The sequence below is a fragment of the Rhineura floridana genome, chromosome 22 (assembly GCF_030035675.1).
Source record: "Rhineura floridana isolate rRhiFlo1 chromosome 22, rRhiFlo1.hap2, whole genome shotgun sequence".
In the NCBI taxonomy this organism is placed as follows: Eukaryota; Metazoa; Chordata; class Lepidosauria; order Squamata; family Rhineuridae; genus Rhineura; species Rhineura floridana.
The window spans coordinates 3,928,831-3,982,450 of NC_084501.1; the positions used below are offsets into that span (position 1 = coordinate 3,928,831).

The 53,620-nt window shown below is 44.4% G+C and overlaps 2 protein-coding genes across 2 annotated transcripts; one reads left to right on the forward strand and one right to left on the reverse strand.

Annotated features, from left to right (window-relative positions):
- Positions 1-1,237: 1,237 nt before the first annotated feature.
- On the reverse strand, positions 1,238-32,523 carry LIX1L (limb and CNS expressed 1 like). Its single transcript, XM_061605552.1, has 6 exons — positions 32,045-32,523; positions 25,078-25,241; positions 23,102-23,242; positions 11,392-11,487; positions 8,084-8,161; positions 1,238-6,622 (listed from the first exon to the last, which is right to left on the reverse strand). Exons 1-6 carry the CDS (start codon positions 32,418-32,420, stop codon positions 6,380-6,382), a joined length of 1,098 nt encoding a protein of 365 aa, XP_061461536.1. The 5' UTR covers positions 32,421-32,523; the 3' UTR covers positions 1,238-6,379.
- A 271-nt stretch (positions 32,524-32,794) lies between these two features.
- On the forward strand, positions 32,795-46,836 carry PEX11B (peroxisomal biogenesis factor 11 beta). The gene is made up of 4 exons (XM_061605553.1): positions 32,795-33,199; positions 39,824-39,939; positions 42,156-42,357; positions 44,158-46,836. Exons 1-4 carry the CDS (start codon positions 33,144-33,146, stop codon positions 44,531-44,533), a joined length of 750 nt encoding a protein of 249 aa, XP_061461537.1. The 5' UTR covers positions 32,795-33,143; the 3' UTR covers positions 44,534-46,836.
- Positions 46,837-53,620: the final 6,784 nt, after the last annotated feature.

The following is a 53,620-nucleotide window of genomic DNA, read 5'->3' on the forward strand; positions in this document are numbered from 1 at the left end:
AAAGTACTGGACTTCATAGCTTATAGTGAAAGAAAAGGCAGGCACAGCATGTGAAACTATTTTTAAGTAACCTCTGAACTAGAGAAACAGCACTAAAAACCTGGACAGTAAAAATATTGAATGAAGAGGAGGAAGGTAGCATATTCAGAAAACCAGCACCAAAAGGAGGATCATGTCTGGGTTATAATAGATGACAGCTTGGGGCCTGCCCAGACGAAGTCTGTAGGCAAGTCTCTCCTCATGGGAAAGTCAGGAGCCATTTGTTTGTATAGTAAGAACATCTGTTTATAGTAAAAAGCAGTGAGTGAGACATATATAAACCTTCAAAGGAATTTGTAAGCCAACTTTATAAATGTATCTAAACATTAATACTATTGTGTAAACAAAGCTGTATATATGATACAAAAATACTAAAAGGGAGAGTATTTGGATTTACTCTCTGGACACATTGGCACCACATGGCCTGAACCTGGAGGCCAGTACCACCACTACTTAGCTTCTGTCAATGAAGCCCCTCTGAGCATTCCATCCTCAAAGCTCTATAACTCTATAACAATAAAATTGTCTTATCTCTCTCTCTCTCTATAAAAGGACAACACTGATTTCTTATTTCAGGGATACAAATAGACAAGTTGTAGAGGCCAAAATAATGCTATTTCTGGAGTTCCCTATTGAACAGGTATGATTTCCACATATCGTCTGCAGGACGTTCCATTCTCCCTTTCCAAGAGCAATAGCATCCTCCCATAGTTAGAGGTCTCTGAGGCCAAGCTTCTGAAGTCCGACTGCAAAGCTGTACTGAAGGACTATACGTCTGCTTACATACCAATCACTAAAAGAATTAAGGATCTCAGCTTCAGTAAGGTCACTAAAAAAATAATACCGGATATGTAGGGCTGGTTCTAGACTGCTGGACCTAGGTTCAGTTGAAACCAGTGGAACCAATTCAGTAATTATTTAATTTAGATTCCATTTATTTCAGTGGGTCCCAATTTAGTTTGGCTCCAACCCATAGTTCGTAACAGCTAGTATGTTGCAAATATCAAAAAATATAAAACTCTGGTCAACATGAGGACCGCTTGGGTGTGGGGTGGTGGGCCAGACCCACCACAACAATCAATTCTGCAAATTGGTCTGCAGGCCAGTCCTATTGCCACAGGCGTCAGTATTTTACACACACACATAGTGCCTTGCAAAAGTAAACAGACCCCTGACCAATGTTCTCATATTACTGAATTACAAATGGTACCCTGTAATTTCGTTCTGTATATTTTATTTTGAAACACTTAAACGCAAAATTAATTATTGTAAGGTGATACTGGTTTTATGTTGGGAAATGTTTGTAAGAAACATAAAAAACTGAAACATGTTGCTTGTACAAGTCTTCAACACACACACCCCACATTAATATTTGATAGAGCAACCTTTCGCTGCAATAACAGCTTTTAAGTCTTTTAGAGTAGGTATGTACCAGCTTTGCACAGTGTTGGAGGGATTTTGGCCCATTCTTGGCAGATTCGCTCCAGGTCGCTCAGGTTGGTTGGACATCACTTGTGGATGGCAATTTTCAAAGAGCGCCACAGATTCTTAACAGGATTGAGATCAGGACTTTGACTGTATCACTGTAGGACATTCACCTTTTTGTTCTTCAGCCAGTCTAATGTTGCTTTGGTCTTTTGCTTGGGATCATTGTCCTGCTGAAAAGTGAATTTCCTCCCAAACTTAAGTTTTTTTAGTGGACTGAAGCCGGTTCTCTTGCAGTATTTCCCTGTATTTTGCTCCATCCATTCTTCCTTTGATTTTAACAAGGTGCCCAGTCCCTACTGATGAGAAGCATTCCCACAGCATGATGCTACCACCACACTTCACTGTAGGGATGATGTGTCTTGAGACATGGGCAGTGTTAGGTTAGCGCTTTGAGTTTTGGCCAAAAAGCGCTATCTTGGTCTCACCTGACCACAAAACCTTTTTTCCTGCATCACAGCTGGGGCACTCTCATGCTTTCTGGTAAACTCCAGCTATGCTTTCAGATGGTACTTTTTGTTGCCACTCTCCTATACAGGCCAGTGTTATGCAGAGCTCCTGATATGGTTGACTGATCCACATTACTCCACTCCCAGCCACTGAACTCTGTAGCTCCTTCAAAGTGATTGTTGTCCTCTCTGTGGCTTCTCTCACGTCTCCTTCTTGTTTGAGCGCTTTTCTTGGCAGTGCCTGGGAGGTGTGATGCAGCTTCCACTTCCTGATTATTGATCCAACTGTGCTCACTGGGCTATCCAAACACTTGGATATTGTCTTGTACCCTTTTCCTAATCTGTGCATTGGTATTACATTATCTCTCACTTCAGTAGAATGCTCTTTGGTCTTCATTTTCCTTCAGACCCTCAACCTCACCAATGATCCTGCCACAGTGGGGGTTTTATCCTGACCATGTGACAGCAACTTTAATGCTTCACAGGTGGAGGCAAATGGTAAGGTAACTGTGTCCTTGATAGGCAATTTCTTCCATCTGTGTACTGGGAGCTTCCACAGCACAGGGGTTGTATACTTATGCAAGCAACATATTTCAGTTTATCATTCTTGCATTTCCCAACATAAAACCGATGTCACTTTACAGTATTGATTTTGAGTTTCAGTGTTTCAAAATAAAATATGATACAGAACAAAATTACAATGTACCATTTGTAATTCAGTAATATGAGAGCACTGGTCAGGGGTCTGAGGAACTGTATGTGTGTATATCTGTGTGTGTACCCCTAACTCTTTTGCCTTCAGCTTCCAATGCCTAATTCAAAGTGTTCCACATTTCCTGAAGTGCCCAATTCCTAGTCCCGTATATAACTGCGTTCCTAAGCAGTACACAAAGTCCACAGAAGTGCATTAACGGTTCTCTCTCTCTCACACACACAAACACACACTCTCTCACACGCACACTCTCACACTCATACACACTCACACACTCTCTCACACACACTCACTCTCTCTCTCTCTCTCTCTCTCTCACACACACACACACACACACACACACACACACACACACGTTAGGACTACCATCCTTTTAGATGCAAATGCCAGTTGAGATGAAAGGTATTCATGCAAAAATTACAAAGAACCCAGTGAAGCAATTTGCTGTTTCACCTTCTACACATTGCTATATAGAGCTGTCAGTATTGCAGTTGTTTTCTATTAAATATCTTTTGCCCTTTGACTGCTGAACAAGGCAAGTTGATCAAGGCAGTATCAACTCAAGGCATAATCTAGCAAAAATAGAGTCCTTGTACACAGGTCATCTAGCTCCATTGTTCCTGGAAACAAACATCTGGAGCATTATCTTCCATCAGAAGAATTATTACTGTAAGCACATTATATCACAAAATGAGTTCCTATTGGCAACAACAGGAGTTACGGGAAGCCAGGCTATTTTCCTTTCAGCAGAAAGAGGTTTGTTCACAGTGTGACGCCTGCGGTGGGGTGGGGAGAAAATATGGAGATACTTTCTTCTACCTCTCCTCATTCCCCCCACCCCAGCTACAAATAATTTTCCACGTCCAATGTCAAGACCAGAAAGGCAGTCAGGATGTTCTGATTAAAAGACTTCTCATTCTATCCTGTAAATGATGAGTGAAATGATTTAAATGATGCTTTTAAAGTGTAACCATGACAAGCAATCCCGAGGCTGCAGAAATCCTGTTGCACATGGGTTAAGATGCAACAGGATTCATGGAAAGCCAGACCAGACCTTGAAAATCTGGGATACGAAACACTCAAAATGGTCAAAACCTAGCCTTCCCTCTCCCCTAAAATCACACAGTCCTATACTTGTGCTTCCCAGTATGTTTCCCCCCCATAAGTAAACTACATAAAGCTCAGAGACAGAATTATTACTGCTAGGTTCCTAATGCCATTTTAAAAATCTAGTCAATGCCATATGCACAAATGATTACATTGTTCTTCCTGTCAATCTGGCGTAACTATCACCCCCTAGCTGTGTTCATAATTAATAAAGATTAGAATCCCCGTTTCACCTAGAATTATGCACTGAAAATTGGAATATACTGCTACAACACCAACTTAAGATATTAAAAGTGTTAGGTGGTAAGTACGTTATCTTAAATACTCTAGAAATGTACCTTAAGCAAGCTCAATTAAAGTTGCAATCCTCTACCCACTTAAATGGGAAAGTAAACCCCAATGAACTCAATAGAACTCATTTCTGAGTAGGCGTATATAGGACTGCACTGCTACTCAGAAAGCTTACATAAAAGTGTCACAGTTCAGTACTCTTGCGATCCCTGGTTTCTCCTGTAACCTAAACTTTTTTCCCTTTAGTGTTTACTGTTCCTTATCCTTAAACATATTTTGCTAGTTCACAATACTGTCTTATAACCCCAAATCTTAAGGGAGGTGATTGGAAGGCAGTTCTTTATCAAGCAGATGGAACAAAGTCAGATACAGAACACACAGTGCTCTGCTCATAGTGCAGATGAGTGATCCGGCTTCTGGCTGTCTGACACACTTTTCCCTTTTGTGTACAGCAGTTTTCCTTCACGCCCACTACACATGCTCTGCGGAGCACCTCTGCCTCTGAAGCTTACTTCAAGGAACTTTCTAATAGTAGTGCTGCCATGTAAGAGTCCTGCTCCTAGTTGGTCTCTTTTTTTAAAAAAAGTACATGCATATAATATATAATCTGTGTTCTATAAATGTTTTGTAACTTTCTAATGTTGCTCAAAGAGGCTATTTTCCCCTTGCAGCTGCACAATTATAGACAGTTGTTGGAATGTTGTGCATTTTACAAACAAGTAGCTCTAGTTATTGTATGATCTCACATATTACTGTGCCAATGCAGTTTCCCAAGACACACGAGACTGCTCTATTGGTGTGTAGACTGCACCATGTATGCTGACTCTTCTCTGGGGTCAACAGAATCCAGGACTCTGGTATGAAGACACACACAACCTTGATAACAAAGTCATTTCGCATTTCATTGGCTTCCCTCTTTAACTCAGGATGGGCCTATGCCATCTTGAACCCAATCAAAGGGTCTTGCATGCATCAGGGAGGTTGAGTTGGCATGGGAAAGGAAATGTTTCAGAGTTATGGGGGGGGGGGTTTCAGCCAAGCACCTTACAAGCAGCATGTCTAACTACCTCCCCCTACACGAGGCAAGCAGGGAGACAGGAAAATGCCAAAGTCTAGGAGCTCCCCATTAAGCTGAGCCAGGATAACTCCTGTAACTACCTCAAACCTGGCTCAGACAGAACATAAGCCATCTGTGAAGCAATTTGATCGCTTGTCTGGTACAAATGAGAGATAAAAACAAGCAACCACACTGGAGCAAACCAAACCAAAAATCTCCATTTCAAATGTAACGCTATGCCAGGGATTGTGGTTTGTTGCTTCCACTTGTGCTAGGGAGGAGTGAAGTGACAGCCATCTGCACATCCATGAATTATGGCTTACAGTGATGTAGCCACTGCGTATCTAGACACCCCATCACTTGCCGCATTAGGGAACCTCAAGCTGTCTGCTTCCACCGTATGGAACTGAGACATGAGCCGGAACAAGATGCCAACTAAATTGAAACCTTAACAGTAGTTAGAGAATAATGAAAAGGAGTGTTTTAAGTGCTGTGCTTTTCAGGTGGCATGGGGAGGAAGAGTACACTGAAGTATGTAAACTGCAGGAATACATTTGCCTAACTAACACATGATTATGCAGTGTATCCATGGCAAAGCTGGTATTCTCTTGGCAATGCTACATTTCCACTTAATACTGTTGACTGTACAGTACCTGATAGAATCGAGGACTAAGTAAGTGTTAGTCTATTTAACACCAAAAAGGCTGCATTTAAAAATGTGCTCTATATCGAGTCATAAGAAATTCTCTAGCAGAGAGAGAGAAAGATAATTGAGATCCAAGTATAAAATCTATACAGATTTTTTTAACAAATTTTTTAAAATGTGCAAATGGGCCTCTATTCTTAAAAAAAAGACATCTGTGCACACTCTTTAGTGGTTCAGGTTGGAACTGAAGCTAGATCCTGAACAAACTCAATGTGGCAAAAATTGAAAATTCAGACTGAGATGTTTTTCTCCAACTGAAGCATACTTAAAACTGGTGGGGGGGGGAGGAGGCAATTTAAGTTATTTACTTGCCAAATCTCAACACTTTACAACCAGATTAGACTAAAACCTCCAAAATCCAAACAGGATGCTGCACAACTGAGAATGTTAGAAAAATGTCGAAGCAAATTAGGAGCATCTGGTTAAATATTTTCCCTCCTCTCAGATTTGTAACTCCTCTAGGTCGGACTCCCTTAGCAAGTGAGTTGTGGGGAGGGGGCAGGGAAGGGAAACTGAAGAGCTTTCTGGGGTCCTTAACAGTTGGAAGCATGCAGGTTCCCCAGCTGGCCAGCTGCCAACATCAGGATGTCTTTCTTCTCCTTGTGGAACCGCAGCTCCTTCCCAGCCAGCCGGGCTTCATCCAGTTCCCGCTCTGTCGAGGCCAACTCCCTGGAAAGGGCCCCAGGGATGGTTTGCTCCCGATTGACCCAGTCCATCGCCATCTGGTTCCTTATATCGTCATCTAGAGCACGGTGGGAGTAGTGAGCCAGCACTTCCTAGTGGGAGGGAAAGAAAGAAAGAGTGAGCTGCAGATCTTTTGAACGATGAGGCCAGTGCCTCCCACAGACCAGGGCGGTGGAGTGGAACCACTAGGGCCAGCCCGTCTGCCACTGAGAGGGTGGTGCAGGTCTTAATTAAGCTCTACTTCCAAAGAAGCCATGCAAGAATGGGGAAACTGAAATGGACTGATGTACACAGACACGGCTAGGCTGCAGTAGTAAGAGCTGCAGCAGTAAGTCACATAAAGCTAATAAGGGGAAGAAATGCTCAGGCGGTCACCTCTTGTTGATGTGCCTGCCTGGAACGCAGATCCCACTGAAGTCCACTAGCCTCACAAGGACCCGAGTGAGTACGTATGTAAAAAAACACTGCTGAAAAGGGAAGCTTACTGTTATAGGCTCCTGGTCCATATAGATGGTTTGATTTCCCCCCAGAGTCCCCACAGTGCAATGTATAGGGGCTTCAAGATGCTTTGATTTCCAAAAGACCTCCTTTCTCTTCCCCCCCCCCCTCAGTTCAACTGAAGAGCTTTTTAATTTTTTCTTCAGTCCTAAGTCTGGGCTGGCAGCCAACAGACCGGTGCACTAATGTAAACATACTGATAACAGCTTCTGCTGTCGCCCCCACACGCACCCCGTGTGTGGAATATATGGAATAAGGCTGAGACCTGCCTTGAGCAAAGCATGGGAATTTATCATGAGAAGTTCCCAGGGTGGACCAATCGTATTTCCTTCATCCAGTCCTATAAAAAGGGTGCTTACACCCCTATTTCTCACCAGTCTTATGGACTTGGTCACTCACCTGACCATTGCTGTGTGTGGAGCATTCAAGGCTCATGCTTGCCTTGAGACTTAGTGTGTGAGGAATATTCATTTGTTTTGTTTTATGTGGATATTTAGCTTTCCAGGATTTAGACTGTTCTCTATCCTGATGGCTAAGATGTCTGGACTTATATTTTCTTATGTAACATAATTACTATATTATGTTAATTATGTATAAGGTCTTTCATTTTTGTCACGAAGGCTGAACTGTATGAAGAATAAATGAGTGGTATTAATCTGCTGTGGAGATCCTATTTCTTCAGCTGATATGTCCCTAAACTTTAGGATGTTCTATGGTGGGACCTCCAACCACAGTTCACCTAGACACACCTAACTGCTGTCAAAAACCGTGGAAGCTCAGATGACCACAAAGTCTGTCATATAAGTGTCTGTGTAGATACGGACTAGGGGAGTGCATAAGAACCCTTGATTCTGTTGTGCGTACACTAGAAAGAGATCGTTCAGACCATTTCAGCCTACTCAGCCTGCATTAAAGGCAAGTGCGAACATACAAAAACCTTCATTACAAAGAAGTTCCCGTGTTACACCTGGTTCACCCTCCTGTGCTGCTTGGGAAGAATCCACGGCCAGCTCTGTACACTCTACACAGAAATCCCTTTCATAGGCTCTGCTTACCTGTCGCGAGCACTGCCTCTCCCGCATAGCTTTCAGACTGCCGTTCCAATGCAGCAGCTGGAAGACTGTCATCAGCTCCTGCCAAAGGAAAGCAGTCCAGTTTTGAGCACATTTTTTCTGAAACACCGGCACAATTTTTTCAACATTAACGAAGCAAAGGGAAAGAAATTCAAGAGACATTCATTGACAAATGAAATGCTTTCAGAGGAAGTGTAACTAGATGTTTTAAGAGCAACAGACCCAACCTCCTTGTATGGTTCAATTCTAAGGCCTGCAGGGCTCTGCCCTGGCCCTTTAAAGTCTGCATGAAACTGCTGAGTTTCATGTGTTAATATGGCGATGACACTGAACTCTATTTCTCTTTTTCATCTGATTCAGGTGAAGCAGAAGCACTGTAATATACTGGATAAAGGCCAATAAAGCAAGCTCAGTTCAGAAAAGATGGAGGTGCTGGTGGCAATGGGTAGTTCATTTGCCTGCAAAGGTGGTGTTTAAAGCCACATAGACACTCTGACTAAAAAAGCAAAATGGCCATTTAGGACTACTCCTAGAACCAGGGTTGTTAGTGGAGGTGCTGGTTGCCTCCCTCTGTGGCATTGAGTCCTTTTACTAGCTTAGGCTATTGCACCAGCTGCTACCTGTTAGAGACAGGTTACCTAGGTTCTGGTAACCTTTCCATTAGACTACTGTAGAAACATTACACACAGGGCTGGTGTGGACACTCAAAATACAGCTGTGAGGTTGCTAACCAGGGATGGGCACTGAAAACATCTCTTGCTAGCACTAAGACAGGTGTGTGGGCTCCCACAGTCGATTCCAGGTCCAATTCAGAGAGCTGACATTTACTTTAAACTCATTACAGGCTGGAACCAGAATGAAAGACAGCTCATACCAAAAGAACCCAACTGCAGACAGTGCCCTCCTCCAGGTGTTTGCCTCATCAGAGGTGTGGTGGATGGTGACTGGAGAAAAGGGCCTTCTGGGTCATGGCTCTCTTTCTGTGGAATGCACTCTTTGGGGAGGCTGACAGGGTGCCTCTTTTGGTGTCATATTGCCTCCCTTTTCTTTTCCCAAGCCTTAGAAACTCTGGATGTTAAATCCCCGATTATTGATTTTATGCAGTTTCTAGACTATCTTGTGTTTTATTATTTATTTTAAGACAATGTAAGTCTGCTGCCCAGAAGGAGCCACACCAGCTGCCTTAGAAAAATACCCATAATTACAAGGACCATCAGGATGCCTCCTGGGTTCTTTCTCCTGTGCGCGTGCACCTCTGCGCCACTTGCAATCCTAGAACCACAACACTGCACAAAGGCAAGCAGCGGTGAAAGCAAGCTGAAGCTCATGCCGCAAACGATGCCATAAACCTCTCTCAGGCAAACCCACACATAGTGTAAGAAATGAAGGGAATTCACAAGCAAAGCAGGCACTCTGTATAAACAGGGCCACTAATGCAAACCTTCCAACCTACAGGACGGTTACCATTCATGGGAAACAAACTAAAAAGGAAAACCAGAGAAGCTTGCTCACAGCAGATCCCCAAAAGGTCACAGGCTGAATCGCCTGTCTTCAGAAACAATCTGGCACCATTCCAGCCCCTAACCATGGAACTCTGGAGCCTGATTCTCCCTTGACAAACTGTCTCTCTATTCAGTGTGCTGCCAGTACTGAGAAATCATAAGAGATCTCCTCCTATGACACACAATAAGCAACATTCACATTCCATCAGTGCACTTTAAGGTTTCATTGCTTAAGCATCCTGCAATGGCAGCTCTCTCATTCACAGATGTAACAGTAGAAGCTTTCATCTCCTACTAGATCGATTTCTCTCCCCCTAAAAGCAAAATAAAACCAGAGCATAAATTCTTGAATTTATCACAACACTGATGACTTAGAATTGGTAAGAAACCCCCATATTCTCTCTTCAGCCCACTGCCAATTGAAATCAACAAATTGCAAGCTTAATTCCTTAAGTACCTATTTTAAAGGTATTGCAAAAGTTTCAGTCTTGGAATCTGTGTTCATCTTTCTGAGTTATAGTAAGTCAAACCCTCTGCTGGTCAGCACTGTGTGTCTGAACTACAAAAAATGCTGCATTATTAAAAAACTTGGGTTTCCTTTCTACTTTGCATTTAATAGATAATTTTTCATACAGCAAAATAAGCAGGCTTGATTGGCTCCAATTATACATAAAAGGGGAGAGCCAGTGTTGCATAGTGGTTAGAGTGTTGGATTAGGACCTGGGAGACCAGGGTTCAAATCCCCACATGGTCATGAAGCTCACTGGGTGACCTTGGGCCAGTCACTGCCTCTCAGCCTCAGAGGAAGGCAATGGAAAAACCTCTCTGAACACCGCTTACCATGAAAACCCTATTCATAGGGTCGCCATAAGTCAGAATCGACTTGAAGGCAGTCCATTTCCATTTCCATATAGCACAAGACTGGAGAGTAGGGCTGGCCCAAGGTATTTTCCTGCCTGTAGCAAATTACAAGATGTCTGCATCATAGACATACTTTGTCTTGGACTCGCAACACAGACTTTTTTTTTGGCGTACTTTGCTGGTTAGGATGGCATACTGGCTCACTGAACACCATCCTTTGGGATTAACTGTTCATCAGTTGTAATATTCTCATGGCACAAAGCATGCTGGTATAAAACTATAGTATAAACATATCCCATAGGTCGTGCACAACAACCACCTTGTCTCTTGCACAGGTATCATTGTTATTTATAATTAAATTTATATTAAATTTATATCCCACCTTCCTCCCAAAGAATCCCATGGTAACAAACACATTTACAACAAAATATTTTAACAACAAGAAGAAGCATCATTCTAAAGACAATTAAAAACATTCTAAAAACAGTTGCAGTTAAAAACATTCTTCCATCTAATGATTTCTGAGTTACCAGGAACAGCCTCCTTCGGTCATCAAATGCCTGGGTAAACAGGAATGTTTTCAAATTTCTTCTGAGAGTCAGTAACGATGGAGGCAGACTCACCTCACAGGGGATGGCATTACACAAATGGAGAGCCACCACTGAAAAGGCCCTGTCACAGGTCATCTTCAACTGGGCAGTTGCTTAGTTACTTGGGTAGTTGAAGCAAATTATAAAATCTGAGAAGTTTTATTAATTCTTTTGAAGGAGGCCAATGGCACTGTGCCCTTGGAAGCATTTTTTGAGGTAAGGCAACTTCCCTTGAAGTACTATGTACAGGTCTGGTCACCTTACCTCAAAAAGGATATTGCAAAGTTGGAAAAGGTTCAGAAAAGGGCAACCAAAATAATCAAATGAAGAAGAGTACCTGGAACTCTAACATGGACTTTCCTTTGTTTGACTCCAACATGAAACGGAAAGCACCGATGCCTGTGCTTGGATTATCTGCTTCTTCTCTGTTGCCCTGCAGGAAAGACAAGTATTTAAGGAGCTTAGAGCAGGCAGACTACTAAACAGCTACTTCCACTTGATTTGGATACAAGCAGGAGATGTTAAGTGATTCACTACCATAGAGATAACCAAAGAGATATTTGAAATGCATCAAAATATATATGCAAATGTTGGAAGCCTCAGGTCCTGAGCCTAGACTTACCATACAAAATTGATGAAAAGAGTCTAGCCTGCTTGGTCTGAAGAATAAATCTATTGAAAAGATTTTGCTGTGAATTTAACATTTTATAAGTGGAATAGGGAGAACCTGAAAAAGAAATAAGGTTCTGGGTGGGGCTACCATTTTGAGTGCGGTCACACTGCCCAGGGTTACCCTCTCACATTTTAAGATTAGAGGAGATTTGTCTAAGTAGTTTAGATGATATAATTTACTCAAGTTCCTAGGGACCTGAATTCCCAGGCACTTCAAAGCTGCAGGCACACCTTAATTCCTATGGTCCAATGAACAAAAAGTTGGGCTTGAGGCCTAATGTTTGAGAAAAGAGATTCAGATTTGTCATAATTAATGCAGAGATACTGCACCAAATTGGTCAATTGTTCTGATGACCTTGGGAAGAGCGGTGTGCCCCCAGCTCATAATCTCTGATCAGCGGATTATTACTAAGTAGGATGGCAAGGGGTTCCAATGGTAAAATAAAAAGGAGGAGAGAAAAGGGACAGCTCTGTTTAGTGCCAAGAAAGAAAGAAAAAGGAGTGGAATCTATATTGTTATCTCTGTAGAAGAATATAGTTTGGAAGTTACCCTCTCCACTTTGTCCCTGACCTGGAACCTTTTTAACAACTCCAAAAGGTAGGGCCACTCAAGACAATCAAATACCTTGAAGGCGTCAACGGTTATCAAGGTTAAAGGGTTGCAATTAATCTTGGTATGTCTAATGATATTGAAACGTTGATAGATGGAGTCTGATTTTTGTCTGCCAGGCACAAATCCTTCCTGATTTGGATCTTTTCCTCTTTTGCTGCTAGTTTGACTTAGGCAAGATAGGTCTCTTAATATGAACTACTGAACGGATTGTTTAATCTGGGTATAATGCTGATGTTATGGGCTCATTTAAACTTTTGATTTTTCAAAAAATGAACTGTTAATTGGTGAACTGTTGGTGTCATTGTAGTGCATTATAATGTTTATTATGTATTATATTACGTGCTATAATTGTATTTGTCTATTTTCTGCGAACCACTTTGAGCACAATGTATTTGTGCAAAATGTAGTATATAAATAAACCAACTATGACTAAACTTAGATTAAGTGAAACTGAAACACTGGCACATCTCTTCTCTTGACCATGCCAGAAGAAGAGATGGAAGGGGGAAGCCCATGAGCGCAACACGTTGCTCAGGCTCATTCCAGCTCCCGCACATGGCGCTAAACCATGGTTTAGTGCTATCTGCAAATATGGCAATTCTCTTACAGTTGCAATACTGAGGAACAGGCACAAGCTATTTAGGAATTACTCTTAAGCCTCAATTTGATGTTTCACAAATAAGCTTCCTCATGCCACACAACAGGCATTCCAGTTACAGTCACACAGAAATCACTAAGGGTATACAACAGAGTTAATCTGGTTTAATTCACCCTCACATCGTCAAGAACTGTAGCTCTGTGAAGGCGTGGTTAGTAATCTACACAAATTCCTAGCATTCACCACATGACAGTTCCCAGGATTTTTCTTTGGTGGAAGCTGTGGCAATTAAATGCGTGTAGAACCAAACTAAATGTTTAGAGGGTAGATATGCTATGAACTTCGGTAGGTCTTCTGCTGAAGGAAATCAATAGCTTCTTCCCTTATTGCTTTGAGCTGACCCAATTAAGCAATGGGTGCTTACAGGCTAGGCATTTAGAGTGGAACCACCATGCTTTTTACAGAGCATCCACCCAACACTGCGACCCTCCTGTCATGTGTCACCCATCCTGTATTGGTGCATCTGATTCCTCCTGCCCAAATGCTAAACTGTACACTGCTTTCTGTTGAAATTCATGCAGATACGTTTGGCCCAGTTCTCCATCCTTCAAGATCATTTTTGAAGATGTTATTTAAAGTTTGTTTTTATGATGTTTTAATGTTTTTAGTGCTTTTGTTTGCCACCCTGGGCTCCTGTTGGGAGGAAGGGCGGGATACAAATCAAAAAATAATAATAATCTTGAATCCTGATTCTGTCTTCTACAGTATTAGCCAATTAGGTGTTATCTGCAAATCTGATAAGCATTCTCTTCACTCCTCCATCCAGGTCATTCATGAAGATATTGAACATCACTGGGCCCAGAAGAGAACCCTGTGGCATCCCATTTCTGTATGTCGGAGAATGTATACATAGAAAAAACAAATGGATGGACAGTCAATTACAATTCTGCTTGTAGCTTACACAATGGAAAAGCAATGAATGGGTAGCAATTGGAGCCACCCTTCTGGAAGCAGTCATTAATGTTGTTGTTGTTATGTGCCTCTGAGTCGATTACGACTTATGGCGACCCTATGAATCAGCGACCTCCAAGAGCATCTGTCATGAACCACCCTGTTCAGATTTTGTAAGTTCAGGTCTGTGGCTTTCTTTATGGAATCAACCCATCTCTTGTTTGGCCTTCCTCTTTTTCTACTCCCTTCTGTTTTTCCCAGCATTATTGTCTTTTCTAGTGAATTGTGTCTTCTCATGATGTGTTCAAAGTATGATAACCTCAGTTTCATCATTTTAGCTGCTAGTGACAGTTCTGGTTTTATTTGTTCTAACACCCAATTATTTGTCTTTTTTGCAGTCCATGGTATGTGCAAAGCTCTCCTCTAACACCACAATTCAAATGAGTTCATTTTTCTTATCCGCTTTTTCCACTGTCCAACTTTCACACCCTTACGAATGATTTTGGTGTTCACAGTGATATATCTTTGCATTTGAGGACCTCTTCTAGTTCTCTCATACCTGCCCTCCTCAGTCCTAGCCTTCTTCTGATTTCTTGACTGTTGTCTCCATTTTGGTTAATGATTGTGCCAAGATATTGATAATCCTTGACAAGTTCAATGTCCTCATTGTCAACTTTAAAGTTACATAAATCTTCTGCTGTCATTACTTCAGTCTTCTTGATGTTCAGCTGTAGTCCTGCTTTTGTGCTTTCCTCTGTAACTTTCATCAGCATTCGTTTCAAATCATTACTGGTTTCTGCTAGAAGTATGGTATCGTCTGCATATCTTAAATTATTGATGTTTCTCCCTCCAATTTTCACACCTCCTTCATCTTGGTCTAATCCCGCTTTCCGTATGATATGTTCTGCATACAGATTAAACAAATAGGGTGATAAAATACACCCCTGTCTCATACCCTTTCCTATTGGGAACCAATCGGTTTCTCCATATTCTGTCCTTACAGTAGCCTCTTGTCCAGAGTACAGGGTGCGCATCGGGACAATCAGATGCTGTGGCACCCCCATTTCTTTTAAAGCATTCCATAGTTTTTCATGATCTACACAGTCAAAGGCTTTGCTGTAATCTATAAAGCACAGGGTGATTTTCTTCTGAAATTCCTTGGTCCGTTCCATTATCCAACGTATGTTCGCAATATGATCTCTGGTGCCTCTTCCCTTTCTAAATCCAGCTTGGACATCTGGCATTTCTTGCTCCGTATACGGTAAGAGCCTTTGTTGTAGAATCTTGAGCATTACTGTACTTGCATGGGATATTAAGGCAATAGTTCGATAATTACTGCATTCTCTGGGATCCCCTTTCTTTCGAAGTGGGATATATATTGAACACTTTCAGTCTGTGGGCCATTGTTTAGTTTTCCATATTTCTTGACAAATTTTTGTCAAATTTTGGACAGATTCAATCTCAGTAGCTTGTAGCAACTCTATTGGTATGCCATCTGTTCCTGGTGATTAGTTTTTTCCAAGTATTTTAAGAGCAGCTTTCAGCTCACATTCTAAAATTTCTGGTTCTTCATCATACGGTTCCTCCGTGAATGAATCTGTCATCCTGTCATCTCTTTTATAGAGTTCTTCAGTGTATTGCTTCCATCTTCCTTTTATTTCATCTCAGTCAGTCAGTGTGTTTCCCTGTTGAGTATTCAACATCGCTACTCTTGGTTTAAATTTCCCTTTCATTTCTCTAATCTTTTGGAATAGGTCTCTTGTTCTTCCCTTTTTGTTGTCCTCTTATGTCTCTATACAGTAACTATTGTAATAGTTCTTTGTCCCTACATACTAGTCTCTGTATTGTTGCATTTAGGGTTCTGACCGTGTTTCTATCTCCTTTTGCTTTTGCTTTCCTTTTCTCTTTAACCATTTTAAGAGTTTCTTCAGTCATCCATTGAGGTCTTTCTCTCTTTTTAACTAGAAGTATTGTCTTTTTGCATTCTTCCCTGATAATGTCTCTTGCCTCACTCCATAGTTCTTCTGGTTCTCTGTCAACTAACTTTAAAGCCTCAAATCTGTTCCTTATTTGATCATTATATTCTTCTGGGATGCTATTTAAAGTGTATTTTGGCATTATGATTGCTTTGTTGTTCTTCTTTAGCTTTACTCTGATTTTCGATACGATCAGTTCATGATCTGTACCGCAGTCTGCTCCTGGTCTTGTTTTTGCAGAAAGTATGGAACTTCTCCATCTTCTGTTTCCAATTATATAATCAATTTGATTCCTATATTGACCATCTGGTGATGTCCACGTGTACAGTCGTCTCTTCGGTTGGTCAAAAAATGTGTTTGCAATATCAATCCTGTGATATTAACTTTCAAAAAAAAAAATCTTGGATTTAGATGGAGACTAAATGAATCCTTATTACAGAATGATATAGTAGTACAAGAATGTAAGAAAAAATTAAAAGAGTTTTTTGAACATAATTTACATAAAGGAACAAATGAAAATATTGTCTGGGATACAAGTAAGGCATTTATGAGGGGATATTTTATTAAATGTAACTCTGAATTAAAAAAAAAGAAACAACAGAAAATGCAATTAATTTTGGAAGAAATAAAACAAAAAGAGGAAGAATTGAAAAAGAATCCAACTAAAGTTTCTATTGTAAATCAAATTAAAATGTTACAGAATCAAGTATCAATGCTGACAGAGAAATGGAAAGGAAACTAAATTTTGCTAAACAAAGGTCTTTTGAATTTGCAAATAAACCGGGGAAATGGTTAGCATATAAATTAAGAAAAGAACGTCAAAAAAATCTTATTTTAAAGATACAAGAAGGAGATGAGATGCTGACAATGTAAAAATCAAAAAGGTTTTTCATCAATATTATTCAACATTGTACAAGTGTCAGGAAATCCCATCTGAAAAAATAGAAGAGTATATATCTAAACAGAATTTGCCTAAAATTACAGATTTTCAGAGACAAGTTATTAATGGTCCTATCACGTCAAGAGAGATATCTGAAGCTATAAGCAAAATTAAATCAGGAAAGGCGCCAGGACCGGATGGGTTATCAGCACTGTACTATAAATGTTTGGAGGAAGAACTCTTGTTACCTTTACAGTATACAATGAATTCTATTTTGCAAGAGGGGAAGATACCGGATAGTTGGAAAAATGCTAACATAACATTAATACCTAAAGAGGAGCAAGATTTAACTAAAACAAAAAATTATCGGCCGATATCTCTATTGAATAATGACTATAAAATTTTTACAATGATTTTGGCAAAAAGAATGAAAATAATATTGCAACAATTTATCCAGGAAGATCAATCGGGGTTTTTACCTAAAAGACAATTACGTGACAACGTCAGGAATGTTTTGAATGTGTTGGAATATTTAGAACAACGAAATGATAAACAAGCAGCTTTGATTTTCTTAGATGCTGAGAAAGCATTTGATAATTTGAATTGGAAATTTATGTTTCAGGTTTTGGAGCAAATGGATTTTGGAGACAATTTTATAAAATGGATTAGATCGATTTATACATCTCAGAAGGCTCAGATAATTGTTAATGGAGATTTAACGGATTCATGTGAAATACAAAAGGGTACAAGACAGGGATGTCCATTATCTCCCCTTCTATTTATTCTGGTCTTAGAAGTGCTGCTTAGAGATATAAGGCAAGATAAAAGGATTTCGGGACTAAAGATAAAAAAAGAAGAATATGAACTGAGAGCATTTGCTGATGATTTGATAATTGTATTAGAAAACACTTTGGAAGGAATTAATGCATTGATGGACAAATTAAAAGAATTTGGACTGTTAGCAGGATTTAAGATCAACAATCAAAAAACAAAGATGTTGGTGAAAAATTTATCTTTAAGGGAACAGAAAGAGTTAATGGACAAGACAGATTTTACAATAGAGAAAAAGTTGAAATATTTAGGTATTATTATGACAAATAAAAATTCAAAGTTGTTTCATAATAATTATGAAAAATTATGGACAGAGATTAAGAAAGATCTGCTAAAATGGGATAAACTACAATTGTCATTAATGGGTAGAATATCTGTGATAAAAATGAATGTATTACCGAGAATGATGTTTCTGTTTCAAACAATACCTGTAATATCCTCTGACTTACCTTTTAAACAATGGCAAAAAGATATCTCTAAATTTGTATGGCAAGGAAAAAAACCAAGAGTTAAATTTAAATTACTACAAGACGCCAAAGAAAGAGGAGGTCTGGGATTACCAAATCTGAGACTTTATTTTGCTGCCTGTTGTTTAGTCTGGATAAAGGAATGGATTTTATTGAGGAATAAAAGACTATTGGATTTGGAGGGCCATAACCTGAAGTGGGGATGGCATGGATATCTATGGTATGACAAAGTAAAAGTAAATGTAGACTTTAATAATCACTTTATAAGACGTCCTCTGTTGAAAATATGGAATAGATATAAACCAAGGTTCTATTCGAAAATACCATTATGTGTCTCAAGTCAAGAAGCGTTTTACAGAAGAGAAATGGCTGGAAAAGAGAAATGGTTAACTTATCAAGAACTATTAGAAAATGTACATGGAGAATATATAATGAAAGAGAGAGAACAACTGATAAAGGAAGGATATAGTTCTCAATGGTTTGCCTATTTACAATTGTTAGAAAGATATAAAATGGGTAAGAAAATGTATGGGTCTGAAATAAGTAAACCTGATTTTGAAATAGGTTTGTGTACAAATGATGAAAATATAATTGCGAAAACATATAAACTCTTGCTGAAAATGGATATGGAAGAAGAACAAGTAAAAGAGTGTATGGTAAAGTGGGCAAAAATTTTTGGTTATAACATACAAATGGATCAATGGGAAAATATGTGGAAAAAAGGCTTGAGATTTACATTATGCTATAATCTTAAAGAAAATTTCTATAAAATGATGTATCGTTGGTACATGACTCCAGAAAAGTTGTCAAAAATGTATAGTAATGTTTCTAATGTTTGTTGGAAATGTAAACAACAAGAAGGATCATTTTATCATATGTGGTGGTTGTGTAAAAAGGCAAAATCATTTTGGGCAGATAGGTAGGATGATGCAAAAAATTCTAAAGATAAATATTCAGTCAAAACCAGAATTTTTTTTATTGGGTTTTATGGATAAACAAATAGAAAAGAAATATGGAAGAATAATATTATATATGATTACGGCAGCAAGATTAAGATATGCACAAAAGTGGAAAATGGAATCAACACCAACAACGGAAGAATGGCTATTGAAATTAATGGACTTAGTTGAGATGGATAAATTGACATGCTTACTTAGAGAAAAATCGACAGACACATTTCTTAAGGAATGGAAGCCTCTCTTAGACTTTTTGTTGAAAGATCAAAATAAAACGATGATATTGGGATTTGACGATTAACTAACATAACCTATGGAGAAAAGTGATCCTGTATGTATATATTAAGGGACAGGTTTGATATATATTATATACTTATAGCTGATCTGCGACAAATCGGAAGTCAACTATTTTTTTTCTTTTGTTGTATTGTTATGTTTTTGTTGTTTGACTTTGTTTTGTTTGTCTTTTGAAAAATTTGAATAAAAAAATTATAAAAAAAAATGTGTTTGCAAGAAACAAATTATTGGCTTCACAGAATTCAGTAAGTCTTTCTCCTGCTTCATTTCTGTCTCCTAAGCCCCATTTCCCCACAATTCCTAGTTCTTCTCTGTTCCCTACTTTTGCATTCCAGTCCCCCATGATTATCAGAACATCTTGTTTTGGTGTGTGATCAACTCCCTCCTGTACTTCTGTGTAAAATCTCTCCAATTCCTCTTCTTCTGCGTTTGATGTTGGAGCGTAGACTTGGATGATGGTTATGTTAATAGGTTTCCCATTTAATCTCATTGATATCACTCGTTCAGACCTTGCGCTGTAGCTCCTAATTGCTTTTGCTACATCACTTCTCACTATTAAAGCAACCCCGTTTCTTCTTGATTTCTCATTTCCTGCATAAAATATTTTGTAGTTGTCTGATTGAAAATGTCCCATTCCCATCCATTTAAATTCACTCACGCCACGTACAGTAGGGCCCCGCTTTATCGTGATTCGCTTTACAGCGATTCGCTAATACAACAGTCTCAATTAGATGCAATTAGACTAAAGCCCCACTCATACGGAGCTTGTTCCGCTTTTACGGTGGTTTTCGAGCATCGCGCACCATTCTATTCAATGAGTTCTGCTTTACAGCGGGGATCCAGAACATAACCCGCCATATGAGTGGGGCCCTACTGTATTGTAATGTTGATATGTTCCATTTCTTGCTTGACAATTTCTAACTTTCCCTGGTTCATGCTTCTCACATTCCATGTTCCTATTGTGTGTGTCGTACAACTCCGGACTCTCCTTTCACATCTGTGAGCATCAGCCTCTGGACTTCCTTTCAGCTTTGACCCAGCTGCGTCATTAGTCACAGCTCTACTCATACTTGTCCTTCGTTCTTCCCCAGTAGCTCGGTGAGTGCCTTCTGACCTGGGGGTCTCATCTTCCAGCACTATCTTGTGTTGCATTTTGGATACTCTGTTCATAGGGTTTTTGTGGTAAGAGGTATTCAGAGGTGGTTTATCATTGCCTTCCTCTGAGTCTGGATGCATCTTACTCTGGTGTCTCAGCTTTGACCATTCCGCCATGGGTGCCCCTGCTAGGAGTCTAGCCTCTTGGTCTAGACTCCTGATGGCATTGCTCTCAGCTTCTTCAACACTCTCAAACCCCCTCACCACATTAAGGTGTGCATCCTAAAGGGGTGAGGGGTTATTAATGTACAAGATACCAAACACACAAAAAGGCTGATTTTCAAGTAGATGGGTCTCCTGTGTAATGAACCCTAAGACCTCATCTTAATTGCATTTTTCCTTAACACTGAACAGTTCACCATTATTCCCATTTTATGGACAGGGGAGATAAGGTAGAGCAATTAGCTTAAAGCTGTGCCATCGACCCATGACTGGGTTGATGATCCATGACAAACACTCTACCCCCGCTATGAACCACAAAGAGAAGAAGAGAGTTGTGGGTTTTTTTAAAGATTTCATAAGAATGCTGGTCAGAGTTGCAGAAGCAGAATAGGCTGGAACGCCAGAAGCCTTCTACACAGGGTGTAGTGCAAACGTCAAGGGCAAGTTAACAGAAATGCAACTGGGTTTCTTCTCTGGAGAGAAGAGGGGGTTGTTAACAGTTTATTTTGATGACATTCCCAGAGTTGTTAGAAGCCTTACCAATAACAGTTTCCAGATGCCAAGAATTTGGCAACGTCTGCTGCAATTTCTTGGGAACAGTTTCAGTTGATGCAGTCTGATGATGTGGACAAGGTGCTTGCGATGATGCGGCCAGCAACGTGTCCTCTCGACTCTTGCCGGTCTTGGCTTAGTAAAGCTTGCCGAGAGGGTCTGACCGAGTGAATCCAGGGTGTGGTCAATGCATCCTTGCGGGAGGGAATGGTTCCAGCTGCCTTGAAAGAGATGGTGATCCGACCACTCCTGGAAAAGCCCACCTTGGACCCATTGGTTTGTGACAACTACCGACTGCTTGCAAATACCCCCTTTTTAGGGAAGGTGATTGAGAGGGTTGTGGCGCAGCAACTGCAAGGACTCTTGGATGAAACAGATTATCCTGACTCATTTCAGTCTGGGTTCAGGCCTGGTTATGGGACTGAATCAGCCTTGGTCACCCTGATGGATGACCTTTATCGGGAGGACAGGGGGAGCGCAACCCTGTTATTCTTACTTGATCTCTTGGCGGCTTTTGATACCATTCAGCATGGCATCCTTCTGGGCTGACTTGCTGAGATGGGTACTGAAGGCACTGTTTTACAGTAGTTCCGATCCTACCTCCAGGGTCGCTCTCAGAGAACAGCATTGGGTGACTGTCTTTCGGCCCCCTGGCAGTGGTGCTGTGGGGTGCCACAGGGTACCATCTTGTCCCCCATGCTGTTTAACATCTATATGAAGCCCTTGGGAGCAGTCATGAGGAGCTTTGGGGTGAGATGTCAGCAGTATGCTAATGATACGCAGCTCTATTACTCCGCAGCATCTGAATCAGGAGAGGCCGTGCAAGCCCTGGACCGCAGCCTGGACTCAGTGGTGGGCTGGATGAGGGCCAATAAACTGAGTCTGAATCCTAGCAAGATGGAGGCCCTGTGGGTTGGTGGTTCCCAAGTTCAGATAATTGGTCAGTTGCCTGCTTTGGATGGGGTCATCCTCCCTCTGAAAGAGCAGGTCCATGGTCTGGGGGTGATCCTGGATCCATCTTTGTCGCTAGAGGCCCAGGTGACCTCCGTGGCTAGGAGTGTCTTTTACCAACTTTGGCTAGTAAGACAGCTGCAGCTGTTTCTGGACCAGGATAGCCTGACTACTGTTGTCCATGCACTGGTAACCTCCAGGCTGGATTACTGTAATGAGCTCTATGTGGGGCTGCCCTTGTGGTTGGTCCGGAAGCTGCAGCTGGTGCAAAATGTGACAGCAAGACTGCTCACTGGGGCAGGGTATCGCCAACATGTCACCCTGCTGCTGAAAGAATTGCACTGGCTGCCCATTTGCTACCGGGCCAAGTTCAAGGTTCTAGTTTTGGTGTACAAAGCCCTATACAGCTCGGGACTGAAAGACTGTCTTACCCCTTACATACCCAGTCAATCACTGCACTCTGCAGGTGAGGGCCTCCTGCAGATACCATCTTATCAGGAGGTTCGTTCTGCACAACATAGGAAACGGACCTTTAGTGTGGCGGCACCTACCCTGTGGAATTCCCTCCCCTTGAATATTACACAGACGCCATCTCTGCTATCTTTTCGGCGCCTTTTGAAGACTTTCTCTTTCAACAAGCCTTTTAAGTTGAGACCTATCCCAGTCTGCGTCTGTATTAGAATTGCTTGTTAATATGGGTTTTTTTTAAATCCCTTTTTTAAAAGATGTTTTTAAAACTTTCTTTTAAAAAAATGTTTTTAACGTTGTTTTGTTTTAATGTATCTTAAGGTCTGTTTTTATGATGTTTTAAAGTGTTTTTAGCGCTTCTGTTTGCCGCCCTGGGCTCCTGCTAGGAGGAAGGGCGGGATATAAATCAAATAATAAATAAATAAATATATTAAAATTTCCCTTCCCATAGATTCACAACACTTTCCAACAATTCTGTCCCCGCCAAGTATAGTCACAGGGGTTTGAGAAGCACTTACATTGAAAGACGCCAAAGCTTCTGAGACACTCTTCTCAATAAACTCATCTGTGATTCTCCGGGATGGATGTTCATTGAACACTGAATTCATCAGTGCAATTTTTGCTGCACTCCTCCTGGCTTCAGCTTTGGTTGGACAAAACTAAGGGTCGGGGGTGGGTGGGCAGGGAGACAAGAACAGACATAAGAATTTCAAAGTGCTGGTCTTGACCTACAAAGCCCTATACGGCACAGGACCACAATACCTGTTGGAACGCCTCCCCTGTTATGAACCTGCCCGTACACTACGCTCATCATCAAAGACCCTCCTCCGAGTTCCTACTCATAGGGAAGCTCGGTGGGTGGCAACGCGGAAAAGGGCTTTTTCTGTGGTGGCCCCCGAACTGTGGAACGATCTCCCAGAGGAGATACGCCTGGCGCCATCGTTACTATCTTTCCGGCGCCAGGTTAAAACTCTTCTCTTCACCCAGGCTTTTCAACATGTTTAGTATGCGCTGATATTGTTTTAATTTTTTAACATTTTAAACTTTTAATGTGTTTTTATATTGCTACACGTTTATTGTATTTTTGATGTTTCTTGTCTTGTGAACCGCCCAGAGAGCTTCAGCTATGGGGCGGTCTATAAGTTTAATGAAATAAATAAATAGGAATCAAATGGCCAAGATCGATTAGATCCCACGTACTCCAAAGTCATCCCCACCTCAAATTATTATGTTGCAAGGGGGCATGCTGAAAAGCTGTTCTCTGACATCCTGAATTCATTAGGAATGGGCTTCTTAAACACAGCAACGCCAGCCATCTACAATGTAGGGAATTACACATGCAGCTGAAGGCAGCATATATTATTTGGAGAAGGAAGTACCACAGCTGGATCTGTCCACAAAATTAATCAGCTTAAAACTAAGTTGTAACCATCCAATTCTAAGCACCCGACGCTGCTCTCCAATTGGATAGGCAGTTCAAAAACTAGGATTGCTTGTTTTGGATGCCTGTTTTAATTCAACAACGAAGAGTTTAGTTCAGCCAAAAGTAACAGCTACTCTAGATTCCCAAGTGTTAAGCCTTTAACTGACAGGATTTGGGATAGCAAATGAAATATATCGCAGTTTATAGCACAATGACACTTCATACACTGGTCTTGCAGGATCAGCGGACTTTAAACATGCATGATATGCAACAGCAACTAATGTTTACGGGCTCATCCACACAGGAGTTTAACATGGATTTGAAGCTGCTTGTGTTTAAAAAAAATATTTTTTGCAGCCATTTGGCACTCCACAGTTTCCCCCAATTAATTTGAATTTTCATGATCCACAGATAATCCAATAGCGGAAGAAATTCCAATATAAAATTGCAAGCTACCCAACTGTGATTCACTCTTGTGGGTTGGGTGGGCAGTTTTTTTTAATGTGTGGCAATGTTTTGCTGGAGCCCAAAGACATCCAAACCACTTTGCTAGAGCCAAGCCAGACATATAAATGTTGGTCTGTTTTAATCTTTAGTTAGTAGCTGTTTTAATTGTTTTAAATATGTTTTAATTATTTGTTTTTAACAATTTTATTGAAAATTTAAATGTTTTTGTAAGCTGCTTAGAGGTATGTAAATTCAAGCGGTATGTAAATTTTGTTAAATAAAATAGAAAAACTATCCCTCAAAACATAATCCACACCACCACAATAGATGCATGCTCATTTTGGTATGACAGTTGTGCGTACCAGATTGTGCCGGTGACAAGTCATATATGCACTGTTGGAGCAGCTCTCAGATCCACCTGATATGTTTGTACAATTTTCAAGCTACAAGTACTGGATCAGGGCTAGTGCCTTGGTTGCAGTATAGAGGGAAATATTCTGGTTTTATTCCACTAAAGCCTAACCTAAAGCACAACCTGAGGAACGTTTAATCAACCCTACCACATCAGAGTTCTAGAAGACTGCAACAAAAAATAATGCAAACATCTAGCTAAGGCCTTCTAACCTGAAAACTGCCAAAACAGCTTCCTCCTGGCAAAGTGACATAGCAGATGTAAGGAGGACTGCTGGATGGGACCATTTCATAAACCACCAAAGCACCATTTTTCAGATCAGCACCACGCGACTGTTTCATCTGCCAGAATTCCTGAAGAGCTTCTACAACATTGACTGAAAACAGAACAAGAGGGGTGTATCAGAACAGAATATGAAGGACTGTTTTTCACAACAAAGGCAGCAAGGAGAATATAATCTAGAATAATCATTTTCTGCTCATCATTCCCCCCCCCCAAAAAAAGAGTTAGAAAAGACATTTGCACAGGTTCCAAAAGCGGTCAAATCTAAAGAATGATGTCTTGGATGCTCAGCATCCTTGGGACAGGTCCAAAGTTAGAGGTAAAAAGAAAAGCCTGTGGTGGTAGTTACTGAATATCAGTTATTTCAAGACATATAATACTTGGGCTGACTGTGGAAAAATATGTAGAACATGTCACAAAGGATTTATTTTGAGGCAAAAAAAAGTTCAGAGCATATAATCACAACTCATTTCCCCTAAAAATAGGCACCGTCTTGACTTTTAAAAACAAACATACTACCATACCATGTCTTGTGTGCCATTCTGAAGCAAGTGAAAATAGTTTCTGAGTGTGGCAGATTTAAGAGTTTCCACTAATAGCCCAACTGACCTGTCCAGGCATTACCACACCTAGCACTTGAATGCTCCTGTGCCAGGTTTTGAGACAGAGATACATTTTATAGTTAAATATCAAATGCATTCATGAAGGAAGATTCAGAATCATACTGTATGTGGTATTTCACAGAAGATTTAAGGATTTGGGGATAGCCACAAGATCAGCTTATCATTTGTCAAGCAAGTAACCAACCAGAGTTCATTTGTGATGTCTGAAAGCAGCCCAAAGAGTACTCTGTAGCCACAGTATGAGTTTTCTATACTCAGCCCAGACAAGATCCCATTACACATTGTCTCTGTTGTACTGTAAAGCATTGTGTTTGCAAGAGAAGCATGAGGTCAGACAGTGGATGAGTATGCCAAACAGCCACGCTCCTTGACTAAAATTAGTAATTCCCTAGAAGATGGAAAACAGCATCAGTGGCCCAAGCAAAAATAAAATGAGCGTTTTGGTTAGAAATGTTTGACAAAATATGCTTTTTACTATTATAAAATAGTTCACATTTAAGATAGCAAAAATGCACATGCTTAGAAACAAGCGTTGTGCATTTTAATATAATATTTAAAAGCAGCAGTGTTTTTTATTGAAAGTGAGTATGATCGCATCACTCTGATTGATAGAATGTGACATAAAACTCTGCAATAGAGCATCAATACTTGTAGAACAGGTATGCAGTAAAAAAAATTCAAGCTGTCAAAGTAATAAATCCACTGCATCACATAGGCAGATAGAATTCTGTACTGTCTAAGAGTCAGTGCTTTCTTGGTCACTGGCATTCTCAATAACCCTGTTCTCATGACACTTTAATAAGAAAAGAATGAGGATTGTGTGTAGGCTGCAGCACTCCTCTCTAAACCAATTTAAATAAAGGCAACCAGGAGGTTCTGATTTTAAAACGAACATGGAAAAACAGCACTAGTGGCCCATGCAAAAATAAAATAATTACTTTGGCTAGAAACATTTGAAAAGCAAGCAAAGCTGTCTAAGATGTCCAGGTTTCCATGAAGAGTTGGCTGAGTCTTTTCTCAAAGTATGCAAACACTGAATATGAGATAAAAAGCTTAACAAGGAACAGCTTTCCAGAGACTGCTTACTGGTTCCTACAGTGCTGTGAAAAAGCAATGCTGTCCAGAGCAGAATGAGACTGAAACTGGCTTACTTTAGAATCAAAGATTAAAACAGGAGCCACTTGCACATTGGGATTACTCAGTTGCCTTTGGTCCTCAGGAGAAAGTGGTTTTAGCTACCTCAGTTCTACCTCATCCTTACACTTGGAACATATATATACACTATCAGCTACTACTCTACGATGTCTTCTCAACTTCTACAAGCTCACTTATATAAGATTATACTTAAATATGCACATATTGAAAACTAATATGGGCTCCTACTGGGAGGAAGGGCGGGATATAAATCTAATAATAAATAAATATACACATATAATTTGAAGACTGTTTAGCCCTTTGGAATATGGGGAAATTATTAAAGTGAGAATGATTGCTTGTGAACTGAAGAAAATGCTAGATGTGAAATGCTAAGCAAAGCAGCTATGCATCCATGGATCCCCTTAACTACTGGTTCAGAAGTAGTATCAGATTCCTTTAGGACCAACCATTTATAAAGCTGAGTCACTTTGCTATCTGCTCTGACATTCTGTATGAGAGGAGAGGAAGAATAGAATCCTTTTTCCAACTTGCCCCTCATTTACTCCCTTGCCCCAATTATCTGTCCACTAGGCACATCCTAGCTAGACTACTATACTGTGCTCTACATAGAGCTGCCTTTAAACAGTTCTAAATAGTTTTTAGTGAGTGCTGAAGACATACTTCTTTACACCTTTGACACCTGAGATGTATATTTTTAGGACCTACTTTATTTTTTGTGATGTGATTTTATGTTTTTTTAAATCCTGTATTAACACTCCCTGGGACCTCTGGATGAAGGCCAGGTAATAAAATCATCATCATATTGTACCAGTTGCACTGGATATTAATGTATTCCCAGGCCTAATTCATAGTGCCTGTGATGGATGACCTTTAAAGCCCTGAACAGTTTGGGGCCAGGTTATCCTAAAGACTGCACATGAATCAACTTGCCCACATCTTAAGATACATTGGAGGTGCTATTGAGATTATTACCTGTAAAGATTAGGCTGGTGTGCATATGGAACAGGGGCTTTTCAGTGTGATTCCACAGCTGTGGAATTTGATCCCGAGTGAGATCAGGTATGCCCCATCATAGAATCATACAGCTGGAAGGGGCCTATAAGGCCATTGAGTCCAACCCCCTACTCAATGTAGGAATCCAAATTAAAGCATACCCAACAGATGCCTGTCTAGCTGTCTCTTGAATGCCTCCAGTGTTGGAAAGCCCACCTCCTCCCTAGGTCATTGGTACCACTGTTGTACTCCTCTAACAGTTAGGACGTTTTTTCTGGTGTCTGGCCAAAATCAGGATTCCTGGAAGTTGAGCCCATTATTTTGTGTCCTGCACTCTGGAACGACCAAGAAAAGATCCTGGCCCTCCTCTGTGTGGCAACCTTTCAAGTACTTGAAGAGTGTTATTGTATGTCTCCTCAGTCTTCTTTTCTCAAGGCTAAACATGCTCAGGTCTTTCAGTCTCTCCTCCACGGGCTTTGTTTCCAGTCCCCTGATCATCTTTGTTGCCATCCCTCAATACTTTTACACAAAGGCCTTCAGTGGCTGACTATGACATATCAGTTATGCTGGTTTCTTATTATTGTATTATTTATGCTGGCTTTGAACCGTATTTTGAAGGAGATGGATTTTAAAATGGTTTTAATATTATACTTTTATTGTGTATATGATATATAGTTTGTAAACTGTTTTAGGATGCATTTTTTGCCTGAAACTTGGTCTATTATAAGCCCATTAAATAAACAAATACAAATAAATAAATACTTGTTTTGTGTTGTGCCATCAAGATGCCCTCCCATTTAAACTTATGAGGGCTTGTTGGATTCTCCCCTAAAGTATAGATGGAACTGCCAGAGGCTTTCCCCCAAAGTCACACAACTCCCTAGTAGCTTCTCCACACCAATAATTGTGAAGACAGAACTCCCACATCATACTGGATTTCTGTAGCAAAATTAAAGCCAATCTTAAGCTGGAAATCTCAGCATGTCCATAAAAATATACCCCTCTATGTGAAAACGCGAATGATTTTGTTGCATGGAAGCACTGAAAGAAAAATTATCTTTCAAAAACCTTGACAAGTATGAAAAGCAGCAGTTTATTTTTACATTTCCTACCCGAGAGTGCAGACGTTTACAGTTAGAGACGGCTGGCTGTTATTTATATCTATTGTTTATGGTCTTGGATCACAAAATGTGGGTCCCTACGTTGTGTATGACAGCACATCTGACTTGCATATTAAATAGGAAAGACTAAATGATTCCACATGGCAAAGCCTTTCAGAGCCAGAAAAGCAGCCTTGCGTTTAAGTCACTGCCTGCCAAGTATTTACTGCTTAGAATATGCAAGGCAGCATCTATTGGACCTGCTACTGCAAGCCAACACTCTAAATAGCCACAAAACTTCCCCTACTTAGAAAAGGAGAAAATATTTTTCCACATAGAGGCATTTAAAAACTCATATTTTAACTGCCCTATCTTCACATTTCCCAAGACAACCCAACGGCTCTTAAAGATGGCCAAGTTTAAGCTGCCCTGGAGCGTGCTCATAATTTAGGCCCCTCTATACAATCCCAGAACAAAAAATGTGTAGCAGGTTGTACATCAACAAACATGTTCCAAAGCAGACAGTGAGAAGATCCTGATCCCTTCTTGCATCCAAGCATAAGCAAGGACTAAATAACGCAGCCATCCCGAAAAAAGGGATGAGGGAGGACAGGATCCACCATTATTGATTGAGACCTTTGGGGAGGGAGAAAGGCCCCTTCCTCCAGCACTAGCTGAAGGCATCAAGATTTCAGACATGGACCCCTATGGTTGTACCTAAAAACAACATTAGGGTGCTGAAGAAACAATGGCTGCCTCTTTATTTTTACTTTGATATGTATGGGAAGTTTAAAGCTTCCAACATTACCAGGGGAGGAATGTGAAGAAGGAGAGTGCCTCTACACAGAACTGCAGGTGCACCATACCTCTCCCCACTCCTAATTACAGGAATTCAAGTTTCCCTCTCCAAGGGTTCCCATACTCAAGAATCCATGCCACTGGGACTGCCCAGTTCACCAGACAGCAACACTCCTTTTCTGAAACCCACAGAAAGGCACTTTTCCTTCAGAAATAGATGCACAGATCAGTCTGTTATTACCAAACACAGGCCACAAGCTCACATTTTAATGGGGGGGGGGGAACCTCAGGATCTTTCATCAGTTCACTCACTCCATCTTGTATTTTAGAGAATCTTGCAGGACTGGCCAGAGGCATCAATGTAGATCAGCTTTTGCTAATCCTGTGCCCTCCAGATGTTTTGGACTGCAACAATCATCAGTCCCAGCTAGCACATCTGCTAATGGGAGCTGTAGTCCAAAATATCATGAGGGCACCAGGTTGGCAAAGGCTGACATAGACAAAGAGGCCCTCCAAATGTCCTCTTTATTGCACATTCATGACGATCTGTGCTCATGATGGGCACACGCAATCCCAATTTCAATACTGTTTATGCCTGTAAAAGTTTTGGGCCTGTCACGCCGCTTCATTTCTAATCAGTGCATATTCTGTAACTTCCTGCTGAAATAGCATAATTTTGTATCCCACCAATGTTCTGGGGGGTTTCTTAATCCCACTTTTGTTGTGCTAGAGCCCCTCCAGATTGCAATAATGTGGCAGCACTGGGAAGGCATCACAGAACAAACTAAAGTAGAATAAACCCACTATTCATGCATTGAGAACATGTTGCACAATACACCTGCAACACAGCACCCATCTGGAGGGGCCACAACAATAGCCAAAGTAGCGGCTGATATTTCGTTGTTACGTGAGTCATATAAACAGTTAATAAGGTAATGCTTCAGATGGAGTTTGCATTAGAGTAAGTATGGTAAGTAGAGTGAAGAGGGAGAGGGAGTTAGCCTGTTGAGGAATGCTGTGTGCTGATTGGTTGAGTGAATGGGGGCTGGTGTGTGGGAGTTGACCAGGAGATAGGGATGAGCGCTTGAGGGCTAGAGGATTGGATTACTGAAGGTGGTGGTTAGCCCAGAAGGTTAGGTAGGATTACATTGTGTTATTCTCTGAGGACAGTTTACAAAGCGCAACATCTAAGAGACTGGTCAACACTGTACTGTAACCATACCCTTTCAGAACTAACTTATTAAGTGATCTTTCTATATTTGTTCCACCTGTTTCATAAATTATTATTATTTATTATTTATTTATTAAATTTATTAGTCGCCCATCTGGCTGGATGTCCAGCCACTCTGGGCGACGTACAAGATAAAAACAATACAATAAAACGTTAACATTTAAAACCATAACAATAAAAATAAATAAAGTTATTTATTTCAACACATGCCTAGCTACCATACAGCACAAGCAGGTTGGCAAAGGGTGAATATAAGTTATTTATGGTGGCACTGAAGCGCCTGGTTTCAGAGGACCAACCCATAGCTTGAACCTGTAGCAGCAATAAAGTATCCAGAGGGGTTGCTGCCTTCTGTTGCCAGGGCGATCTGTGAGCAACAGCTGGAGAAATAAAGAGGGACCCCCATAACAGCTTCCGCTAACCCTTCGCATGTGTGGTAAGAGTATCTCCACCTGCTCGAGGCAGTGTGTTGGCAGAGGAGAGAGGAAAGAGTCCTCCAGTTGTTGTTGGGTCCCAACTCCCATCAGCCCCAGCCTGAACAGCCAATGTCCAGGGATGATGGGAGCTATAGTCCAACAACACCCGGAAGGGCTCTTGTGCTCAGAGGCGCTGCCTTGGCTTCTAACAGGCTGACCTTCAGAAGAGGCAGGCACTCTGTGCATGCTTACAGTCTTTCTAAACTGCTGATAAGTGACAAGGCAGGGCACTCTGCTTATGCTTCGAGGTACTTTGACCTCATTTCTTGCAGTTTTATCCACCTTACCTCAAGAAGCTCTGAACCTTCCACACGTCCCCCCTTCCTCCCATTTCCACTTCACCCTCACAACAACAACACTGCGAAGGCAGCTAGGCCAAGGCAAGACACAGTGATGGCCCCACTATGCCGAGCGGGGCGGGGCGGGGCAGGCAGGCACTCTGCCCATGTTCAGAGGCACAGGAGGCCCTCCACCCGCCACCCCGAAAGCAGAAACGGGGGCTGGCAGCCCTTCCTCACCGCGGCCGTATCCCTGCGTGTGCTTGGCGAAGCTCCTGACTACAGCCTCGACGGCCTCCCTCAGCACGGCGGGCGGCCCCGTGCTGGTGCTGGTCGCCGCCGACATCGCTGCTGCTGCCGCTGCCGCCGCCGCCCCCGGGGAGCTGGAGCCGGCTGTCACGCTGGGCAAGAGCGGCGGCGGGAGAGGCGGCAGGGGCGGCGGCGGCGGCGGCGGGCCCAAGGTGAGCGACAGCCCGAGCGGCGGCGGGGGAGGCGGCAGTGGCGGAGCAGAGGCGGCCGGGAGGGTCGCCCCCGCGGTCACGCCAGGCCGCAGCGAGCGCAGCGTGCCCCCGACGCCCGGCTGCAGCCGCTGCACTCGCAGCGACTCCATCATCATGGCGAGCGCGGCGGCGGCGGCCCGTTGTCGTTGTCGAGAGGCTAAGGGGGAAAAGGGTCGCCCAGCCCCCGTCGGCCCTCATGCCAAACTGTCAGTCACCGGGGTGGGGGAGGGGTCCGGGCCGAGAGTCCAGCCAATGGAAGAGCACTCTGCCAAACAGAAGGCGGCGCTAGTCGGAGTTTTTTTTCCCCCTTCTCCTCCAATCGCTGCCGTGAATACCTCAGGAGCGGAGGCGGGCGTGCACGCTTGGGAGGCTGTGGGTTGGGACGGATATGGAAGACTGGCCCAGCCTCTTAAAGCAAGCCAATGAGACCGTGGGGATTCTTGAGGAGTGGGCGGACGCGTCCGGATGTTAACCCAATCGCCTCGGCGGGCGGGAGGGCGAGTGCTTTAGAAGAAGCCAATGGGATGGCCCTTTGGGGAGGGGAAGCCTCCGAACCTTTTCGACTGAATTTGTCCCTCGAGTGTTCCTATAGTGTACCCGGAAGTGGCGGCAGGTTCTTTCGATTGCGGTCGAGCCGTTAGGTGAGCCGCGACCCTGAAGGAGAGGCAGAGAGAAGGCCCGCCCCGGAGGCCTACGAAGAGGGGCAAGGGGCCCGCGGCGGAGTTGCCCCGGCGAGGCCGAGGAAAGAGCTGTGAGCCAGCAGAAGGAGGAGGCGGCCCGCCAGGCCTCGGCGCGGCTGTGGTGACCGAGGAGAGGCGGCCGCTGCTGCCACTGGCCCCATGGATTCCTGGGTGCGGTTCAGCGCCCAGAGCCAAGCCAAGGAGCGGGTCTTCAGGTCTGCTTTGGGCGAGGGGCGTTGAGAGCAGCCCCTCCTGGTGCCGCCTCTCGGGGAATTGCGGGAGGGGGACTTCTTCAGGCTTCCTGCTGGAGCCAGATAACAAAAAAAACCCAAAGAGCACGTTTGGATTTATGTGTTTTATTTATATATGTAAAATATTTGTTGGCCTACCCTAGAATAGGGCACTCAGGGCGGGCTCCTTATAATCCCTCCTCTTCGCCCGAAGCCCCCCTCGCCCGTGGGGGCGGCGGAATATAACGCAGGCCAAATCGAAAAACAAGAAGGGTTGTATGTTGCAAAATGTAGAGTTAGGTTGCAGGTAAAACCAGGAGCAGCAGTCCATCGCATGCATATGCACCACCATCACCCCAAAAAAGAGCTAGAGTTTTGGATTAAAGAGCTCTGGAGTCCAGGAGCTTCTTGTTGAGGACCAGAACTGGCAGTCTGTCCATGCCCAAACCGACGCCAGGTTATTCTCCCCCCCCCAACTTCACACACACATTCCCTCTCCTACACACTTTCTTCATTGTGACAGTATAGTGTGGGGAGAGAGTCGTTTTGGGGTGGCCTTGTTATAAACAGTTGGCTGTCAAAAGTCCTTGTCGATCTGTACGCCATCAGAGAACAGGGCCAGTAGATCTGGCAACTGGGCACTGGTGAGGCCTGGTAGGCCTGGTGTCTGTGAAGGTTGTATTCCAGGTTTACTCCTCTGTGGTTTCTCAGTGGGTATACATTGCATCCAGAACATTCCTTTCCACTCACACCCACATTCACTTCATCTTCTCCAGTCTTTAATTAATTGCACTGCCGGTACAGTCAGCTTCCCAGTCACCTCCCAATTGCATTTCCATAAAGAACAACCCTGGTCTCCTCGCAGCTAGACTACTGTAATGCACTCTACGTGGGGCTACCCTTGAAAAAGGTCCAGAAGCTGCAACTGGTACAGAACGCGGCGGCGCACCTGATTAAAGGCAGCCGCCAGCGAGATCACATAACTCCAGTGCTAAAGGAGTTGCACTGGTTACCAGTTGCTTGCCGGGCCCAATTCAAGGTGTTGGTTTTGACCTTTAAATACCTATAAGGTCTCGGCCATCTGAAGGAGCGCCTCCAGCATCATCAGCCATGCCAGCCAACAAGATCAGCCTCAAAAGACCATCTCTCTATCTCATCAGTCAAAACAGCCAGACTGGTGAGGACTAGAGAGAGGGCTTTTTCAATTGTGGCCCCCACCCTGTAGAACTCCCTCCCAAATGATCTCCGCCATGCCCCCTCTGTAATGAGTATCCGCCAGGCCGTGAAGACCTGGCTCTTCAGGCAGGCTTTTGGGGTGGGCTAGATTTTATCATTATTGTTTTCAGATTTTTAATGTCTATTATATTTGTATGCCTATTTTGTACGTCGCCCAGAGTGGCTGGATAGCCAGCCAGATGGGCGACTAAGAAATTCAATAAATAAATAAATCCCCCCCCAATAAAAACACTAGGCATGTTTTGCTTTATATATCGCGTTACACAAGTGCTGTGAACTTTTTTTGGGTCGGGGTAACTGCTCTCCTTCCCCCACCCCAAAGGCAGACACCTATTCTTTCAGGTCTAAAATTATGTGGAGGAGCCTTTTTTATTTATTTATTTATTAAATTTATATACTGCCCCATAGCCGAAGCTCTTTGGACTTTTTTTGATGTATATGAAGCTCCCTGTGTGTATCGGCAGTTTTTAAGACTTTTCTCTGTAGCATGTTTCTGTTCATATTCTGTTTTCAAGCTTTCTAAAGTTTCTTTGGGGTCTGCATTCTTTCTCAGGGTTAAGAGAGCTGGAACTGAACTCTCTGTCATGGTTTGATTCTCTGCAGAGGCCCCAGAGTCTTGGCCCTTGGCCCCAGAGTCTTGGCCCTTGGCCCCAGAGTCTTGGCCCTTGGCCCCAGAGTCTTGGCCCTTGGCCCCAGAGTCTTGGCCCTTGGCCCCAGAGTCTTGGCCCTTGGCCCCAGAGTCTTGGCCCTTGGCCCCAGAGTCTTGGCCCTTGGCCCCAGAGTCTTGGCCCTTGGCCCCAGAGTCTTGGCCCTTGGCCCCAGAGTCTTGGCCCTTGGCCCCAGAGTCTTGGCCCTTGGCCCCAGAGTCTTGGCCCTTGGCCCCAGAGTGCTGACTGTACAGGATTTAAAATGTTGCCATAGAGCAAAAAGCTGCCTCTTGACACAAGAAGTGCTTGCTCAGACAAAAAAAAAACTTTTGACATGCACTCAAAAATATGTGTTTATTTTTTATAATCACAACAAAGGTTTCTTTAGGTTGGAGTCATGTCCATTATTTTAATGGGTCTACTCTAAGTAGGCCTAACAGTGGATACAACCGAGTGGATCATAGGTGGGCAGGTACAAGGAAGATAACTGGGGGCCTTGACTGGAAGTATTGCATGTGGATTCTACTGCAAATCAATTAGAAATACAATGTTGCTGCTCAGTTTTTGCCTTGTGAAAGTACTCAGACCCTGACCAATGCTCTCATATTGCTGAATTACAAATTGTACACTGTAATTTGGTTCTGTATGTTTTATTTTGAAACGCTGAAACTCAAAATCAATTATTGTAAAGTGACATTGGTTTTATGTTGGGAAATGTTTGTAAGAAACATAAACTGAAACATGTTGCTTGCATAACTATTCAACCCCCACACATTAACATTTGATAGAGCCAACTTACACTGCAATAACAGCGTTACGTTTTTTAGAGTAGGTATGTACCAGCTTTGCACACAGTGTTGGAGGGATTTTGGCCCATTCTTGGCAGATTCGCTCCAGGTCGCTCAGGTTGGTTGGACATCACTTGTGGATGGCAATTTTCAAAGAGCGCCACAGATTCTTAACAGGATTGAGATCAGGACTTTGACTGTGTCACTGTAGGACATTCACCTTTTTGTTCTTGAGCCAGTCTAATGTTGCTTTGGTCTTTTGCTTGGGATCATTGTCCTGCTGAAAAGAGAATTTCCTCCCAAGCTTACGTTTTTTTTTAGTGGACTGAAGCCGGTTCTCTTGCAGTATTTCCCTGTATTTTGCTCCATCCATTTATTCTTCCTTTGATTTTAACAAGATGCTCAGTCCCTGCTGATGAGAAGCATCCCCACGGCATGATGTTGCCACCACCATACTTCACTGTAGGGAGGGTGTGTCTTGAGGCATGGGCAGTGTTAGGTTTGGGCCAAAAAGCTCTTTCTTGGTCTCATCTGACCACAAAATGTTTTCCCACACTGCAGCCGGGGCACTCTCATGCTTTCTGGCGAACTCTAGATGTGCTCTCAGATTTATTTATTTTATTTATTTAATTCCATTTATATACCGCCCTAAGCCAACGGCTCTCTGGGCGGTGTACATAAGAGATAACAGCACAATATATAACTACAATAAATATAATAAAGTCAGAAACCAAAGTTAAACAAACAGCATCATAATACAACACTAGTAAAATACCGTTAAAATACACTATTAAAAAACAGATTAAAATACACTTTAAAATGCCTGGGAGTATAAAAAGGTTTTCACCTGACACCGAAAGGATAGCAGCGTCGGCGCCAAGCGCACCTCATCAGAGAGACTGTTCCACAGTTCGGGGGCCACCACCGAAAAGGCCCTATTTCTAGTCACCACCCTCCGAGCTTCTCGATGGGATGGCACTCAGAGGAGGGCCTTAGATGTTGAGCGCAGTGTACGGGTAGGTTCATATTGGGAGAGGCGTTCCACCAGGTATTGCGGTCCCATGCCGTGTAAGGCTTTATAGGTCAAAACCAGCACTTTGAATCTAGCCCGGAAACAAATAGGAAGCCAGTGCAGACGGGCCAGAACGGGTGTTATATGAGCGGACCTTCTGGTCCGCGTCAACAGTCTGGCCGCTGCATTCTGGACTGGCTGTAGTTTCCGAATTATCTTCAAGGGCAGCCCAACGTAGAGCGCATTGCAGTAGTCCAATCTAGAAGTTACCAGAGCATGAACAACGGAGGTGAGGTCATCACCGTCCAGATAGGGACGTAGCTGGGCTACCAAACGAAGATGGTAGAAGGCATTCCGTACCACCGAGGCCACCTGGGCCTCCAGTGACAAGGAAGGATCGAAAAGAACTCCCAAGCTACGAACCTGTTCCTTCAAGGGGAGTGTAACCCCATCGAGAACAGGGTGAACATCCACCATCTGGGCAGGGGAAGCACTCACCAACATCATCTCAGTCTTATCTGGATTGAGCTTCAGTTTGTTCGCTCTCATCCAGTCCATTATCGCGGCCAGGCAACGGTTTAGTACGTTAACAGCCTCACCTGAGGAAGATGAAAAGGAGAAATAGAGTTGCGTGTCATCAGCATACTGATGACAACGCACCCCAAAACTCCTGATGACCGCACCCAGCGGCTTCATATAGATGTTAAAGAGCATGGGGGACAGTACCGATCCCTGTGGGACTCCACAATGGAGAGTCCAGGGTGTCGAGTAATGTTCCCCAAAGCACTACCCTCTGGTGACGACCCACCAAGTAGGAGCGGAGCCACTGCCAAGCAGTACTCCCAACTCCATGAGTCTCCCCAGAAGGATACCATGGTCGATGGTATCAAAAGCAGCTGAGAGATCAAGGAGAATCAACAGGGTCACACTCCCCCTGTCCCTCTCCCAACAGAGGTCATCATACAGGGCGACCAAGGCTGTTTCGGTACCAAAACTGGGCCTAAAACCGGATTGAAATGGATCAAGGTAATCAGTGTCATCCAAGAGCCCCTGGAGCTGGCCGGCAACCACCCGTTCCAGCACCTTGCCCAGGAACGGAACATTCGCCACAGGTCTATAGTTGTTCAAGTTATCTGGGTCCAAGGAGGCTTTCTTCAGGAGTGGTCTCACCACCGCCTCTTTTAGGCAGTCAGAGACCACTCCCTCTCTCAAAGAGGCGTTTATTATCTCCTTGGCCCAGCCGGCGGTTCGGTCCTGCCAGCTTTCACCAGCCAAGAGAGGCAAGGGTCCAGCACAGATGTGGTCGCCCGCACCAGTCCAAGGATCTTGTCAACATCCTCAAGCTGCACAGACTGAAACTCATCCAATAAATAAGGACAAGACCGTGTTCTGGATGCTTCATTAGATCCCACTGCCATAATATTGGAGTCTAAGTCCCGGCGAATGCAAGCGATCTTATCTTGGAAGTGCCTCGCGAACTCATCATAGCGGGCTACAGATGAATCTGTAATGTCCCGAGGGCCAGAGTGTAAAAGCCCTCGTACAATTTTAAAGAGCTCCACTGGGCGGGAGAGTGATGACTTAATGGTGGCAGCAAAATAGCTCTTTTTTGCTGCCCTCACCGCTACTATATATCGCTTAGAGCAGGCACTTACCAAGGCATAATTGCATTCATCGGGAGTTCGCCTCAAGCCTCCTCCTATCTTGTTCCATCGCTCTCAGCTCTGGAGTGTACCATGGGGCTGTATGAGCTCTACATAGGAGGGGGCGCATGGGAGCGATTGTGTCAACCGCCCGGGTCATCTCTGTATTCCACAGTTCGACCAGGGCCTCGACAGGAGCACCAGTCTTCTCAGTCGGAAAATCCCCCAGAGCCCTTTGGAAACCTTCCGGATCCATTAGTCTCCGGGGGCGGACCATTTTAATAGGTCCCCCACCCTTGCAGAGGGAAAGGGACGCTGTGAGCCTAAACCTCAGCAGGCGATGATCTGTCCATGACAACGGAATAGATGAAAAACCGCCGACCTCCAGATCACCATCCCCATGTCCAGTGGCGAAGATCAAATCAAGGGTATGTCCTGACACATGCGTCGGGCCAGTAACAAATTGAGACAGCCCCATGGTTGTCATGGAGGCCATGAAGTCCTGAGCCGCCCCAGATAAAGCAGTCTCGGCATGGACGTTGAAGTCCCCCAGTACCAATAGTCTAGGGGACCGCAACAATACCTCCGAGACTACCTCTGTCAGCTCAGTTAGGGAATTTGTTGAGCAGCAGGGTGGGCGGTACACCAACAAAATTCCCAGTCTGTCTCTCTAGCCCAGCGCAAGGTGGAGACACTCCAAGCCAGTCGTCACCTGGACAGGGTGCCTTGTGAGTGAGAAAGAACTCCTATAGATCACAGCAACCCCACCTCCCCGTCCTTCGGATCTACCATGATGCTGAACCGTATACCCAGGTGGGCAGAGCTGGGAAAGAGCAACTCCTCCCTGATCTCCCACCCAGGTCTCGGTTATACACACCAGGTCGGTACTTTTTGTGTCACGGCTTCTTTCTTAACCCCCCCCCCCCGGCCATACAGGCAAGTGTTATGCACAGGTCTTGATATGGTTGACTGGTGCACCATTACTCCACTCCCAGCCACTGAACTCTGTAGCTCCTTCAAAGTGATCGTTGACTTCTCTGTGGCTTCTCTCACAAGTCTCATGTTTCAGTTTTCTCTGTTTCTTACAAACATTTCCCAACATATGTCACCTTACAATATTGTAATTTGAGTTTCAGTGTTTCAAAATAAAATATCATACAGAATGAAATTACAATGTACCATTTGTAATTCAGTAATATGAGAGCATCTGTCGGGTCTGATTACTTTTGCAAGGCATTGCATACCCTTTACCTTCCTCACATTGTTTATGCTTTTCCCCCTAGGGCTGCCCAGTATGCCTGTACTCTGCTTGGCTACGCGATGCAGAAGAATGGGGCCAGTCCTGGTTTCCTTGCTAGGATCAAGCAGCTGGAAGCTCACATGAGCTTGGGACGCAAGTGTGAGTGCAAGAGGAATTGACTGGGCCCTGGGGGAGGGGAATGGCTTATTTTAATTTTTAACATAAAGATTTGTAATAAAAATACATACTAAGTGCTATAGAAATGCTCTTCTAAAGCACTTAATATATAAAAATTTCTTAGTGGGGTATACCAAATTAAAAATACAAATATTACAAACATACAATAAAGCTATCAGTACATATCAGTGCAATGCTAATAAATATATACTGATGTATACCGTAACTGAGCACTGGTATTAATCCCTTCTCCTTTTGACACACCTTCCCGTTCAACATCTCTTGGCCCAAACAAACTCACAGGTCACTCCCAAATCCTCACAGCAAAGAAGGTGTCTTGGACCAGCTGACCTTCCTCTAGTCTTGACTTTATGGACAGGCACCAGGGTGTGATGGAGCTGCTTGAGGTTGCCTACAGCTGTGTTCCATTCAGCAATGAATAGGATGCTCTCCACCAGGCGGGTAGTTAGGTCCTGGTGGGTCTGGGGGGGGGGGAGCTTGGTCCCTATGTCTCCAGCATCCTACAAGCCAATCAGCATGAAAAGGGAATGTGTTAGCCACTGAGAAGAGTCCCATTTGAGTGCTGATTGCAAGCAAGCAAGCCTGCCTCGGTGTGTGTGTGTGTGTGTGTCTGTCTGTCTGTCTCTCTCTCAGCAGCACCTTCTTTAATTGGTTAGAAACTTCACTAGTTCCTATTTCAAGAGACTATGACAAGTTGGAGTGTGAGAATTCTGTAACTGCAGAAGAAGAGACTGAATCCTGATGATGGCATCCCATCTACATCATTAAGCAGTTCGGTAGCAGCGGGAGATAAAGATGTAGAGTCTGAACTCAGTAATTCAAGCAGTATCTCTTGACAGTGAGAACAGATAATCAAATGGTGACAGTGATAGAGAAATACAAAGCAGTATTCAAGCCAGTCATATTATTCTGTTATTTAAGAAGGTTATATCTTAGAAGGGGCGTAGTTGTGAAGGGGTGTGACTCTAAAGGGACCCTGCTCTTCTGAATTTGCCACTACACCCCCGATTCCACACCAAGTTCTGATGGGCTTCAGGTGTACGAAATGCAGGCTTTATTTCTCCATGGTAAATTGTTTTTGTGCTTGTTTTGCCTTTTTATTGCAAAATGCTTTATAAGAAAGGAAGAACAGCCCTCCATCCACCTGCTCCAGCGTTCTGTTTTCCCACAGAGATCTGCCAGAGGCCTCCAGGGAGGCCCAAAGGCCGTGCTTCCCCCCCCCCTCACTGTGGCTCCCCAGGAAGTGGTTTTCTGCAACTTACCGCCTTTGAAGTTTCCATGTAACCGTATTCTATATGAATTAGTTTTATCTCCCCTTTTAAAAATCATCTCAATGAATGACCATCACATTTTGTTGCCATGAATTTCCTTAGGTCGTTTATGCATTTTTATTTTATTACATTTCTATCCTGCCTTTCCTCCAAGAAACTCACAAATGATGTATGCGGTTCTCCCCCTCTCCATTTTATCCTCGCAACAACCTTGTGAGGTATATTAGGCTGAGAGCTAAATGTGGGCTGGATGGAACAACTACCAAGTGGATGCACAGTTGGCTACAGAATCCTACTCAAAGAGTGCTGATCAGTGGTTCCTTTTCAAACTGGGGGGAGGTAACAAGTGGGCTTCCACAGGGGTTGGTCCTGGGCCCAGTGCTCTTCACCATTTTTATTAACGCTGATGAGAAGGTGCAAGGAATGCTTATCAGATTTGCACCTGATTTGCAGACACAAAATTGAGAAGGATAGCTAATACCCTGGAGAATAAACAAAATTCAAAGTGATCTTGCTCACTAGAGCATTGGGAAATGGAAACTGAAAACAACAGAATGAAATTTAACAGGGATAAGTGCCACGTTCTACACCTAGGTAAAAGAAACCAAATGCACAGTTATAGGATAGGGGATACTTGACTCAGTAATACTACATGTGAGAAGGATCTTGGGATTATTGTTCATCACAAGCTGAACATGAGCTAACAGTGTGATGTGGCTGCAAAAAAGGCAGATGCTATTTTAGGCTGCATTAACAGAAGTAGGGTTTCCAACTCGTGTGACATGTTAACCCCCCTCTATTCGGCACTGGTTCGGCCTCATCTTGATTACTGCATCCGGTTCTGGACACCATTACAGAAACGAGGCTGATGCGAGATGTATGTATTAATTTGAGATTTATTTTCAGTGTTCCGGCTAGGGAACTCTGCAGATGCCCTGGAGGCGGCCAAACGGGCCATCCACCTGTCAGACATGGTCCTTCGTTTCTGCGTCACTGTGAGCCACCTGAACAGAGCCATGTACTTTGCCTGTGACAATGTCCTGTGGGCAGGGAAATCGGGCCTTGTCCCCCACATGGACCAGGAGAAATGGAGTCAGCGGTCCTTCAGGTGAGGTCGAACACCCACCCCTTCTTCTCCACTGCTGTACTTGGCCATAATGCCAGGGGATGCCTCTGTGTTGTGGGAATTTGGAGTTCCAAGTTCAGTGCCCACAATAAGAGGCAAATCCTATAGAAGAGAGCTTTCAAAACCAATTTCCTGTTGAGGTGGGCAGGACCAGCTATGCAGTGCTGGCCTTTTTGCTGCTGTGAGTGAAAGCAAAAGACTCTCTGTTCACCTTGGGCGGAGAAAGGGGACCTCATGAGGCCTGTGTAGCTGGGAGGTGGCTGTATGTCAGGCAGGCAGCAGGGTAGAATTTTGCACACAGATTGGAAAACAGTAGGCCAAGGGCGTATTTGGAAATCATTGCAGGCAGCACAAAATATTAGTTTCACAGATGAAAGCTCAGTGAGATTCTCAGAATTCCCCTCCCCAAACAGGTGAAATCCTTCCGCCCAAAAAAGCCAGGTAACTTCCCCAAACCTCAATTATAAAATAAAAATATGAGGGGGATAGGGCCTTGGTGAGCACCGAGGGTGTTGTAATGCCCACGGACACCACTTTGGGGACCCTGCCATTAGGCTGCCTTTGGCTGCAGTCGAATCATAGACTAGTAGAGTTGGAAGGGGCCTGTAAGGCCATCAAGTCCAACTCCCCGTTCAACGCAGAAATCCAAGTTAAAGCATGAAGAAACAAAAGCTTTAAATGGCGTATCTACAGCATTTCTCTTCATCTGTGCCTTTGAAAATGTGTTTCAGAGAATGCTGCCTTTGCATTGCAATGATTCATAACCATAATTGTGCCTAAAACATTCTGTACAGAGATTCAAAAACAGCCCATAGGCTTATTCTAATAGACATGGTTAAAAAGGAAGAAGACATGAGGAGGGAAGAGGAAAGCAGGCAAATTCAGGTACCGATGCTTAAAGTTACATAATTCATCTTACGATGACCGACTGCAATGGTCACTGAAGAAGCACTTCTGCGAGAGGAGGAGCCAAATGGCAGCGCATCCTTTGGAGAGGGCTTTGCTGTCCTGTTCCTCAAACGCAGCCCGGTAGTGACGGCAGTAGATGGCAGTGGCTGGAGAGTTCTGAAAAGTTCCTCCATACAAAGGTGAACAACAGCAAGGCAGTCCACTGAAAGACAGTTTGGCTCATACGTGAGTGATCTCTTGCGTCGCACACAGGCCTGTCTGGGGCTCTTGTGTCACCTGGGCACGTGCCCTCGAACATGCCCCAGCATTTGGCCGCTCCAGGACTGTTTTGGTTCCTCTCCCAGCCTCCTCAATTTCAGGCATCAGCAGACAAAGTGGGCTTGTAAATAAACATTAGCAAATTGGGAGGGTTGTGTGCATTAAGCAGGTCTGAACAGGGGAGCAACAAAGCCCCACTTGGTTGGGTTGCAGGCCATTTTCTCCCGTGCTGTTCCCCAAAGGGGCAAGGTGTTGTGAAGGCCTCCCAGCCACTCAAAGGCGTGGGGTTCATGTGCTACCTGAGGCTCTTGAATGGCTGAATAGCAGTTCCACATCTGCTCAGAACGTAAGATCTTCTTTGCTAGATCAGGCCAAAGTGGGTCCATCTAGTCTAGTATTCTTTCCAGACAGTGGCCTCCAGGATGTTCATTAGCAGGGCGTGTAGATGACCCTCTTTTCCTGTTACTTCTATTGGCATCAGGTACTTGGGGAGGGGGGGTAGACTGCTGCTGTACATGGATGCTCCATTTTGCTCTCCTTGTGAATAGCCTTTGATGGAACTCCTCCTCCTCCACAAGTTAAAGACTCTTCTTTTTTTCCCCCTCTACTTTTCAGGTATTACCTCTTTGCACTGATCATGAACCTGAGCAGGGATGCCTATGAGATCCGGCTACTGATGGAGCGTGAGGTGAACGGGAAGTGCCAGCGAAGTGGCAGCGGAGACAGCCCCGGCACGTCCGCGGGGGAAGATGGGCGGCTCCAGCAGCTGGCGCTGCGGCTGCGGCTGCGGCTCCATCTCCTGGCCCACGTGCTGAGGGACAACCCCCCTCTGCTCCTCGACCTGATGAAGAACGCCTGTGACATTTTTATCCCCTTGGACAAGCTGGGCCTCTACAAGACCAGCCCGGGTTTTGTGGGGCTTTGCGGCCTGACGTCCTCCGTCCTCTCCATTCTCGCCATCGTCTACCCATGGCTGAAGCTGAAGCCTTGAAAGGAGCCGGCAGGGCTAGCTGGCCTTTGCAGAGCTCCCTCTTTCTGCGAGCTCCAGGGGCCAGCGTAGGGCACCTGTGAGTTTGATGGCATTAGCCGGCCAGTGGCTGTTAGGGTGACATTGCCTCCTTGGAATGTGCGGTCTTGGGCCTGTTGGGATTTTTGGGGACATCTGGTTGCACTCTTTTAAGTAGAGGCCAGCAGCTTGACAGGACTTCACTGCCAAACTTCCTGACACCTCTGGGCCACCATACTACAGCCCTCCTATGCAGATAGTCCTCAAGATGCATCCCTTTCCACACCATATTGCCTCTTCTCACAAACTTTCCCCCTCTTCTGCTCTTTTTGACTCCTCTTGGGCTGCTGTGCAACAGTTTAGCCTCTTGTGAACTGGAGGAATGCATCCTTTGTTGGAGCCAGGTGAGGCCGCCGGAGCCGCATCCCATCACACCAACTTCTTCCAGTCTGACCAGGAGAGCAGGGGAGGAGAAACGAAGGCCCACACTTTGTCCGTAAACCTTGTGGGCTAGAGATAGACTGCCAGCTCTTTGCCAAGGAAGCAAAGCGGGGGCAAGACCCGGTGGCATTCAGCTTCCTCTCTGGTGGGAGGCAAAGGCGGAATGGCCTTGGAGCTGGGGCCCATGGCTAGTAAGTGGGGCTCTGCTGTTCCTTTAGGGCTGTGGCTCTCTTTTTGAGGCCTTCCCTCTCCTCGCATTAACAGGCAGAGCTTCTATGTAAGCCTTCCCCGGTGCCCTCCAGATGTGTTTGCCCATGACTCGTCAGTCAGCAAGGCCTTTTTGGACTCCTCTCACCCATGCCCGTACTTGCTGAGGCTGATGTACGAGTCCAAAACATCTGGAGGGCACCAGGATGGGGAAGGCTGTTCTGTCCAATGCCTTGATCTTTGGCGCTGTTAACTCCTTTTTCACATTTGATTTGTAAGAATCCCCTCAACCCCCAAACAACCAACCCTTCCCTTTGAAATCTAGTGATCTTCACAGCCTTCTGATGCTACATCTAGCCTGTCCCATAGACTTTTCTTTGGGGTTTCTTTTTACGGTTGATGGTTCTTGTTTATGTGTTTTCGTTCTGAGCAGGGGGGCGATTTTCTTTCATGCAGCTGTCAGAAAATGGCACTCTGTGCTCAGATGCTTTTTTAAAAGTCAGGCTTCTGGACATCATTGTTTTCCAGCCAGGCCTAGCAAAGTTCAGGGTTTGAGAAGGCTCTCGGAAGAGAGGATTTTGCCAATGGCAGCTTTTCCCATTGCAGTGTCATAAAGGTGGGGGAACCCTTACCTGGCAGGCTTCTCCGTTCCTGCAGCTCGTGAAGCTTAGGAGCCTGCTCAGAGTGTGTATCTAGCAACGCTGCTCCTCGTACCCTATTCTGCCACCTGTTTTCCTTTCACAGAAGATGTGTGCTTTTAGCCGTTGCCTGGCAGACATTCCACTCTGCCTACTTTCATCCTTCGCTGTATCTCTCATTGCTGGGAGAAGTTGCACAGGTTGAATTTCTGCCTTTCACCCGTCTGCTATAGCCACAAAGCCTTGTGATTGGATGGTACTATGTTGGGTGAAACCAGAGCTACAAATGTCTGGGTGATACCACTTCGTACTGCAGTGGGGGAGAACTGAATGTTCTCATATACGAGAGAAATTTCCCACCTCTAGGAAAAAACTGCGCAAGATTCTCCCTGACATGAGTTCTGTGTGCAGCAAACTGTTTGTGGGAAAATCCCTCAGGAATGTGCCATGTGCACACACCCCTTTGAAGTCTGAAAATGCATGCCAGGCAGACGTTTGCCAACTTGGCATGAGGCCTTTGTGGAGGGGCAGAGGAGTCTCCGGGGTCCCTGTTTACCTGCTGTGCCCCCTCCATGCCAAGGCATCAACTCCCTGAAAGCGTCTGCTTTTAGCTCCTGGCTGCTGCCCGTCCTTCCCTTGCCAGGCCAGGCCTCTTGTGCCTCCCAGACAGCTTCTTAAACCCTACCAGCTCCGCTTGTAGCCTCTGCCTTGATTTTGCAACAGCATGCCTAATCCGGAACAGGCAGCAGACGGGTAGGCAAGGTGGTGCCCTCCAGCTGTTGTTGGACTTGCGCCTCCGTTGTCCTAGAGCATTGGCCACGCTGGCTGGGGCTGAGGGGAGTTTGAGTCCAGCAATATCTGGAGGGCACCATGTTGGCAGCCCCAGGGTTAAAACATTGCTACTTCTCCAGGTCCTGAACAGCATCTCTACCCCTTCCTCTCACTAATGTATCAAAGAAAACAGGGTTGATCATTTGATCCAGTAAATTAAGGTTGACATAACTTGTGTAGCCTGGGCTCTTTTGTGTGTGTTTGAATTGGATGATCTGAAAGGCTTCATCTTGGTCACAAACGCCCTTGCAAATAATTCCTTTGGGGAAAGCTGTCACCACCTCTTGGTTTCGCTGTTGCACATCCCTCCCGACCCTCACTGCTCCTCGATGCTGCGCTCCTCTAAAGGTGTCTGCCTAAGAACATGAGAAGTGTCTGGCTGCTGGATCAGGCCAAAAGGGGCCCATCTAGTCCAGCATCCTGTTCTCCCAGTGGCCAACCTGCAGAGGGTAGCGCAAGAGCACTCGCCCTGTGTGGGGTCCTCCAGCAACTGGAATCGAGAGACATACAGCTTCCGATGCAGGCGGCAGAGCACAGCCATCATGGCCAGTAGCCTTATCCTCCATGTCTAGGACAGAGGAAGAGTCTCTTGTCTGAGTGGAGCACGGTTTGCAGTTGGGGGTGCTCATTCCTCAAGCTACTGTCGGTTATGCTCTGCAAGAGGCAAACTTGATGCCCGAGTCAAAGTGTTGTATTTTCCTTAAGAGGGCAGTTCTCCAATAGCTCAAATCTGTTACTTGCAGTATATTTGCCTAATGTTCCAGGGCAGGGGTTGCCTTCTCTGTGCCCCTGAACTCCTTGGAAAGGTGGGAGATAAATGTGAGAAATACAGCCTTCCTCAACCTGGTGCCCTTTAGGTGTTTTGAATTACAGAGTTGTCCAAAACATCTGGAGGGCATCAGGTTGGTGAAGGTTACTCTTCCCTGTGGTCACAGACGTATCCCACCTACTCAGCCTTACCCTCCAGTTTAAGTTGCTGCTCTGATGCTGAAGCCTGTGAAATGCCAGGATTCCGTCTTCCTGCCTGTGCCTTCACACCACAGGCTGGACCCATTCAGTGCTCACTTGCTGCCGATGGGACCCCCCCCCAAAAGGTGCCTAGGATCTCCAGGATTCCTTAATACAACGAAGATCTTTTTATCCCTTTATTTTTGGGGTATAAATAAAAGTTGTCAGAAGCACAGCCCTCTGGCTTCTTTCCCTCCAGCCACCATTTATAAATCCCAAAAATAAGGAGGGATGCTTGTTTCTGTCTGGTCCAGGAGTAGAAAATATTTTTCAGCCTAAGGGCGGCATTCCCTCATGGGGAACCTGTTGGGGACTGAATGGCAGGGGTGGGCATGGCTGGAGGCAAAAGTAGATGTAGCAACAGATGTGCACCTCACTTCTAGACAGTGCGCTATGTTCCAGCTATGGTAAATGCTGTGCGCGCACAAGCACGTCCTTGCACACGTCCTTGCACACATCCCCACCCAGGCAGGCGTGAGGCACAGTTCAATGATATTACCAACCCCAGACGGCAAAATACTTGAGAGTGCAGAACAAGACTGCTTGTGGTGTGGTCTGATGAGACTGCCAAGGATTGCAGAGAGTTCTGGACGTTTGCATTTGGCTCCTGGGTTCACCTCCCTTGTCTAGATGCTGCACACTGGCATGGAAATGTTCCCATCTTTCAGATGTCGGGTCGCTTGGATGCTCTGCACATGCTAAAAGGCACCCTCTTCATTAGGTTGTGATAATAAGGAATGCAAAGTTTTACTTCAACGCAGTATAGCAAACAAGATTCCTGAAGTCTTCTCATCAAGTTCTGCCTGCACCCCTAATTTGCTCACCTCAAAGACATCCTGTTCCCATCTTTGGGGTTTTTTCTTCTTCCTAATGAGGTCAAGTGGATGATTGTGAGGAACTATGACTCCCTGGTGCCACCTCTTTCCCACCATAGGCAAACACCAAAAAAGTGTGTTGTGGCACCACAAAAGTTGTGAATCTGCTTTGGCAGGTGGTGCTGCGGGTAAAATTGTGCTTTCTCAGATGCATGAAATGTTACTCTTGATTGGCAGATATATACCTCCATGTGCACAGGTGGGGATAGGGAAATGGAATGTAAAGAATGGCTCAAAAACGCCGTGAAATGATGCAGCCTGCGCCGAAATGAATGCGCATCCTTCGGATCTGTGTTTGTGTGCTCGTGCATGCATTGGGGCAGGGGGATATCTTCCACTTGGCCTCTGTTGTCCCAATTCAGGCCGTTTTAAAGACTGGTGGGGGAGGCACTGAACGTTCATTTCCTTCTCGCTGTTTGTGATATCCTAGGAATATGCCTTTCTCTAAGTCATACCATTGGTCTGTGTAGCTCAATATTGTCTACACTGATTGGCAGCAGCTCTCCAGGATTTCAGACCAGAAGTCTCTCCCAGCCCTGCCTGGAGATGCCATTGGAGATTGAACCTGGCACCTTTTGCATGCACAACAGGGGCTCTGCCACTGCGCTGTGGCCCTTTCCCACCTGTGTCAATGTCATTTCTTGGTTGGGGGGGAAACGTGCATAAGCATATCATCATACACACTTTTTATATTTGATATTTGAATGTAACCTAGTTTTCAACACTTCATGACAGAGCAAGGGTGGCACTATGATTTGCTGAGTGTGACCAGTGACCGCCATCCCTGAGGTGGGTGGGGATCATCATGGAGAGCTGAGCCTCCTTTCTGCTCGGGGACAAAGAAAGGGTGACCAGCGTTTTTTGGCTGCTGTTCAGGATCAGCTGAAACCAATGCAGTCCACACAGGAGAGAGACGCTCCGGGTGGGAGGGAAGGCGCCTTCAGCCTGTCTGTTTGGTTTTCTCTCACTTTCTAATTTTTATAGTCTTCAGTATGCCAGAGTTCTGCATCCGTTTGTGATTTTTTAAAAGTCCTCATAAATAGTAGTGTAGGGGCAAATCTGAAGTGCAGGGTCCCTTCATGATAGTCACAGCCACCGTCACTCTTTTTTGCTGCTGGGTTGAGAATGAGATCTTTGTTAATGCCTTCTCCCACAACAATACATGTCCCTAGGAGCCAATCAGCATGAAAGGGCAGAGTGTTAGCTACTGAGAGGAGTCTTCTCAGTGGCTGACTCACTTCCTTTCATTCTGGCTCTAATCAGCAAGAAATCACAAGGAGGCATGTTAGAAGACTCCTCTCAGTGGCTAACACACTCCCCTTTCATGTTGATTGGCTTGTAGGATGCTGGAGATACATTCTTAAGCCCTTTTTTTTAGTCAGGCAGCTGAATTGCACAATTCAGAGCTGTGTAAATTCCAGTGGAGTGCTCGGTTTGGTTCACATACTTGTTTGGGAAGGGCCGATCAGGAAGGTTAGAATTTCTCCCCATCCATTCAGCCATTGCTCAGCATCGTGGAGGGTATCAGATCCATCAGAAGTTTGGGAAGCACTGCTTTATCAGCCCAAGCAAATCAGTTTGCTTAAAAAAAAAAAAAAAAAGGTCGTTCCAAAGAACTCAACTAGGAAGAGAGGTGCAGAGATGGAAGAGGTTCTGAGTGTGGGTGGGAGGGGAATGTGCTCACAGAGTAAGAGTGCTGCTGTAGTCATGTGGTGCTCAAAGGTTTGCCCTTATCTCTGGGCCTTTGCCAGATGCTGCTTGCTCTCACATGGATTTGAACTATGAGGACTAGAATCTTGCTTGCTTTTTTTTATGAGAAGTTGGCCTTACCCCAGTGCCTCAAGTTAGCATAAGTCCTTGTCTGTTGGGAGAATTGTCCCGTGACTTTGCATGTAATGACTGGGTAGGGCTGAAGAGGCAGAAGCTGGAAAACTTCCATGTTTGTAAGAGGGAGAGGGGGAAGAGGAAGCAGTGCAGGTTTCTGGCAAACGGGAAAAGTCAGCCTGTCCAACCACAAGATGGCACTGCTCATCCACTCTCCATGCAGCTTCTACCTTAAGTGTGTATATACCCTGTAATCTGGAAGGAAGGTAGTGCTTTAATAACTATTTTGTTTCATTATTGTTGACTTAGGGTTGTTGTAGCCGATGGTGAGCTCTACTCTGAGTGCGTGTTATGTGCCTTCAAGTAGATTTCGACTTACGGTGACCATACGAATCAGCAACCACCCCATTCAGATTTTGTAAAGTTCAGGTCTGTGGCTTCCTTTACGGAACCAATCCATTGAGTAGACCCGTTGAAAACGTATTTCATCAGCTGCACCGAAACATACATACTTGGAGTGACCTGGGGGACGGGCCCATGAATGCCACTTTCAGTTCCTTGGACTATAAAAATTGATGCATAAAGTGATCCCAAACATACGCCTCATTTCAGGTATTTCACAAGAAAGTATAAGGCAGGCACCTGAGTTAATTCATATATACACAGACGGCACACACCAAGGAACAAGTAACCTAAGAAGAGCCTGGCTTCTGGATCAGGCCAAAGGGGGCCCATCTAGTCCAGCATCCTGTTCTCACTGTTGCCAACCAGATGCCTATGAGAAGCCTGCAAGCAGGACCTGAGCACAAGAGCACTCTCCCCTCCTGCGGTTTCCAGCAACTGGTATTTGGAAGCATATTGCATCTGACTGAGGAGGCAGAGCACAGCCATTGATAGCTTCATCTTCCATGAATTTATCTAATTCCCCTTTAAAGCCATTGAAGTTGGTAGCCATCACCGCCTCCGGTGGCAGCGAATTCCGTCATTTATTTAGGCTCAGCAGACAGTCGTTGACTAGTGACTCAGCTAAGGGTAGTGTAGTGGTTAGCACCTCGGTTCCCACTGCTGATCACCCATGAAATCATCTGAACGTATTGGTTCAACTTGTAAAATACATGCACCTCCTTTGGGAGGAAGGGTGGGACGTAAATTGAATGAATAAATATATAAACAATGTGACCTTTTAGTAGTTTTTAAATAGAAATGCAAACATTCTTGCAAAGAAGTGTTACCTCTTAAACTGTTAGCTGGAAGTAGGAAGCTCATTAAAGAAAAGAGGAGTATCTAGCCTCTGCTTGATTATTTGCTGCACCCTGACTTCTCTATGCTAATCTGCTGTCACAATAGTAAAATCTGAAAGCCTCACTGTCTTTGCAATTTGCCTGTTGCTGCTGCTGCTGCTGCATTTGAGAGGCAGTGTGGTCTAGTGGATGGAATGTGAGGATAGATAGAGACTTGGGTTCAATTATCTACACAGCTGTTTAGCTCACTTGGTGAATTTAGCCTAATCCCTCTCTCACATGAAATTTACATCAGGGACAGGAAACTTGTGGCCTTTCAGATGTGGTTGGAGTAAGCTCCTGGCCATGTTGGCTGAGGCTGATGGGAGTTGAATTAAATGGCGTCTGGAGCAGCACAGCTTCCCTATTCCTGACACAAATTATGAATGAGCCACTTTCCTTTGATTCTTGCCAGGTATTCCTGGCCTCCATCGGGGAGGGAGCCCTGATTAGCTTTCAAGGCACCATTAGACAGTTTGAAGCCCATTCTGTGGATGGTTAGCTCACCAGTCCCAAGAAGCTTGTGAGGTGCTTCTAACTCACTGTGATAGAGGGACTTTTGTAGCACAGCGAAGAGAAAAGGGATCCAGGTCCTACACAGGACCTAATCAGGCTGTGTGGCTTGTCCTTTGAACTAGCGCATTGTTTCCCAAGCTGGCGCCCTCCTGATGTCGTTGGACTACACCCCCCGTTCTCAATTATCATTGGCTATGCTGGCTGGGGGGCTGATGGAAGCTGGAGTCTAGCAACATCTGGAGGGCCACAGCCCTGATGTGAATAGGCCTATTAGGAGCTCTGGCAGGTAAGAAGCCTCCAGGTTTTGGCAATATGTGTATGCAGTTAGGAAACAAACTGGGTAGCCGGATGTAGAAAGACCAAGACTACTGGAATGCGCTCCCCAGCGAGGTCTGCTTGGCGCCTTCATGGTCACCTTTCTGGCGCCAGGTGAAGATTTCCCTTTTGCCCCACATATTTGATAGACTGAGATGGTGAACTTGTATTAGTATGCTGCCAAAGCTTTCCGTGGCTGTATGGGAGTGGGCATTGTTCTATTTTATCTTTGTTTTGTGTTTATGTGTTATATTTTTGGAGGGAGCTTTTAAACATGTTGTAAGTCATTTGCAGACCTTTGGGTAGCAAGCAACTAATAAATCAAATGATGATTATTTTTCATAATCGTAATCAATCATATTGCTTGGCTAAGAAGGTTGCACTCTTTCTAGTGTCTCACTTAATAATGTCAGAGCCAGATTCGAATCCCCACTTGGCTGCAAAAGCTCACAGCGCAGCCTAATTTCATGTGGGCCTAAACAAAGCCTCCTACAAGTGGTCCGTTCAGACCTCTGGCAAGGATTCTCTGTCTGCTGGGCAGGGAGGAAAAGAGAGAGAAAGAGAGAGAAGGGGAGAAGCCCAGCGCACTTTGACTCTGCTCCCTACCTCTGGCTTTGGCCCATCCACTGCCATCATGTGGCCCCTCATAGATTACCCTCAAGGGAATGTGGCCCTCAACAGAAAAAACGTTTGTCCATCCATCCCTGACTTATAGGGAGACCTTGGGCCACTCATATCCTTTTGACCTGAGACCTACCTCACAGGATTGTTTTGAGAATAATCTGTGCTACTGCCAGCCCTTGAGGGAACGATGAGATAAACAGAAACCAGTCATTAGCTGCCACTGACTGAGGGATGGGAAATGTGGCATGGTTAAATTCCACTAGCCCTCATGGAGGAGCAGCTCATGTGGTTGCCATTTCTGGTGGCTCTTGCCCATGGACTTCGGCCCTCGATCATCTGCAGGCCTAGCTCAAGCTTGTGGTCGAGCTGCAAAGATTGACCTGCCGTTAGGTCCCCCCCACCTGGGACGGCTGATGTCCATGAGGTCTCTGCTTTTGGACCTTTTAGATGATTCTCTGCTCCAGTTGTCCTTCCAAATCCATGCTTGTCTTTCCTGTTCTTTGCTTTAGGTGC

Coding starts and splice junctions, on each gene's coding strand:
- PEX11B (XM_061605553.1), top strand. CDS start 33,144: ATGGATTCCTGGGTGCGGTTCAGCGCCCAGAGCCAAGCCAAGGAGCGG. Junction 33,200..39,823: donor GCCAAGGAGCGGGTCTTCAG/GTCTGCTTTGGG, acceptor TTTTCCCCCTAG/GGCTGCCCAGTATGCCTGTA. Junction 42,358..44,157: donor TGGAGTCAGCGGTCCTTCAG/GTGAGGTCGAAC, acceptor TCTACTTTTCAG/GTATTACCTCTTTGCACTGA.
- LIX1L (XM_061605552.1), bottom strand. CDS start 32,420: ATGATGATGGAGTCGCTGCGAGTGCAGCGGCTGCAGCCGGGCGTCGGG. Junction 23,243..25,077: donor GCTGTTTTGGCAGTTTTCAG/GTTAGAAGGCCT, acceptor CCCGACCCTTAG/TTTTGTCCAACCAAAGCTGA. Junction 8,162..11,391: donor AGTCCATGTTAGAGTTCCAG/GTACTCTTCTTC, acceptor TTCCTTTGGCAG/GAGCTGATGACAGTCTTCCA.